The sequence below is a fragment of the Lepisosteus platostomus genome, chromosome 5, assembly GCF_059453375.1.
Source record: "Lepisosteus platostomus isolate fLepPlt1 chromosome 5, fLepPlt1.hap1, whole genome shotgun sequence".
In the NCBI taxonomy this organism is placed as follows: Eukaryota; Metazoa; Chordata; class Actinopteri; order Semionotiformes; family Lepisosteidae; genus Lepisosteus; species Lepisosteus platostomus.
Genome location: NC_142615.1, coordinates 14,230,978 through 14,288,508, shown reverse-complemented (window position 1 = coordinate 14,288,508; position 57,531 = coordinate 14,230,978). Strand labels below are relative to the sequence as shown.

At 41.4% G+C, this 57,531-nt stretch overlaps 10 non-coding genes across 10 annotated transcripts; 7 read left to right on the top strand and 3 right to left on the bottom strand.

Moving 5' to 3' along the window:
* The first annotated feature begins 21,231 nt into the window (after window positions 1–21,231).
* Window positions 21,232–21,313, top strand: trnal-aag (transfer RNA leucine (anticodon AAG)). The gene has a single exon. It is a non-coding gene; the product is annotated as a tRNA-Leu (tRNA).
* A 1,760-nt stretch (window positions 21,314–23,073) lies between these two features.
* Window positions 23,074–23,147, bottom strand: trnat-agu (transfer RNA threonine (anticodon AGU)). The gene has a single exon. It is a non-coding gene; the product is annotated as a tRNA-Thr (tRNA).
* Window positions 23,148–24,825: 1,678 nt separating this feature from the next.
* On the top strand, window positions 24,826–24,907 carry trnal-aag (transfer RNA leucine (anticodon AAG)). The gene has a single exon. It is a non-coding gene; the product is annotated as a tRNA-Leu (tRNA).
* Window positions 24,908–25,919: 1,012 nt separating this feature from the next.
* trnat-agu (transfer RNA threonine (anticodon AGU)) lies at window positions 25,920–25,993 on the bottom strand. Its single transcript has one exon. It is a non-coding gene; the product is annotated as a tRNA-Thr (tRNA).
* Window positions 25,994–27,671: 1,678 nt separating this feature from the next.
* Window positions 27,672–27,753, top strand: trnal-aag (transfer RNA leucine (anticodon AAG)). Its single transcript has one exon. It is a non-coding gene; the product is annotated as a tRNA-Leu (tRNA).
* A 2,765-nt stretch (window positions 27,754–30,518) lies between these two features.
* trnal-aag (transfer RNA leucine (anticodon AAG)) lies at window positions 30,519–30,600 on the top strand. The gene has a single exon. It is a non-coding gene; the product is annotated as a tRNA-Leu (tRNA).
* Window positions 30,601–33,364: 2,764 nt separating this feature from the next.
* On the top strand, window positions 33,365–33,446 carry trnal-aag (transfer RNA leucine (anticodon AAG)). Its single transcript has one exon. It is a non-coding gene; the product is annotated as a tRNA-Leu (tRNA).
* A 2,763-nt stretch (window positions 33,447–36,209) lies between these two features.
* Window positions 36,210–36,292, top strand: trnal-aag (transfer RNA leucine (anticodon AAG)). The gene has a single exon. It is a non-coding gene; the product is annotated as a tRNA-Leu (tRNA).
* A 3,964-nt stretch (window positions 36,293–40,256) lies between these two features.
* Window positions 40,257–40,369, bottom strand: trnal-caa (transfer RNA leucine (anticodon CAA)). Its single transcript has 2 exons — window positions 40,332–40,369; window positions 40,257–40,302 (listed from the first exon to the last, which is right to left on the bottom strand). It is a non-coding gene; the product is annotated as a tRNA-Leu (tRNA).
* Window positions 40,370–56,857: 16,488 nt separating this feature from the next.
* trnal-caa (transfer RNA leucine (anticodon CAA)) lies at window positions 56,858–56,970 on the top strand. The gene is made up of 2 exons: window positions 56,858–56,895; window positions 56,925–56,970. It is a non-coding gene; the product is annotated as a tRNA-Leu (tRNA).
* Window positions 56,971–57,531: the final 561 nt, after the last annotated feature.

Here is a 57,531-nt window from a genome sequence, read left to right as displayed (position 1 = left end):
AAAACAAATGGGTGGATATTTGCCCTTGTGGTTCTTGGGATTTGTAACAGGCTGTTGTTTGCAAGCCTATTGACCAGCTTCTTCTGTGTATTTATGTGTTGAAATTACTCCTGCATGGCATGATAAAAGTAGATCTTCTGGGCTTTTTGGCGGGATAGGGGCATCATGACCTTATCACTTTGGATTGACATTTTTATTCAGCTTCTCTATGGATGAGAGCAAACACCCACCTATGCTACCATCTTCAGCAGCATAAAGAAAGTCACAATAAAAAAAAAAAACATGAATAATCAAATCATTTAAATACGATTGTGGAGACAAACTATTGTATAACCCTGTGTCACAGATCATTTTTGAAAGTATCGATTCATAATATAAAGTTTAGAGAAACCTAGATACATATACAGCTGATATAGTAGGCTGATATGGGAAAAAAAATACTGTAATGTTAGTATAATTTTCATATATCATCACTATACAAATGGGTATAAAGTCAATATAGTCTTCAGGTGATATCGCATACTTCCTTAATATTTCAGTGTTTGACATTAGCTTGCCTGGCTGAGGAACTGAGAGCACTGACCGAAGATCAGCACTGTCACAACCCACCTCCTTCATGAGGAATGAACCAGGGAGCCAGCTCCAAGGGTGAAGTTGAGGTGGAGGAAGAGGTGCTAGGTTTTCACCCAGGGAGCTATAATGTTAAACACTGTTAAGCATTAAGACAGTCACACAACCTTTACTGCAATTTCCCTCACGGGACCAATAAAGTATCTATTTAGAATGTCTTCTTAAGCATCACACCTTTTGTGTCAACATCTTTATTACACTTTTAGACACAAGTTATCAGATGAACTTAGGACCTCCAACTTACTTTCAGTTTCCACCATGTTGTAGTTGTTAGAAAGGGTCTGACAGCTCAGTTTATCACTCCTTATTATCCCAGCTGAGTCAGGTGCTGCTCAGTGTGACATTAGCTTGCCTGGCTGAGGAACGGAGAGCACTGACCAAAGATCAGGGCGGAGTGGTGCCTCTGTGGTTCAGGATCTGTGTCTGTGACTGGAAGGTTGCTGGTTCAAATCCTGCGGCTGGCAGTGGAATCCTACTCCGTTGGGCCCCTGAGCAAGACCCTTAACCCCAACTGCTCCAGGGGTGCTGTACAATGGCAGACCCTGCGCTCTGACCCCAAGCTTCTTTCCCTTTCTGTGTGACAAATTCCTAATGCAAGAAATTGTATAGGGCTAATAAAGAAACATTATATATTATTATTATACAATGCACAGTGACGAGGCAGAATGCTAGTCCTTATGAACATGTTAAAGATTATGAAAATAAAAGCAAAAATATTTCAGATTTTTAATGAAAATAATTTAATAATTAATATATAAATAATTACATTTGATTTAGAAAATAAAACATGCACATAAAATTAATATTTTATTTCCTAGTGATAAAATGAGATGAACAGCTGAAATTGCTAGGACTCATGTGCGAGTATGAAACTAAAATGGGAAATAGCATGTAGTGACGCCCGTCAGGCTGGAGTTCAGTTTGGTCTGAAGACCCGTTACCCTGTGGACAGAACAAACACCAGCACATTTAATCACCCTGTGGTATGGATCTGGCACTGCACACCTTGGACATCTTTCTCACACACACACACCCTGGGCTGGGAAATTTGGCCAGGATGCTGGGGTAACACCCCTACTCTTTTCCAGAAACAGTCAGAATGTCGGTTTTACTTCTCACTCGAAAGACGGCATCACTGAACGAGGGCATCAGGACCCACACAGACTGCAGGATGAACACCCCCTGCTGGTCCCACTTACACCTCTCCCAGCAGCAGCCTCAGTTTTCCCAGGAGTCTCCCCTCCAGGTACTGGCCAGGCTCACACCTGCTGAGCTCCAGTGGGGGGGGTGCCAGCTTGGAGCTGCAGGGTGACACAGCTGTTGGCAGGAATGGCCAAGCATGAGAGAAACCCATCAATCTGCGTGTTTCCGGCCTGCTCGATCCCTTCTGCATCACTCGTCCAGGGCAGGGGGCACCTACATCACTCAGGTCCACCTAGCCCATAGGGGAGGATCTTTGCTAGACCCCCATCTCACCTCCTCCTCCTCGGCTGTCCTCCTCCTGGTGGAAAACCAGCCCATCTGACCAGCTCCCGGGCCGGAAAAGCTCGCTGCGTATCTGAAATAACAGCACCAGGGGTTGGAGTCTGAGCCCGGGTGTGGATGCGGTCCTGTGTTCTTGCGGAGGTTGCGTTTCACCAAACAACATCACGAAGCCCTGAAAAGTCTGCAGATATTTTGACTCCGTCCTAGCTAAAGTGGAGCTGCCAAGAAACAGAGGTGTAAACATGCTCAAATGGCCAGTCAGAGGGCTTTGTAGCTTAACCAGTCCAGTAGTAATAATAATTGCTAACACTTATATAGCGCTTTTCTGGACACTCCACTCAAAGCGCTTTACAGGTAATGGGGAATCCCACTACCACCAATGTGCAGCATCCTTCTGGATGATGTGACATGTGGCTTTCAGTGGGGAAGAGAGCAGAGGGATGAAGCAAGTTCATAGAGGGGGATTATTATTAGGAGGCTGTAATTGGTAAGGGCCAATGGGAAATGAGTTCATCCAACTGAGATTTGAATCGCCATTGAAATTGAAAATTCATGGAATGATTTTGATGGTGCATCAACGGTCCCCTCTATAATTGATTTAATTGAGCTTTTGAAGAGAAGATCACTTTATTGGCCATATAAAATTTCTTGCATGAGGAATTTCTTTTCACAGACCCCAGCTTGCTCTCCATGAGACACACAGGCAGAGAGAGAAGCTTGGGGTCAGAGTACAGGGTCAGCCATTTATACAGCAACGCTGGAAGGTTGGGGTTAAGAGCCTTGCTCAGGAGCCCAACAGAGTAGGGTTTCTCTACCATCTGCAGGATTCGATCTGCAGCAACCCTCCAGCCACAAGTACAGATCCTAAGCCACACAGCCACTGCACATCTTACAGGAAGGGATGAGCTAACATTTCCCAATCTAGGCGTGTTACACGGGTACAGACCTGTCCACACAGAATTAAGCCTGTGGTTTCAGATTAAAAGGTACTTCCACCAAGCACTAAAACTGAGGGGTGTGGACGTGTATCCAATCTGTTGTTCTTGATTTTGATTTGCAGGAACTTTTTGGAATTTTTCCGAAGGTCTTTTTCCGATTGGAGGTTGTGTGTTATACAGTGTAAATATGGATAAAATTATATTTCAATTTCGGCATGTGAGGTCTCGATGTGTGTTTCTATTGAAGGAGTGTGCAGACTTTCTATAGACTGTGTTTTAAGGCGGGTTTTAACATGATTTGATAAACTGATATGGTTCTTTAATGACAAGGAGTAGGACAAGGTTTGTAGTGTTAAAGAATTAGGGGATCCTAATCTGGAATCCCCTAGTCTGGAATCAAACTCAGGGCCCCATCACCACAATGCTTACCACCGCCACTATTTCCTTAATCAACTCTGTCTTCTTTTCTACTTCCTGACAGTATGAGGCCACAGCCAGACTAGTAAGCCTGGACTCTCGGACTTGTTCCTCTGGCGTTATAACCTATGATATCACGATTCCCCTTGCAATGTTTCTTATTATTGCTTACTTCTTTGAAATCAAACTTATTTATTTTCTTTGCTGTTTTAATGACCAGAACTGAAGCTGTGATCCAACTTCCAAGTTCAATAGTTGGGTCAAATTCTAATAATGGACAAAATTAAGCCAACCCGCATAAAAAGATATGGTACTTCCTACATTAACGTTAACTAAACGCTCAAGAAGTGACAGAGTTGGCCGGAGAGCAGCTCTGTCACGGCTCTCCCATTGTAATTACAAGGAATGAGCCAGGGAGTCGGTTGCGAGGGTGACGTTGGAATGAAAGGAGGGGAGCTAGGGAAAACGAGCACAGAGCTGTGATCAGCCAGGAAATATTGATATGTAGGAGAACGGAAATGCAGGTTTAGGACTTGACTGCCTACCGAGTTTCTGATATGTAACACTATTTGTCATGGAATGGATTTGCAGCAGCAGAGCGCAATCCCATTTTTTTTCCATCTCACATCACCTATCATCTCCCCTCCCACCCCTCGCTGCTTCCTTTCCTCCTTTCTGTCACATTGGGCGTGACCAGGGGAGGGCTTGCCCTGCTTCGCGTTAGTAATTAATGTTTAATGTTTAAAACACTGTTTACCTGTCAAGACAGAAAACCAGGCTGCTCCAGGTGAGGCTTAAACTCACAACCTTGGCATGACTCCACTGAATATGTCATTTTACATGGCCTGAACCAGGAAAGAGATTGGAAGTTATGGTGTTGTTTTAATACTTTCCTACTCTTTTAATATTCAGGTTAAATCTTTTATTTTGGAGTACTTTCAATTGATGTTAATCCTAGTCCCGATGAACGACTCTGGGCCATGGTGCATCTTGAATAATGTTCTTATAGGTTTCAGTTCGGAAAACAACTCAGTAGCAGACTATGCGGAACAAGCAAACACATTAGAACTGTTGTGAATGCAGTGGAAATAATTTAGTCTCTAAATAATGAGCTTACAGATGCAGCCATTCAAAACGAGCAGGCGATACTGCATTATTTTGCGGTGCGCTTTACGCAGTCTACTGCGAGTTACCGTAAATTCTCATATAGTACCTCAAGTAAATAATAGTATCCGAAATTTCCGCAAGGTGGAGCTAATAAAGCTCAACCTCTCATGTTTGAGCTGTCGCCATCAAAGTCTTTAATGAAGATATTACTAATTAATAATTACATTATTAATAGTTTTAATAATGAATGACCTTGGACAAGCTGTAAACTCAAAGTATTGCCTTGGTCCACATTCTTTTTTTCATTGACCGTCTTTGTAAAAGTAACCCCACAGCATTTCGCAATCACGCATTTGTTTCCAATCATGCAAAGTACAGTAATTTTTGAGAATCTCCGATTCACCATGCCTTTCATATGCTCATAAAAGAGATTGATTTAGGAACATATTACCGTATGAAAACTGTACTGTATACAGTATGTATATGTATATTTAATGTTTTTACCGTGCCCGTTTAAGTATTGAATATTTATATGGAATTTTACCACTGAAGGGAAATCTTAGTAGCTGAGCATAAAAAGAATAGGAGCTGTAACGCGTGTGAAGGCCATAAACAATATTAATTTTGGAACATAAACATACAGTATATGGCTGGTCTCGTATATTTTTAAAGAAAAAATACACATCAGTATTCCATTTCTCCCTAAACATTTTAAGCATCGAAGTCTTTAACTAACGTGATACCGGAGTCAACAAGCATACTTTTAGAATTTGATTAAAAGGGAATATAATATGGAATCTCGTATCTAAAGAAATTAATAACGATATAATTATATTCATGTACCGCAACACAAGAATAGTACACGCTGTACAATATCTGTTGATACTGTTTCTGTAGGGCTTTTTCAACAATTCTCATGTGACTTTGCCAGAGGTGCTATGGGTTAGGTTCCTGATGTATACATCATATGTTGGGTGTTCAAATACAACTGGAGCCATGACTATCTTTTTAACAAACATAAAAATAAAATAAAATAGGGTTAGTGTTAGGGTTACTGTCAAACTTTAAATCAACAATTGATTTTAAGGACGATCTGTCAAAGTGCAATGAAATACAATATTGTTCTTGTTGTTATTGTTGTTTTTATCCTGTAAATCGTTTTGAGAAACCACCTTTAAATGCGCTATTTAAAAGCGCTGATTCTTATGGAATGTGTATTCTTTCTTCTTTTTTTTAGCATGGAATAAACCTATTACTTATGGTTCTTATGGATGCCCGGTTCCTCCGGGGATTTAAAAAAAACCCATGGAATCGCGTATCTAAGGAATCCTCTCCTCAAACAGCATTTGAGCTTTAAATTTAAACTGTGTATTACAGCATGTTAATCATCAGTCATTAAAAAGTTGGTAAATTTTATGAAAGCAAGATTGCTCAGTTGGACAAAAGTACACAACCTACCTTTATCATAAATATTTTAATTATGCAGAAATATTTTATGCATCAAAGCCTTTACCGAAGATATTACTAATAGTATTAATAATAAATGACTTTGGACAAGCTGTAAACTCAAAGTATTACGCTGGTCCACATTCTTTCTAACCGTAATTTTAAACGAAAATACTTTTTTCTTTGACAAACACCACAGCATTTCGTTGATCTAACTAACGAGGACAGGACATTAGCTAGCCAATACGATAAAGGAATGACTTTTTTTGCTGATTTCTTTAGCACATTTGTACAAGCACTTGGAATCTCTCCAAGCCCTACTTTGTCAGGCATTTTCTTTTACTGTAACGGACATAAAAACTCCCTTGCTTTTAACAGTGTGTTTCATAATTTCTAACTACGAAAATTATTTAAACTGCGACACTTATCATTCAACCAGAGCTCAAAATATCACAAGGATCCTCAAGAGCACAGCAAAGACTGTTTTAAAAGATACTTGTATGAGATACATGAGAATCCAAGCTTTTTTATTTACGCTTTCTTTTCTGTATACCAGATCTTATGGTACCACTTCAGAAGGGTGTCAGCCAGTCAGATTCCAGGAATCGGTACTTTAAAGAAAAAATACACACCAGTATTTCATTTCTCCCTAAACATTTTATGCATCGAAGTCTTTAACTAACATGTGAAATAGTGGCAGTTTTAAGCTTTTCTGCTAATATAATATGGAATCGCGTATCTAAAGAAATTAATAATGATATAATTATATTCGTGTACTGCGACAGGGCTGTGTAGGACTGTTTTGCCTCTGTTTACATGATTTTCCCAGTCTACGTGCTGCACTACTAACTCACTGTTTGTGTGCTCAAATCCAGCTGGCGCTGTGACTTTTCTTTTAACAAACATTTCTTTGAAAAAATAGAATAGCAATATTATGGACAATTAATTGACTTTTTATATTTCTATATTTATATTTCTAAATATCACAACCTTCTTCCCTTCCCTTCCCTTCTGACAACTGTCCCTGCTTCTGCTTCCTGCTTCTATTGTGTGTGTGTAATAGAGTTAATGTTTATAGAGAAATGGAGGCTGGACAGTATGCGTTACAATATAAACATTTATATTGATTTAAATCGTGTTTTGATTTAAATCGCAAACGTGTGTTTAATTATGTGTTTTTTTATCATAATCAGGCTAATGCAACATAAATTGATACAGTATCTTTGTCTTCTAAGTATCTTAATAAACTTTCAGCATAGCTTTCTACCCGTTTAGATTTATATTTCTTGGGATTGTGGGATCAAACGTGGAAGGATTAGGTTGTAATCGTTTTTATTTTTCAAATACGTTTTAGAAAAGTGTAATCTATACCTGCCCAGACTGTACGCCTTCCTAAGCCCTGCCTTTCACTCCTGTCCTGCTCTTCCCCGCGCACCCCAGCCAGGCGCTCTTCAGCCTCTGCCCGGGACGTATGTATATTTTGATATTTACACCCGGCGCGGCACCGAGGGAGCGTCTGCATTTATAACTTTTTCTTTTTTTTTTCAGCATGGAATAAACCTGTTACTTGATTCATATGGATGCCCGGTTCCGCCGGGGATTCAAAACATTTTTTATTTTTTTTTATATTTATTTATTTATTTTTTTTTAATCGGGTATCAAAGGGAATAGGCAGTATAACCCTGTTCATGCACAAACTGTGGCATGTTACATTGATTTGGGTGTCTTCTCTTGCCAGAAAGCTCTAAATTGCATTTTGAGCGCAGTTTTTGACTTTTTTAAAATTGCATTTTGGGCGCAGACAGCACATACAATGGTTAATGAACTGCGCCAAGAAATTTAAAATAGTATTCTTTAGGTGTGAGGTTGGGAGTGGACCGCAGCAGGCATAATCAGCAAACCAGGAAAACAAAGAACAGGACAGGTGAGACGTGTATCCAGAAAGCGAGTGATCAGAAAAAGGAAATGGTGTTACGCCCAGGTTTTCGACCCAATTGTTTTAACTTGCTAATGCATCAGACACATTTCCTGGCGTATTGTGTTTTAAATAAAATTGGAGTGTCTTTCCCTGGCATTAGCTCATCGGTATGGTGTAAGTTTTATCTGTACCATACCATACAGTATATAGGTACAGAATTCAAGCTGCACCACTGTATCGCTTTGGTAAGGAGACGGACAATGACCAAAATCACGAAGACTCTCTCGCACCAAATAATGAAGATGAAAAGAAACGGGAAGTCAACACGGGACATTGTACAGCAGTTGGCTTCGATGGACATCTTCGTTTCTGAAAGCACAGTGAGACGGCATTATAAAGGGGAGAGGAGGCAAAGAGAATCTAAACCGAGGACGATTCAAAGGTAAATAAATTTCTAAAAATACCTTTCTTGCATGTAAATACAACTACGCACATTATTTTTAAAGCTAACTGCTGATCTCTTTTTTTTCAAGTCCTATTGTGCGAGCTATCGACAAACTGACCGATGAAAATGATGAGCTACCGGTGATGCAAGTCCAAAAACGGCTATGGGCTGGCTATGGGGTGCGAATATTAGCCCGACATCGATAAGAAGAGTACAAAGGAGGCTTGGATGGAGATACAGAAAAACCAACACATGCCCCATGATAAGGCTAAAAAACAAAGAGGAAAGACTCAAGCAAGCGCTCCAATGGATTGAACAGGGGGAGGCATTTCAGGATGTACTTTTCACCGACGAAACAACAGTGGCTCTGGAACAGTTTTCAACAATGGCATTTTGCAAAAAGGGGAGATATGTGGACAAGCCAAAACCCAAACATCCACTGAAGGTTCACGTCTGGGGGGGTATATCTAGAAGAGGCCCGGGACCACTTCTTATTTTCGAAGGAATTATGGACTGTGTATTCTTCGAGGAAGTCGTGGTCACACAGCATGCCGCCCCATATATCAGGGAGCAGTTTGGATCAAGGCACCGTCTCTTTCAAGACAATGATCCGAAACACACAGCAGCAAGGGCGAGGCTTGTAGCAGAAGGAGTGAACTGGGTGAAAACTCCAGCCGAATCCCCAGATCTAAATCCGATAGAGATGGTTTGGCATTCGTTGAAAGACTACGTTCCGAAAACTGCTAAGCCTGTTGCAAAGCAGGAACTGATCGATGCAATCTATAAATTCTGGGAGGAAGAACTGACCGAACAAAATTGTAACAATTTTATTAACAGGCTGTTTCGTGTTCTTCCTAGGATTGTTGACAGGAGCGGTGGACATTCAGGAATGTGAGTCTGAGAAAGACAGTCTCACGTTGGTGGACAGTCTGTCCACAAACAAAACTTTCCTGTTAGATAAGAGGAATGTAAAAAAAAAACAATTACTTTTTGTCAATGAAAACCTGTGTGTGTCTCCCTCTCTCGGTGAATGAATAAACGCATTTTATTAAAAACGTGTTTGTCTGGATATTGTCTGGATATTTACTTTGTAATCTGTGGTCCTTTTAACTGTTTTTACATCTACTGTATTGCTTTGAGATGCCACTTTTAAAGGTGATATATAAAATAAAGTTTTTTATTATTGTTATAGAAAAACATGATCAGATTTTTCCCTGGTTCAGAAAAAAAGATATAAAGTATACTAGTTTGTCACTCTTCTCATTCCCTCTTTGCTAAATGGCTTTTCATACTAATCTGATCAATCTAACTGCCTGTTTTCTGTGCTTTCTCTATCCTTTAAAATAAACTATTATTCCACAATGCAGGGTATTACATGGCCAGTATCACAGGCCAGTTCTCAGGTTTGCATGCATAATTTAATTTTGAAAAAGAAACAAAACAAAAAGCATACTAACAACTGTGCCATCCTACTTCTTAGCTAATACATTTTATTATTTATAAACAGTTAACATTGTTAGAAAAATATTTTGAATTATATTTTACCCTGTTTTTTCTTTGGTTTTGTATTTAACTTCTTATATGATAGTCAGATTTAATGTATTTTTGAACAATGAAAATATATTTTTACAAGATGCGGGGGAAAGTGCAACAACTTATTACAGTGCTAAATTTAATATTGATTGCTAATAGTTTATGCTAACACCTAACTTTCTTAATTAGATGTATTTAAAACAGTGAACTAAGTGTAACATACCATTCAGAAATACAATCGAGAATAGTTTTGTGGTGTTTGTATAGATGAAACTTTCCTAAAATGTATAACGTAACAAAATTAAAGACTTAAAATCTGTAATCTTTCCACTTGTATGTCATCGGAAAATACAAGAAGTTTCTTCTTTGCCTAAGAATGGTATCAAAAAGTAATCTAAGTGGTAATCTAAGAAAGCTGTGCTTAATGATAATTAAGGGACTTAATTGTAAAAAGAGATGCCTCATATTGCGTGACTAATTTTAAAAACTAAGTTATAAATGCAGATGCTCTCGGTGCCGCGCCGGGTCTAAATATCTAAACATATTGCAGCACATTCGCCCCGGGTAGAGGCTGAAGAGCTCCCCGGCTGGGGTGCGTGGGGAGGGGCGGGACAGGAGTGAAAGTGGTCAGGGCGGGGTTTAGGACCAGTGCAGCTGTTCCACAGTGAAGTGGGCGTACAGTCTGGGGAGGTATTTGTTTTCCTTGTAAATAGTTCCCTGCTTCTGCACCCCTGGGTCTTACTCTCTCTCTTTTCTCTCTCTCTCTCTCGGGCGCACAGGCGGTGTGTTGGCTCGCGCTGTTGGCGGGGGCTGTCTGCCTCTGGTTGGGGGCGCGGGAGAGCCGGCTGGCAGGTGGTGACGGAGAAGAAAAATAAAGGCTTTAACTTGCTTTAGCTTCGCAAGTCTGAGTTCTTGTGTCCATCCTATCCGAACCCGAAAGTATTACAATATGTATCTATATAGCAGGTGGTGTACAGCTTTTTAGTATAGATTACACTTTTCTAAAATGTATTAAAAAAATTAAAATGATTACAATCTAATCTTTCCGTGTTTGATCCCAAAATCCCAAGAAAAATACATCTAAACGGGGAGAAAGATATGCTGAAAGTTTATTAAGATACTTAGAAGTCAAATATATCAATTTATGTTCCATTTGTCTGATTGTGAATCAAATAACACATATAATTAAACACGCATTTGCGATTTAAATCAAAATGCGATTTAAATGAATATAAATGTTTAAATTGTCATGCATACTGTACAGCCTCCATTTCTCTATACAAATTTAAAAGATTGTTTGCGCAGCCTAAGGGGGGGGGGGTCTACAGTGACAGCTGACAATCCTCCATACACCGAAGTGAAAAATTAATAATGCCAATGTAAAAGTCGTACTTACAATTTGTTGATAATAGAAATGTTAAGTTCTCTAAAGCTTTGTGATAGTTTACCCAGGCAGCAAAAGATCAGCTATACTGGGAAGATGCGACACCGAAGATATGATTAATAACCTTTAAATCTGAAGGGAGATCACACACGATAGAAGCAGGAAGCAGAAGCAGGGACAGTTGTCAGAAGGAAAGAAGGTGACTATTCATTGTTATTAAAAATGACTTAGAATCGATCATGTTGTGATATTTTGAAATAAAAAAGTCAATTGATTGTCCATACTATCGCTATTCTATTTTTTCGAAGAAATGTTTGTTAAAAGAAAAGTCCAGCACCAGCTGGATTTGAACACACAACCCATGAGTTGGTAATCAGGCACATAGACCAGTAGGCTACAAGGGAAACCACATGAAGAGGGAGGCGAAACAGCCCTACACAGCCCTGTCGCAGTACACAAATATAATCATATCGTTATTCAATTTTTTTGATGCGCGATTCCATATTATATTAGCAGAAAAGCTTAAAACTACCACTTTTTCACACACTATTTCACATGCTAGTTAAATACTTCGATGCTTAAAATCGTTAGGGAGAAATGGAATACCGTTGTGTATTTTTCCTTTAAAGTACCGATTCCTGGAATCGGACTGGCTGACACCCTTCTGAAGTGGTTCCATAAAATCTGGTATACGGAAAAGAAAGCGTTGATACATACAAGTATCTTTTAATACAATCTTTGCTGTGCTCTTGAGGATCCTTGTGATATTTTGAGCTCTAGCTGAATGATAAGTGTCGCATTTTAAATCATTTTTGTATTTAAAACTTATGAAACGCCCTGTTAAAAGCAAGGGAGTTTTTATTCCCGTTGAAGTAAAACAAAATGCCTGACAAAGTATGGCTTGGACAGATTCCAAGTGCTTGTACAAATGTGCTAAAGAAATTATACTTTGAGTATACAGCTTGTCCAAAGTCATTCATTATTAATACTATTAGTAATATCTTCGGTAAAGCCTTTGATGCATAAATATTTCTGATAAAGGTAGGTTGTGTACTTTTGTCCAACTGAGCAATCTTGCTTTCATAAAATAGACCAACATTTTAATGACTGATGATTAACATGCTGTAATACACAGTTCAAAATTAAAAGCTCAAATGCTGTACATGAGAGGTTAAGCTCCCCCCGGCGGTTTTACAAGGTGACGCCGGATAGTTTCCGGCGTGACGTCGAATGACGCGATTAACCGCGTGATACTGCGTGACACCGCGACACGCCCACCGGGGTATGCCGCGGAATACCCCACCCATTTTGAATGGCTGCATCTGTACTCTTCTCTTTACCGCACGTATGGAGTTTGCGTGAGTGACGAGTAACGAGCTCGATCAGACCCAATCTACTGCTTTCATCCAAAACAGCCCTTTATTTGGCTTTAAACTCCACCTGTTACCCCTCACACTCAATGTTTCAGAAAAAGGGTTTTAATTTAAGCTTTGCCCAGCAGTGTTTGAGCAGAGAGAAGAAATAGAAGCGCCATTCGCGCCAGTTTAGCATAGTAACCACTAACTCCAATAATCCACTTATATTAATAATTTTTATTATTATAAAAGCGAAAGAATCCCAGCTTCTGCATAAAAAAACACAAAATTTAAATTTTAAAGTTTTTATTGATACCCAAGCGATAACAACTTACACTATTAAGTTCTACATTAAATTAAATAAGATACAAAAGCAAAGAATAAAAACACTAGACAATTTTTGTGCAAGGCAAGAGGCATCACAAAAAAAGTTTCCAACATGACCTGCTGAAACATGACTTGTGATCCATCACCATTTGATTGCAACAAGCTTGGGCCATAATGTAAACTTCCAGACCCTCTCAGTCTCTTTCTCCCCAAATCTTCTCCGGTGGATCAAAATGTAGTCTCTCAAATAAGACAGCCTTCTGTATCACTGACAGAGGCGGAGTTTTTTCCATTCTATATACCAATGTAGTTCTAGTCTTCCATAAAGCTTCCCTTAGGCAACAGATGACCTGCCAGACTTTTCTTTCTTCCGATTTCGATAGCTTCTCAAGTCCATATCCATAGAGCACTACCTGGGGGTCACTTATACCGCAAGCCAGAAAGCACCTTATCCAGCTGTTAGCCAATGTCCACACCTCTTTTGCGATGCCACAGTCCCACAGGACGTGCCGGATGGATTCTTCTTGTCCGCATCCTTCCACTGGACACCTTGATGTCTTCCCCATGCCTCTCGAATACATCACAGCCCTTGTTGGTAAAACTTCATGTGCAATCAACCAGCACATGTCTCTGTGTCTGTTCAACAAAACCGTGTGGCCAACCCTTTTCCAAACATGGCTGGGATCCCCAGCCACAAGGCCACGAATATGACATACTGCACCTCTACCCTGCACAACAAGTTCCAACCTTCTTGCACTTGTCAACACATCCAGTGCCTCATTTTCCAAATTCCATTCCCTTAAAAATTTATTTATGATAAAATATGAATATGGGAGGTTAAAAGCAACAGGTGCTGTTAAAGGGACCTCTAAAACTTTCAATGTCCTTAAATAAAAACCACACAAAAAGCGAGACGTAAAGGATACTTTCCCCCTGTTCCCTACCGCTAAAGACAAATGTAATGATACATATTTGTACATTAGGAAAGTGAACAGTTCAGGCATGCCTTTTCCACCCATTTCCACCTTTTTTTCTACAACCACCCTCTTTACTCTCTCCCATTTTGACCTCCAGAAAAAATAAAAAATAGCCCTCTTTAAAACCAATAAAACAGACCTTGATGGCATAAAAACAGCACTGACAAACAACAGTAATGGTAAAATTACAGTCTTGACAACTAAAACCTTGCCTTCCATTGTTAATTCCCGTAAACTCCACAGACCGATGTTGCTTTTGACTTTCCCTACCACCCTCTCCCAATTCCTACTCCCCATCCCATTTCTGTCAAAGTTTATTCCCAAGATCTTTATTTCATCTCTACGAATTGCGATTCCCACATTTTCCTCTTCACTCCAGTTTCCATATTGCATCAGCACACATTTGTTTTTATTCAGCTTGGCCCCTGATGCTCCGCAAAACTGGGTTGTCACCTCCAAGCTATTTCTGACTCCCTTATAATCTGTACAAAAAACATTTACATCGTCCATGTATAGTACAGTTCTCACCTCTTGGGCCCCACTCCCAGGGATTTTAATGCCTTCAATCCCATTCTCCATTCTTAAGGCTTGTGCCAGTGGTTCTATGCAGCAAACAAAAAGAAGTGGGGATAACGGACAGCCTTGGCGAACACCGCAATTCACAATAACCACATTTGACATGCTTCCATTAATCATTATTCTACTTCCTATACCCTTATATAATAACCTTACCCAAGTGAGGAACCTGGTTGAAAGCCCCATCTTTTGTAGTACTTTAAACATATACTCATGAAAGATACGATCGTAAGCTTTCTCAAAATCCAAGTTTAAGACCGCTAATCCAATATTCCTCTCTCTCGCATAACCTATGGTATCCCTAATCAGTATTAGCCTGTCCGTGATCCTCCTCCCTGCCACACCACAAGCTTGATCTGGATGAATGACTTCACTAAGGACAGTTTTTAATCAAAGCGTTAAACACTTGGAAAACAATTTAAGATCACAATTCAATAAAGTTATCAGTCGCCAATTTGCCAGGTCTGTGCGATCATTCTTTTTGAATAGTAAGATCACAACTCCCGTCTTAAAGCTGTCCGGCAGTTCTTCTAAAAACTCAAATTCTTTAAAAATGGTTAAAAGATCCAATGCTAAAATATCCCAAAAGGCCCTGTAAAACTCAATGGGTAGACCATCCAACCCTGGAGTTTTACCCGTTTTGAAGGTCTTCAAACTTTCCATTAACTCTTCTACAGAAAGGCCTTTTGATAACACAGTATCGTCTTTTACACTCTTTGGAATGACTTGCACAAATTTTTCTAACAAATCCTTAGACACTTGTTTCTTTCCAAACAACTCCCCATAGAAATCCTCAGCTACAGTCAACATGTCTTCCATACAAGTTTGCAAAAGCCCCTCTCGTCCCTTCAATGCTGACATTAGTCCCCTCCCTGCAACCCTTTTCTTGAAAAAAAATCTTGTACATTTTTCACCTTCTTCAAGCTCTTTCCCTTTGCTTTGAAACATTATTTTTTAAATCTTTTCTCTAGAGAGATTTAAAAGCTCATTCTTTAATTCTTTGATTTCCTCACTGAAGTCCCACCCCTCTTCTAATAGCTTAACATACCTCTGCAATCTCTTTTGTAATCCGTTTTCAACCCTTCGTATCCTAGCCTGTTTTCTCCTCCCCATCTCTATGAAGAATGCTTTTGTACGCTCCTTCACCTCCTCCCACCACTGTGCTCTTGTGCCAAACAGGTCATACAAAGACTGCCATTCCTTATATCTTTCCCTGAACCTGCTCCTCACTTCCTCATCCTCCAGAAGTGAAATATTCAGCTTCCACACACCCTTCCCCACAGTAATGGCCTTTGGAATAGAAAGTGTACATGAGAGTAGACAATGGTCAGAGAAAAAAAAAAACAGGGGTTGTGCAAGTAAAATCACGTATCAAAACAAAATCTATGTGTGAGGCTTGGGTCCCATTAGACTTGTGCCATGTGAAACCTGCCCTCCCCTGAATATGAAGTTTGAAGGCATCTTTCAGTTTAAAATCTTTACATACCGTTTGCAATAATATTGATGATTTATCAAATTGGACCCGTCTCTCACACCTCATTCTGCCTTCTCTTTCTAAAAGGCAATTAAAATCTCTAGCTAAAACCAGTGGTTCCCATCCCAATAAATATTCTCTCAATTCCTGAATTAGGACATATCTATCTGTCAAATGGGCAACTCGGACAATAAAAACCTAAAACCTAATAAAATCCATGTAAGTCTCCCTTTCGTTCCCAATGCACATAACTGAATATAAACCAGTCAAGTTCAGGTACTTTTCTGATGTATCTGAATAGTTCTGGCGCAGCTGTTATAACAAAGAGACTTACTAACTTTTTTTTCATACGAGCTCTTGCCGTTTTTAAATCGAATATTTTTTTGAATTCGCTAAAGCGCACAAAACACCAGCATCACTCATCATAAGCATCTGACCAATCACATTCCTGAATTTTAAACCCATTTAGTATTTATTTTTAACTTGTTTTATTTTTAAAAAAAAAATTACACACCAGTTTGAAGTATTCTTGCCATTTTTAGCATATTGTAAGGGGATTTTTTAAAAACATTTTATGTTTTTAAATCATATGAAACACAATCAACCCATTGTAATTTCCCATTGATAATTCTTGAGCTTTATAACTGTGTATTATTTCTTTTTAACTTTTAACTTTTTACCTTGTTTTAATATTTTTTTAATTATTTTTGCATTTTACAGTGCTTTTTTAATATATTGTGAGCATTTTAGTGTCATTTTAAAATAGGACTATCAATGCTCCTGACTTTTAAACCTGTATTTATTCTGATATAATTCTCTCCACCTGCAGATGAGGGAGGTATTTGATTTTAACTTTGTTGATTTGGGGGGAAAATGTACATTAATTTCCTTGTACATTTCCTTCCTTGTTATCACAAGTGGGAAACCTGGCATTTTTGGATGAATTGCAATCTTTACTGCAAGGCCTTCAGACTGATATAGAAATGATGGGAGATTTAAATGACACATTTGATAAATCAGACAGGAACAGCATAACATCTAAAATGGCAGAACCCTCTTAAGTACTGAAAAAGTTCTGGCATATTCATAATAAATAACATTTATTTAATTTGAAGCATAAAATTTGCATTAAAAAGAAAACCACAATTTGTACGATATCATATTTCAATATCAACGTTCAGATGAAGGATTTGAAGAAGCAACAGCGATAGGAAAGTACATTGATTTTGGGACAATGTTTGCATCTGAATAATTCCTCATCCTGGAAAGAAGGGAAAAAAAAGTTTTGAGTCTCAGTCTTCAGGATCCCCCCCCAAAAAATGTGCAAATTTGTTTCCGATTTATTTTGGATAAAGATATAACTCTCATAGAAGATACATTTTATCAGTTGAATGCAGTCGATACTTTCGACTTTTTATATGATGACAGGACCTACATTTAGGGCTCAGTACTGATAACACTGCTGCTATTGATGGAGTAAAAATAAGTGATGTACTGGCAGTTTTTTTTTTCTGAGGCAAGAAGTCCTAGAACACCTCCTATAAAAATGTTAAGATTCAGAGTAAGAAATATTTTTCCACCTCACCTAATGCTATTGCATTAACGAGGCTGGAGTTGGCTTCTTATTCACCAGCTGCTGCTTCGCGTTTCTCATTCCATTTTAAATGCTGCTGCTGTGATGTTATGTCATCTTTCGCCTGTAGATGGCTCTCTACAGTCATTTTTAAAAATACTTATCCAGATGTATTACTGTACATATCCTCAGTAAAATGGAATATGTAAGTAGAGACTGTCCAAATTGCATTTTTGTATGAAACACATTTCAGAAACACAACTCACAATAAAACAAACTGGCATGTTATACCACGAGTAAATAAGACAAAGGCAAAACGTAAATTCACTGGAACTTCCTGCATATTTTCCACGACCTTGCCTTCTGATCATAAAAAGTCTCAAACTCTTGCATTTTGCAAGAAATTTTAATATAGCAGTTTTAAATGGGACATTTAGAACATGGCATATGAGAATATATGGTTAACTGAGGATGAGCAGAGGATGATCGCACTTTCTGCTTATTGCTGTGAACCTACCTCCTGGTTATAAAAATGTCTAAAAATTCTGACACAGATGTGTGAGAGACAATGGAACTTCAGGACATTTTACTGTACCGTTTTTTTAATACAACTCTCTGAACATGGCATGAGAGAATACATTGTCAAATGGTAAATGCAATGTTTGCTATATTGCTAGGGCTCTCCCTCCTGATTTTAGAATCGTCTCATATTTCTGACATCAAGGTGTGAGACACAATATAACAGACTGTCAAAATCCTGAACTTCAGGACATTTTACGGTACCATTTTAAAAATATGACCCTCTGAGCATGGCATGTGAGAAAATGGCATGTGAGAATGCATTGGGAAAAGATGAATGCAATTTCTGCTTAATTGCTATTGCCCTCCCTCCTGATTACAAACTCGTCTCACAATTCTGAGACGGAGGTGTGAGACACAATGTAACAGACACTCATAATCGTGAAGTACAAGAGATTTTACTGTAACGTTTTTTTTAATAATGACCCTCTGGCATGTGAGGACTTGTAGTCAACAATATAGCACACATTCTGCCAATTTACTTTGTCCCTCCTTCCTCGTTAGCAAAACATCTTAGTATACCGACACTTAGGTAAATGTCTCTAAATCCAGAAGTTAAGTTGTCAAAGTATATCGGAGTCAACCGATACTGATCAGGTTCTGCTGATGCTGAGCCCACAGCCTTCACCATAAGGTCCAATTCCCCAAGCCTGCTGACCTTATATGTCCATCCCTTCTCATCAAAATTCGTTTTTTCACAGGGTACCCTTCAGAAATCGCAGTATAGAATGAAAAAACTCCAATAGATATCTGCCACTGTTGGCGATTTTCCTTTAAGATAGATAGAAAATACTTTATTAATCCCGTAGGGAAATTGACAAATGATTCTCCAGAAATTTTATGGAGTGTATCACTTTCACTGAGACGGAGAAGTGTTAAGCTGTACATGAGTCTTTGTGGTTCGGTTGTTAACCAAAAGGGTGGTGGTTTGAGACCTCCCAGGGACGCTGAGCCTTTAAATGAACACACCCTCTTCACTTCATTTCTCCATGGCCGGTCTTGTACGGCAATCAAATACAGAGCCCGTAGGGGGCAGTAAGCCCGCATATATAGCTCACTGTGTATATAATGAAGAAGCGGAGGTTAGTTTCTCATCTGCATGTTGCAGAGCCTTACGCAACTCGTACCAACAGCTGGGGTTTGATCCCTGCACGGGCTATTAGTTGAAAGACCATTGTAAATGAGGTGTAACAGATTTATCCAGCTGGCTTTTATGTTTCATACTAAATTGCTATCTTGAAACCAAAATAATTAGAAATATGGAACACAACCGTTGTTCCCCGTGAAGGAAAGCTGTTTTACACTGACGTCACTCCTTTTTATTTAATCCAGATTTTAAAAACAACTCCGACCTATCAAAGGAAAATGTTACACAAAAGTTGGAAAGCACACTCTGAATCCATCTGTATATTTGATTTCCGCAATCCGTTCAAGGCTGCCTATGTTAATCGTAAGTGTATAGATGAAACATTTAATATATTGTTCAGTTTAAATCAAAATACTTTACTACTACAAGAGAGAAGTATAGTATGGAGGATGCGACAAATGTGTGATTTCTTGGAAGAAAACTACTTTTCTTTGCATTCGAAATTAATTCGAAACAATTGACACACAAACCCTTTGTCTTTTTTTAAAGAGATTATATCTTTAAACAGACAAATGTATAAAATGTGTTTTTTTACCTAGAGATTTTGGACAGGGGCGATGTATTACTAGTAGAGGCTGCTGACTAACACTGTACTGTCTGGAGATCAGCTCCATTTGCAATAAAAAAACGTGCGTAACAAAGCTGGAGAGCAGCTGAACTTGTGCTCAGTAGTCAGTATGGTGCTGAGGGTTCAATACTGTCGTTGTTGTATTAGCACGAGCTGCACAGGCTCTGAATCAGACCATTTCAATTAGTCTGATCAGTGCAGGACAAGTTAATGTAGAATTATTGCTTTGTCTGTCTGTTGTTTGTATATAAATGGATGTCTCTGATAACTTAATGTTAGTTTTTATTTTAGTTTTACGATGTAGGTCATGCGTTGATATATGACATGTCTCATTCCTGATTCAGCTCATGTTCCATAGGAGAGAAGAGATTCCTCCTGTTTCTCGTACAACCATATCAGAACAGAAGCCCATGTCACCCAGCTCTGATTCAAGATCGAGTTGCATCTTCAACATTTTGTTTTTGTTTCTGATCATAATTTTCTTTAGTTATGATCAATATTGAACTTTTTCTAAGTAAAACAAAACTAATCAAACATGCAGGCAGATTTTTGAAAAGTATTAGGAGTTGATAGGGCGCTCCTTCGGAATAGTCGTCAGAAAATGTGAGAAAAAGAAAAGTTACGTAAACTCTCACACAGAGCATTAAAGACTGGAATCTGATCATAAAAAAACTAGCTGTCTCCCCGTCGGTAATCAAACCCCGGTTTCCCGCGTGACAGGCTGGGACACAAACAACTTTACTAACTAGGAGCGCTTGCTAGCTATTAGGAGGCATTTACTCTTAAATATGTTACTGTTTTGGGTTTCGAATTTAATTTTCCCGATACCAGTTTTTTACAAAAGTAAAGGCACATGGCACATGTGTGGCACATCACGTCCGAGTTTAGTGACAACTACCTCAGAGATTGTAAGCTGGGTAGTTTCAGATCACTTTTTTTTAAAGGTTCAAGCAAACCCGAATACCTTTGTGTAATCATTTTTCATAAAGTGTAATTGTATTATAGCATGTGCCCTTAATGATTTTCTTGATACGTTATATGTGCTCTTGTTTGTATTGTATGTAGTTTTGTTGTTCAAATAAAACGTAAAAGACACAACTTTCCGGATGCGGCTGCTGTAAAAATAAAATGACATCAAGGGTGCTGTACGCAGAGGTCTGAAACCTGCTCCACAGAAGATCTTTATCCAGAGGTGTTAAAGAAGTCGAGATCTCGCCATGAGAGGGGAAGCATCTCAGAAAAAGCAGGTGCAGTCGGTTCCACGGTCATAACGCCACTAATTCGGGCGACAAGAGCAAAACCCACCCGGCTTCCTCCGGGCAAGTAATGAGACAAAGAGACAGTGCACAGCGGGTAGCGTGGCCGAGCGGTCTAAGGCGCTGGATTAAGGCTCCAGTCTTTTCGGGGGCGTGGGTTCAAATCCCACCGCTGCCAGGTGCTTCCGTCGAGACCCCCTTTCAGCTGGCTTCAGACGAAAGGGAGGGAACTGCTTTTTGGCAGTCTCTCGAGAAACTAAGCAAAGTGTTTAAAGATACTTTCTCAGCTTGTCATCAAGGCACAAAACAAAAACCTTCTTGCGTCCTCTCAACCCAAAAGCGCTTTGTCACTTTTTGCGTTATAATAATAATAATAATAATAATAAACTTTATTTTATATAGCGCCTTTAAAGGTGGCTTCTCAAAGCGCTTTACAGGATGACAATAACAATAAATAAGAAGACTACAACAATAAATAAGAAAATTTCACAAGACAGGACACAATTATAATTACAACAATACAACAATAACAATAGAGGAGACCGTGGAAGATGATATTAAGAAGAGCAGAGGGGTGAAGAATGGAACCAGTTAAGTAAAGGCTTTTCTGAAAAGGAGGGTTTTGAGTCTGGATTTGAAGGAGTTTAGAGAAGGTGACTCTCTAATATCCTTGGGCAAGGAGTTCCAGAGCTTGGGGGCATAGCAGGAGAAGGCCCTGTCGCCCATACAATGTAGATGGGCTTGGGGGACAGTAAGGAGGGCAGAATTTGAAGAGCGGAGGTTGCGAGGTGGGGAGTAGGGCGATAAAAGTTCAGACAGGTATTGAGGTGCCAAGCCATGTAAAGCCTTGTAGGTGAGCATGAGGATTTTAAAGTCTACGCGGAATTTGACCGGAAGCCAGTGCAAGGACTCCAGGATAGGAGTAATGTGAACACTTGCACTAGATCTGGTCAGGATTCTGGCTGCTGAATTTTGGACATACTGCAGCTTGTTCAGAGTAGATTTAGATACCCCAGGGAGCAGAGCATTGCAGTAGTCAATTCGAGAGAATACAAATATGTTGATCAGCTTTTCAGCCACAGTTAATGATAGCATTTAATGATAGCGTTATGTAGGGAACGATGTCTGCCCAGATCACTTTTGTGTCAATGCAAATCGTAGTGTGCCCTCCGTTTTAATGTTGGCTGTGCTGGCGTGCTGCTTCTGTCTGTGAAACTTGAATGTTCTGCTTCTTCACACCAAATCGTCGGCGGGGGTTGAGCTTGTTAAATCTTTGCGCATAGCGCTCCTTTGGAAGTACTTTGTCCAAGTTCAAAAGCAATCGTGGGATTTACTTCATGCGTGCAAAAAGCATGCCTCGCACGACAGATTTAAATGGGGAATGGAGCCTGCTTCTTGCTGTTTTTCCTGTGGTTGCAGTTACAAAGTTGATCGTGCTTTCACATTCTGTTAACAGTATTCACTGGCTGAGCTTTATCAGTTGGTTCGTAAAGGAATCTCTGCTTCGGTTCCAGAAAAGTCATCTGTAGTGTGTTTTTTTCCGTGCCCATGGCAGTCTTTTAAAGCTGGTAGTAATGGCGGCGAAGTTAATTTTTTATCCTCTTTAAAAGAATAAGGACGGGCTGGGGCAAGCTCCATTTACCACTCTTTCAGCTAACCGCCAAACTCGCGAACTGATTACACTGCAGAGCCACAGGCGCCTCGCTTTTCTCCATTCTCTGGGTTAGGGTGAAAAAATTTTTTGCTGGTATTAGCTGGCCTGCTGGGAGTACCTCTTCTTCACTGATAAGCAAGATTTGTGTTTCATCTTTCGCAAGCTGTATAGATTTCTTTCAAAACAAGTTGTTCCAGAAAGGAAACGGACACTTGCATTCACCTGAATTAAAAGGCATGGGATTTGCCCATAAGGATAAATTCTGTACAGTAAGACAGGAAGAAAGGCACCGCTGGGAATCGGACCCAGGATCTCCTGTTTACTAGACAGGCGCTTTAGCCAACTAAGCCACGGCGCCGGCAAAGTGCTGTCCTTTGACAGCCACTTGGACACGTCTCTACTGCTCTGAGACATCTGCGTTCGGTGTGCACCGAGCCTGCTCGCCTTGCAAGTTGCCTCATTTACATACGATAGTTCCACCACTAAGAGAAAGGATGAGAAATGGCTTTTATCTGTCACTTTTCATGTCAGAGGATCTCAATCTGCTTTCCCTGTACAAGAGGATGTCCAACTCATGTAGCTAAAGACGTAGACGACAGTGCTCCACTGAAATCTTGATCTCACAACCCTCGGCATGACTCCGCTGTGTTCCGCTTTAGACAAAGGGGGGAAAAGACTTCTTTCATCACACGTTTTGCACTGTTTACGGTGTTTGCAGTGCTCTTTCTTAAATGAAAACCAGGAATCGGCACCATATGAGGTGAGACTAGATAATATTGGAACAAGTAGCCTCGCCATTCCATGCGTGACGTGAGCAAAGTGTAATTCCTGTCTTTATAGTGTGCTTGTTAGAGACATAGCTGGCACCCAGAGCGCTTTAAATCCGGGAGTCAGCAGCCCAAGACAAGAGAGTTTCCTTCGTCTATGTTTTTTGCGTGAAGGGGGAAACCATGCGTGTGCTGCAAACGATCTTAGTATCGAAGTGCCGTCCCACATAACCGATCCGAACAATCTGCTTTACAGAGGAGCACTGCCAGAGCTTATCGTTGGCAAACTGAAGACCAGGCCGACCTCTTCTGTGACTCTTGAACACTGAGTCTCAAGGTTGTGAATTCAAGCTCCACGCTGGCGGGAAATTCCATAGGTAATGATCACATTTTCTTGCATGCTAATCAAAAGAAATATTAAGAAACTTTTCCCGATACCAGTTTTTTACAAAAGTAAAGGCACACGGCACATGTGTGCCACATCACGTCCGAGTTGAGTGACAACTACCTCAGAGATTGTAAGCTGGGTAGTTTCAGATCAGATCACTTTTTGTATCAAAGGTTCAAGCAAACCCGAATACTTTTGCAAGAGACATTTCAGAATCCCAGTCAAATCCAGTACGATTGCTGGATCCTTTGAATTCGACTGAACTATAGCACGGATCTGCAGTCCACCATTAGAATACTGTGGGTGTGCTGTATAAGCCATACCGCCCAAAATAGTTCTAAAACAGGAGAAGCATCCTCGTTTAGGAATGTGGTATAAAGTGAAATGGTCTGGGAAGAGTCCTACGTTTGAACAGTTCAAAATAGACGTCAAGGGGTATTTACGGACTCTTTCGAAATGTAAGAACAAGCTGTGCGGACCTTATCTTTATTTACCTTGTGTAATCGTTTTTCATAAAGTGTAATTGTATTATAGCATGTGCCCCTGACGATTTTCTTGATACGTTATATGTGCTCTTGTTTGTATTGTATGTAGTTTTGTTGTTCAAATAAAACGTAAAAGACACAACTTTCCGGATGCGGCTGCTGTAACAATAAAATGACATCAAGGGTGCTGTACGCAGAGGTCTGAAACCTGCTCCACAGAAGATCTTTATCCAGAGGTGTTAAAGAACTCGAGATCTCGCCATGAAAGGGGAAGCATCTCAGAAAAAGCAGGTGCAGTCGGTTCCACGGTCATAACGCCACTAAGTCGGGCGACAAGAGCAAAACCCACCCGGCTTCCTCCGGGCAAGTAATGAGACAAAGAAACAACACACAGTGGGTAGCGTGGCCGAGCGGTCTAAGGCGCTGGATTAAGGCTCCAGTCTCTTCGGGGGCGTGGGTTCGAATCCCACTGCTGCCAGGTGCTTCTGTCAAGACCCCCTTTCAGCTGGCTTCAGATGAAAAAGAGGGAACTGCTTTTTGGCAGTCTCTCGAGAAATTAAGCAAAGTGTTTAAAGATACTTTCTCAGCTTGACATCAAGGCACAAAACAAAAACCTTCTTGCGTCCTCTCAACCCAAAAGCGCTTTGCCACTTTTTGCGTTATGCAGGGAACGACGTCTGCCCAGATCACTTTTGTGTCAATGCAAATCGTAGTGTGCCCTCCGTTTTAATGTTGGCTGTGCTGGCGTGCTGCTTCTGTCTGTGAAACTTGAATGTTCTGCTTCTTCACACCAAATCATCGGTGGGGGTTGAGCTTGTTAAATCTTTGCGCATAGCGCTCCTTTGGAAGTACTTTGTCCAAGTTCAAAAGCGATCGTGGGATTTACTTCATGCGTGCCAAAAAGCATGCCTCGCACGACAGATTTAAATGGGGAATGGAGCCTGCTTCTTGCTGTTTTTCCTGTGGTTGCAGTTACAAAGTTGATCGTCCTTTCACATTCTGTTAACAGTATTCACTGGCTGAGCTTTATCAGTTGGTTCGTAAAGGAATCTCTGCTTCGGTTCCAGAAAAGTCATCTGTGGTGTGTTTTTTTCCGTGCCCATGGCAGTCTTTTAAAGCAGGTAGTAGTGGCGGCGAAGTTAATTTTTTATCCTCTTTAAAAGAATAAGGACGGGCTGGGGCGAGCTCCATTTACCACTCTTTCAGCTAACCGCCGAACTTCCGAACTGATTACACTGCAGAGCCACAGGCGCCTCGCTTTTCTCCATTCTCTGGGTCAGGGTGAAAAAAAACTTGCTGGTATTAGCTGGCCTGCTGGGAGCACCTCTTCTTCACTGATAAGCAAGATTTGTGTTTCATCTTTCTCAAGCTGTATAGATTTCTTTCAAAACAAGTTGTTCCAGAAAGGAAACGAACACTTGCATTCACCTGAATTAAAAGGCATGGGATTTGCCCGTAAGGATAAATTCTGTACAGTAAGACAGGAAGAAAGGCACCGCTGGGAATCGGACCCAGGATCTCCTGTTTACTAGACAGGCGCTTTAGCCAACTAAGCCACGGCGCCGGCAAAGTGCTGTCCTTTGACAGCCACATGGACACGTCTCAACTGCTCTGAGACATCTGCATTCGGTGTGCACCGAGCCTGCTTGCCTTGCAAGTTTCCTCATTTACATGCGATAGCTCCACCACTAAGAGAAAGGATGAGAAATGGCTTTTATCTGGCACTTTTCATGTCAGAGGATCTCAATCTGCTTTCCGTGTACAAGAGGATGTCCAACTCATGTAGCTAAAGACGTAGACGACAGTGCTCCACTGAAATCTTGATCTCACAACCCTCGGCATGACTCCGCTGTGTTCTGCTTTAGACAAAGGGGGGAAAAGACTTCTTTCATCACACGTTTTGCACTGTTTATGGTGTTTGCAGTGCTCTTTCTTAAATGAAAACCAGGAATCGGCACCATATGAGGTGAGACTAGATAATATTGGATCAAGTAGCCTCGCCATTCCATGCGTGACATGCGCAAAGTGTAATTCCTGTCTTTATAGTGTGCTTGTTAGAGACTAAGCTGGCACCCAGAGCGCTTTAAATCCGGGAGTCAGCAGCCCAAGACAATAGAGCTTCCTTCGTCTATGTTTTTTGCGTGAAGGGGGAAACCATGCGTGTGCTGCAAACGATCTTAGTATCGAAGTGCCCTCCCACATAACCGATCCGAACAATCTGCTTTACAGAGGAGCACTGCCGGAGCTTATCGTTGGCAAACTGAAGACCAGGCTGACCTCTTCTGTGACTCTTGAACACTGAGTCTCAAGGTTGTGAATTCAAGCTCCACGCTGGCGGGAAATTCCATAGGTAATGATCACATTTTCTTGCATGCTAATCAAAAGAAATATTAAGAAACCTTTCCCGATACCAGTTTTTTACAAAAGTAAAGGCACACGGCACATGTGTGCCACATCACGTCCGAGTTTAGTGACAACTACCTCAGAGATTGTAAGCTGGGTAGTTTCAGATCAGATCACTTTTTGTATCAAAGGTTCAAGCAAACCCGAATACTTTTGCAAGAGACATTTCAGAATCCCAGTCAAATCCAGTACGATTGCTGGATCCTTTGAATTCGACTGAACTATAGCACAGATCTGCAGTCCACCATTAGAATACTGTGGGTGTGCTGTATAAGCCATACCGCCCAAAATAGTTCTAAAACAGGAGAAGCATCCTCGTTTAGGAATGTGGTATAAAGTGAAATGGTCTGGGAAGAGTCCTACGTTTGAACAGTTCAAAATAGACGTCAAGGGGTATTTACGGACTCTTTCGAAATGTAAGAACAAGCTGTGCGGACCTTATCTTTATTTACCTTGTGTAATCGTTTTTCATAAAGTGTAATTGTATTATAGCATGTGCCCCTGACGATTTTCTTGATACGTTATATGTGCTCTTGTTTGTATTGTATGTAGTTTTGTTGTTCAAATAAAACGTAAAAGACACAACTTTCCGGATGCGGCTGCTGTAAAAATAAAATGACATCAAGGGTGCTGTACGCAGAGGTCTGAAACCTGCTCCACAGAAGATCTTTATCCAGAGGTGTTAAAGAAGTCGAGATCTCGCCATGAGAGGGGAAGCATCTCAGAAAAAGCAGGTGCAGTCGGTTCCACGGTCATAACGCCACTAAGTCGGGCGACAAGAGCAAAACCCACCCGGCTTTCTCCGGGCAAGTAATGAGACAAAGAAGCAACCCACAGCGGGTAGCGTGGCCGAGCGGTCTAAGGCGCTGGATTAAGGCTCCAGTCTCTTCGGGGGCGTGGGTTCGAATCCCACCGCTGCCAGGTGCTTCTGTTGAGACCCCCTTTCAGCTGGCTTCAGACGAAAGGGAGGGAACTGCTTTTTGGCAGTCTCTCGAGAAACTAAGCAAAGTGTTTAAAGATACTTTCTCAGCTTGACATCAAGGCACAAAACAAAAACCTTCTTGCGTCCTCTCAACCCAAAAGCGCTTTGCCACTTTTTGCGTTATGCAGGGAACGACGTCTGCCCAGATCACTTTTGTGTCAATGCAAATCGTAGTGTGCCCTCCGTTTTAATGTTGGCTGTGCTGGCGTGCTGCTTCTGTCTGTGAAACTTGAATGTTCTGCTTCTTCACACCAAATCATCGGCGGGGGTTGAGCTTGTTAAATCTTTGCGCATAGCGCTCCTTTGGAAGTACTTTGTCCAAGTTCAAAAGCGATCGTGGGATTTACTTCATGCGTGCCAAAAAGCATGCCTCGCACGACAGATTTAAATGGGGAATGGAGCCTGCTTCTTGCTGTTTTTCCTGTGGTTGCAGTTACAAAGTTGATCGTGCTTTCACATTCTGTTAACAGTATTCACTGGCTGAGCTTTATCAGTTGGTTCGTAAAGGAATCTCTGCTTCGGTTCCAGAAAAGTCATCTGTGGTGTGTTTTTTTCCGTGCCCATGGCAGTCTTTTAAAGCTGGTAGTAGTGGCGGCGAAGTTAATTTTTTATCCTCTTTAAAAGAATAAGGACGGGCTGGGGCGAGCTCCATTTACCACTCTTTCAGCTAACCGCCGAACTCCCGAACTGACTACACTGCAGAGACACAGGCGCCTCGCTTTTCTCCATTCTCTGGGTCAGGGTGAAAAAAAACTTACCGGTATTAGCTGGCCTGCTGGGAGCACCTCTTCTTCACTGATAAGCAAGATTTGTGTTTCATCTTTCTCAAGCTGTATAGATTTCTTTCAAAACAAGTTGTTCCAGAAAGGAAACGAACACTTGCATTCACCTGAATTAAAAGGCATGGGATTTGCCCGTAAGGATAAATTCTGTACAGTAAGACAGGAAGAAAGGCACCGCTGGGAATCGGACCCAGGATATCCTGTTTACTAGACAGGCGCTTTAGCCAACTAAGCCACGGCGCCGGCATTGTGCTGTCCTTTGACAGCCACATGGACACGTCTCAACTGCTCTGAGACATCTGCATTCGGTGTGCACCGAGCCTGCTAGCCTTGCAAGTTTCCTCATTTACATGCGATAGCTCCACCACTAAGAGAAAGGATGATAAATGGCTTTTATCTGGCACTTTTCATGTCAGAGGATCTCAATCTGCTTTCCGTGTACAAGAGGATGTCCAACTCATGTAGCTAAAGACGTAGACGACAGTGCTCCACTGAAATCTTGATCTCACAACCCTCGGCATGACTCCGCTGTGTTCTGTTTTAGACAAAGGGGGGAAAAGACTTCTTTCATCACACGTTTTGAACTGTTTACGGTGTTTGCAGTGCTCTTTCTTAAATGAAAACCAGGAATCGGCACCATATGAGGTGAGACTAGATAATATTGGATCAAATAGCCTCGCCATTCCATGCGTGACGTGAGCAAAGTGTAATTCCTGTCTTTATAGTGTGCTTGTTAGAGACATAGCTGGCACCCAGAGCGCTTTAAATCCGGGAGTCAGCAGCCCAAGACAAGAGAGTTTCCTTCGTCTATGTTTTTTGCGTGAAGGGGGAAACCATGCGTGTGCTGCAAACGATCTTAGTATCGAAGTGCCGTCCCACATAACTGATCCGAACAATCTGCTTTACAGAGGAGCACTGCCGGAGCTTATCGTTGGCAAACTGAAGACCAGGCTGACCTCTTCTGTGACTCTTGAACACTGAGTCTCAAGGTTGTGAATTCAAGCTCCACGCTGGCGGGAAATTCCATAGGTAATGATCACATTTTCTTGCATGCTAATCAAAAGAAATATTAAGAAACTTTTCCCGATACCAGTTTTTTACAAAAGTAAAGGCACACGGCACATGTGTGCCACATCACGTCCGAGTTGAGTGACAACTACCTCAGAGATTGTAAGCTGGGTAGTTTCAGATCAGATCACTTTTTGTATCAAAGGTTCAAGCAAACCCGAATACTTTTGCAAGAGACATTTCAGAATCCCAGTCAAATCCAGTACGATTGGTGGATCCTTTGAATTCGACTGAACTATAGCACAGATCTGCAGTCCACCATTAGAATACTGTGGGTGTGCTGTATAAGCCATACCGCCCAAAATAGTTCTAAAACAGGAGAAGCATCCTCGTTTAGGAATGTGGTATAAAGTGAAATGGTCTGGGAAGAGTCCTACGTTTGAACAGTTCAAAATAGACGTCAAGGGGTATTTACGGACTCTTTCGAAATGTAAGAACAAGCTGTGCGGACCTTATCTTTATTTACCTTGTGTAATCGTTTTTCATAAAGTGTAATTGTATTATAGCATGTGCCCCTGACGATTTTCTTGATACGTTATATGTGCTCTTGTTTGTATTGTATGTAGTTTTGTTGTTCAAATAAAACGTAAAAGACACAACTTTCCGGATGCGGCTGCTGTAAAAATAAAATGACATCAAGGGTGCTGTACGCAGAGGTCTGAAACCTGCTCCACAGAAGATCTTTATCCAGAGGTGTTAAAGAAGTCGAGATCTCACCATGAGAGGGGAAGCATCTCAGAAAAAGCAGGTGCAGTCGGTTCCACGGTCATAACGCCACTAAGTCGGGTTGACAAGAGCAAAACCCACCCGGCTTCCTCCGGGCAAGTAATGAGACAAAGAGACAACACACAGTGGGTAGCGTGGCAGAGTGGTCTAAGGCGCTGGATTAAGGCTCCAGTCTCTTCGGGGGCGTGGGTTCGAATCCCACCGCTGCCAGGTGCTTCTGTTAAGACCCCTTTTCAGCTGGCTTCAGACAAAAGGGAGGGAACTGCTTTTTGGCAGTCTCTCGAGAAACTAAGCAAAGTGTTTAAAGATACTTTCTCAGCTTGACATCAAGGCACAAAACAAAAATCTTCTTGCGTCCTCTCAACCCAAAAGCGCTTTGCCACTTTTTGCGTTATGCAGGGAACGACGTCTGCCCAGATCACTTTTGTGTCAATGCAAATCGTAGTGTGCCCTCCGTTTTAATGTTGGCTGTGCTGGCGTGCTGCTTCTGTCTGTGAAACTTGAATGTTCTGCTTCTTCACACCAAATCATCGGCGGGGGTTGAGCTTGTTAAATCTTTGCGCATAGCGCTCCTTTGGAAGTACTTTGTCCAAGTTCAAAAGCGATCGTGGGATTTACTTCATGCGTGCCAAAAAGCATGCCTCGCACGACAGATTTAAATGGGGAATGGAGCCTGCTTCTTGCTGTTTTTCCTGTGGTTGCAGTTACAAAGTTGATCGTGCTTTCACATTCTGTTAACAGTATTCACTGGCTGAGCTTTATCAGTTGGTTCGTAAAGGAATCTCTGCTTCGGTTCCAGAAAAGTCATCTGTGGTGTGTTTTTTTCCGTGCCCATGGCAGTCTTTTAAAGCTGGTAGTAGTGGCGGCGAAGTTAATTTTTTATCCTCTTTAAAAGAATAAGGACGGGCTGGGGCGAGCTCCATTTACCACTCTTTCAGCTAACCGCCGAACTCCCGAACTGATTACACTGCAGAGCCACAGGCGCCTCGCTTTTCTCCATTCTCTGGGTCAGGGTGAAAAAAAACTTGCTGGTATTAGCTGGCCTGCTGGGAGCACCTCTTCTTCACTGATAAGGAAGATTTGTGTTTCATCTTTCTCAAGCTGTATAGATTTCTTTCAAAACAAGTTGTTCCAGAAAGGAAACGAACACTTGCATTCACCTGAATTAAAAGGCATGGGATTTGCCCGTAAGGATAAATTCTGTACAGTAAGACAGGAAGAAAGGCACCGCTGGGAATCGGACCCAGGATCTGCTGTTTACTAGACAGGCGCTTTAGCCAACTAAGCCACGGCGCCGGCAAAGTGCTGTCCTTTGACAGCCACATGGACACGTCTCAACTGCTCTGAGACATCTGCATTCGGTGTGCACCGAGCCTGCTCGCCTTGCAAGTTTCCTCATTTACATGCGATAGCTCCACCACTAAGAGAAAGGATGAGAAATGGCTTTTATCTGGCACTTTTCATGTCAGAGGATCTCAATCTGCTTTCCGTGTACAAGAGGATGTCCAACTCATGTAGCTAAAGACGTAGACGACAGTGCTCCACTGAAATCTTGATCTCACAACCCTCGGCATGACTCTTCTGTGTTCTGCTTTAGACAAAGGGGGGAAAAGACTTCTTTCATCACACGTTTTGCACTGTTTACGGTGTTTGCAGTGCTCTTTCTTAAATGAAAACCAGGAATCGGCACCATATGAGGTGAGACTAGATAATATTGGATCAAGTAGCCTCGCCATTCCATGCGTGACGTGCGCAAAGTGTAATTCTTGTCTTTATAGTGTGCTTGTTAGAGACTTAGCTGGCACCCAGAGCGCTTTAAATCCGGGAGTCAGCAGCTCAAGACAATAGAGCTTCCTTCGTCTATGTTTTTTGCGTGAAGGGGGAAACCATGCGTGTGCTGCAAACGATCTTAGTATCGAAGTGTCGTCCCACATAACCGATCCGAACAATCTGCTTTACAGAGGAGCACTGCCGGAGCTTATCGTTGGCAAACTGAAGACCAGGCTGACCTCTTCTGTGACTCTTGAACACTGAGTCTCAAGGTTGTGAATTCAAGCTCCACCCTGGCGGGAAATTCCATAGGTAATGATCACATTTTCTTGCATGCTAATCAAAAGAAATATTAAGAAACTTTTCCCGATACCAGTTTTTTACAAAAGTAAAGGCACACGGCACATGTGTGCCACATCACGTCAGAGTTTAGTGACAACTACCTCAGAGATTGTAAGCTGGGTATTTTCAGATCAGATCACTTTTTGTATCAGAGGTTCAAGCAAACCCGAATACTTTTGCAAGAGACATTTCAGAATCCCAGTCAAATCCAGTACGATTGCTGGATCCTTTGAATTCGACTGAACTATAGCACAGATCTGCAGTCCACCATTAGAATACTGTGGGTGTGCTGTATAAGCCATACCGCCCAAAATAGTTCTAAAACAGGAGAAGCATCCTCGTTTAGGAATGTGGTATAAAGTGAAATGGTCTGGGAAGAGTCCTACGTTTGAACAGTTCAAAATAGACGTCAAGGGGTATTTACGGACTCTTTCGAAATGTAAGAACAAGCAGTGCGGACCTTATCTTTATTTACCTTGTGTAATCGTTTTTCATAAAGTGTAATTGTATTATAGCATGTGCCCCTGACGATTTTCTTGATACGTTATATGTGCTCTTGTTTGTATTGTATGTAGTTTTGTTGTTCAAATAAAACGTAAAAGACACAACTTTCCGGATGCGGCTGCTGTAAAAATAAAATGACATCAAGGGTGCTGTACGCAGAGGTCTGAAACCTGCTCCACAGAAGATCTTTATCCAGAGGTGTTAAAGAAGTCGAGATCTCGCCATGAGAGGGGAAGCATCTCAGAAAAAGCAGGTGCAGTCGGTTCCACGGTCATAACGCCACTAAGTCGGGCGACAAGAGCAAAACCCACCCGGCTTCCTCCGGGCAAGTAATGAGACAAAGAGACAACGCACAGCGGGTAGCGTGGCCGAGCGGTCTAAGGCGCTGGATTAAGGCTCCAGTCTCTTTGGGGGCGTGGGTTTGAATCCCACTGCTGCCAGGTGCTTCTGTCGAGATCCCCTTTCAGCTGGCTTCAGACGAAAGGGAGGGAACTGCTTTTTGGCAGTCTCTCGAGAAACTAAGCAAAGTGTTTAAAGATACTTTCTCAGCTTGACATCAAGGCACAAAACAAAAACCTTCTTGCGTCCTCTCAACCCAAAAGCGCTTTGCCACTTTTTGCGTTATGCAGGGAACGACGTCTGCCCAGATCACTTTTGTGTCAATGCAAATCGTAGTGTGCCCTCCGTTTTAATGTTGGCTGTGCTGGCGTGCTGCTTCTGTCTGTGAAACTTGAATGTTCTGCTTCTTCACACCAAATCATCGGCAGGGGTTGAGCTTGTTAAATCTTTGCGCATAGCGCTCCGTTGGAAGTACTTTGTCCAAGTTCAAAAGCGATCGTGGGATTTACTTCATGCGTGCCAAAAAGCATGCCTCGCACGACAGATTTAAATGGGGAATGGAGCCTGCTTCTTGCTGTTTTTCCTGTGGTTGCAGTTACAAAGTTGATCGTGCTTTCACATTCTGTTAACAGTATTCACTGGCTGAGCTTTATCAGTTGGTTCGTAAAGGAATCTCTGCTTCGGTTCCAGAAAAGTCATCTGTGGTGTGTTTTTTTCCGTGCCCATGGCAGTCTTTTAAAGCTGGTAGTAGTGGCGGCGAAGTTAATTTTTTATCCTCTTTAAAAGAATAAGGACGGGCTGGGGCGAGCTCCATTTACCACTCTTTCAGCTAACCGCCGAACTCCCGAACTGATTACACTGCAGAGCCACAGGCGCCTCGCTTTTCTCCATTCTCTGGGTCAGGGTGAAAAAAAACTTGCTGGTATTAGCTGGCCTGCTGGGAGCACCTCTTCTTCACTGATAAGCAAGATTTGTGTTTCATCTTTCTCAAGCTGTATAGATTTCTTTCAAAACAAGTTGTTCCAGAAAGGAAACGAACACTTGCATTCACCTGAATTAAAAGGCATGGGATTTGCCCGTAAGGATAAATTCTGTACAGTAAGACAGGAAGAAAGGCACCGCTGGGAATCGGACCCAGGATCTCCTGTTTACTAGACAGGCGCTTTAGCCAACTAAGCCACGGCGACGGCAAAGTGCTGTCCTTTGACAGCCACATGGACACGTCTCAACTGCTCTGAGACATCTGCATTCGGTGTGCACCGAGCAAGCTCGCCTTGCAAGTTTCCTCATTTACATGCGATAGCTCCACCACTAAGAGAAAGGATGAGAAATGGCTTTTATCTGGCACTTTTCATGTCAGAGGATCTCAATCTGCTTTCCGTGTACAAGAGGATGTCCAACTCATGTAGCTAAAGACGTAGACGACAGTGCTCCACTGAAATCTTGATCTCACAACCCTCGGCATGACTCCTCTGTGTTCTGCTTTAGACAAAGGGGGGAAAAGACTTCTTTCATCACACGTTTTGCACTGTTTACGGTGTTTGCAGTGCTCTTTCTTAAATGAAAACCAGGAATCGGCACCATATGAGGTGAGACTAGATAGTATTGGATCAAGTAGCCTCGCCATTCCATGCGTGACGTGCGCAAAGTGTAATTCCTGTCTTTATAGTGTGCTTGTTAGAGACTTAGCTGGCACCCAGAGCGCTTTAAATCCGGGAGTCAGCAGCTCAAGACAATAGAGCTTCCTTCGTCTATGTTTTTTGCGTGAAGGGGGAAACCATGCGTGTGCTGCAAACGATCTTAGTATCGAAGTGCCGTCCCACATAACCGATCCGAACAATCTGCTTTACAGAGGAGCACTGCCGGAGCTTATCGTTGGCAAACTGAAGACCAGGCTGACCTCTTCTGTGACTCTTGAACACTGAGTCTCAAGGTTGTGAATTCAAGCTCCATGCTGGCGGGAAATTCCATAGGTAATGATCACATTTTCTTGCATGCTAATCAAAAGAAATATTAAGAAACTTTTCCCGATACAAGTTTTTTACAAAAGTAAAGGCACACGGCACATGTGTGCCACATCACGTCCGAGTTTAGTGACAACTACCTCAGAGATTGTAAGCTGGGTAGTTTCAGATCAGATCACTTTTTGTATCAAAGGTTCAAGCAAACCCGAATACTTTTGCAAGAGACATTTCAGAATCCCAGTCAAATCCAGTACGATTGCTGGATCCTTTGAATTCGACTGAACTATAGCACAGATCTGCAGTCCACCATTAGAATACTGTGGGTGTGCTGTATAAGCCATACCGCCCAAAATAGTTCTAAAACAGGAGAAGCATCCTCGTTTAGGAATGTGGTATAAAGTGAAATGGTCTGGGAAGAGTCCTACGTTTGAACAGTTCAAAATAGACGTCAAGGGGTATTTACGGACTCTTTCGAAATGTAAGAACAAGCTGTGCGGACCTTATCTTTATTTACCTTGTGTAATCGTTTTTCATAAAGTGTAATTGTATTATAGCATGTGCCCCTGACGATTTTCTTGATACGTTATATGTGCTCTTGTTTGTATTGTATGTAGTTTTGTTGTTCAAATAAAACGTAAAAGACACAACTTTCCGGATGCGGCTGCTGTAAAAATAAAATGACATCAAGGGTGCTGTACGCAGAGGTCTGAAACCTGCTCCACAGAAGATCTTTATCCAGAGGTGTTAAAGAAGTCGAGATCTCGCCATGAGAGGGGAAGCATCTCAGAAAAAGCAGGTGCAGTCGGTTCCACGGTCATAACGCCACTAAGTCGGGCGACAAGAGCAAAACCCACCCGGCTTCCTCCGGGCAAGTAATGAGACAAAGAGACAGCACACAGCGGTTAGCGTGGCCGAGCGGTCTAAGGCGCTGGATTAAGGCTCCAGTCTCTTCGGGGGCGTGGGTTCGAATCCCACTGCTGCCAGGTGCTTCTGTCAAGACCCCCTTTCAGCTGGCTTCAGACAAAAGGGAGGGAACTGCTTTTTGGCAGTCTCTCGAGAAACTAAGCAAAGTGTTTAAAGATACTTTCTCAGCTTGACATCAAGGCACAAAACAAAAACCTTCTTGCGTCCTCTCAACCCAAAAGCGCTTTGCCACTTTTTGCGTTATGCAGGGAACGACGTCTGCCCAGATCACTTTTGTGTCAATGCAAATCGTAGTGTGCCCTCCGTTTTAATGTTGGCTGTGCTGGCGTGCTGCTTCTGTCTGTGAAACTTGAATGTTCTGCTTCTTCACACCAAATCATCGGCGGGGGTTGAGCTTGTTAAATCTTTGCGCATAGCGCTCCTTTGGAAGTACTTTGTCCAAGTTCAAAAGCGATCGTGGGATTTACTTCATGCGTGCCAAAAAGCATGCCTCGCACGACAGATTTAAATGGGGAATGGGAGCCTGCTTCTTGCTGTTTTTCCTGTGGTTGCAGTTACAAAGTTGATCGTGCTTTCACATTCTGTTAACAGTATTCACTGGCTGAGCTTTATCAGTTGGTTCGTAAAGGAATCTCTGCTTCGGTTCCAGAAAAGTGATCTGTGGTGTGTTTTTTTCCGTGCCCATGGCAGTCTTTTAAAGCTGGTAGTAGTGGCGGCGAAGTTAATTTTTTATCCTCTTTAAAAGAATAAGGACGGGCTGGGGCGAGCTCCATTTACCACTCTTTCAGCTAACCGCCGAACTCCCGAACTGATTACACTGCAGAGCCACAGGCGCCTCGCTTTTCTCCATTCTCTGGGTCAGGGTGAAAAAAAACTTGCTGGTATTAGCTGGCCTGCTGGGAGCACCTCTTCTTCACTGATAAGCAAGATTTGTGTGTCATCTTTCTCAAGCTGTATAGATTTCTTTCAAAACAAGTTGTTCCAGAAAGGAAACGAACACTTGCATTCACCTGAATTAAAAGGCATGGGATTTGCCCGTAAGGATAAATTCTGTACAGTAAGACAGGAAGAAAGGCACCACTGGGAATCGGACCCAGGATCTGCTGTTTACTAGACAGGCGCTTTAGCCAACTAAGCCACGGCGCCGGCAAAGTGCTGTCCTTTGACAGCCACATGGACACGTCTCAACTGCTCTGAGACATCTGCATTCGGTGTGGACCGAGCCTGCTCGCCTTGCAAGTTTCCTCATTTACATGCGATAGCTCCACCACTAAGAGAAAGGATGAGAAATGGCTTTTATCTGGCACTTTTCATGTCAGAGGATCTCAATCTGCTTTCCGTGTACAAGAGGATGTCCAACTCATGTAGCTAAAGACGTAGACGACAGTGCTCCACTGAAATCTTGATCTCACAACCCTCGGCATGACTCCGCTGTGTTCTGCTTTAGACAAAGGGGGGAAAAGACTTCTTTCATCACACGTTTTGCACTGTTAACGGTGTTTGCAGTGCTCTTTCTTAAATGAAAACCAGGAATCGGCACCATATGAGGTGAGACTAGATAATATTGGAACAAGTAGCCTCGCCATTCCATGCGTGACGTGAGCAAAGTGTAATTCCTGTCTTTATAGTGTGCTTGTTAGAGACATAGCTGGCACCCAGAGCGCTTTAAATCCGGGAGTCAGCAGCCCAAGACAAGAGAGTTTCCTTCGTCTATGTTTTTTGCGTGAAGGGGGAAACCATGCGTGTGCTGCAAACGATCTTAGTATCGAAGTGCCGTCCCACATAACCGATCCGAACAATCTGCTTTACAGAGGAGCACTGCCGGAGCTTATCGTTGGCAAACTGAAGACCAGGCTGACCTCTTCTGTGACTCTTGAACACTGAGTCTCAAGGTTGTGAATTCAAGCTCCACGCTGGCGGGAAATTCCATAGGTAATGATCACATTTTATTGCATGCTAATCAAAAGAAATATTAAGAAACTTTTCCCGATACCAGTTTTTTACAAAAGTAAAGGCACACGGCACATGTGTGCCACATCACGTCCGAGTTTAGTGACAACTACCTCAGAGATTGTAAGCTGGGTAGTTTCAGATCAGATCACTTTTTTTATCAAAGGTTCAAGCAAACCCGAATACTTTTGCAAGAGACATTTCAGAATCCCAGTCAAATCCAGTAAGATTGCTGGATCCTTTGAATTCGACTGAACTATAGCACAGATCTGCAGTCCACCATCAGAATACTGTGGGTGTGTTGTATAAGCCATACCGCCCAAAATAGTTCTAAAACAGGAGAAGCATCCTCGTTTAGGAATGTGGTATAAAGTGAAATGGTCTGGGAAGAGTCCTACGTTTGAACAGTTCAAAATAGACGTAAAGGGGTATTTACGGACTCTTTCGAAATGTAAGAACGAGCTGTGCGGACCTTATCTTTATTTACCTTGTGTAATCGTTTTTCATAAAGTGTCATTGTATTATAGCATGTGCCCCTGACGATTTTCTTGATACGTTATATGCGCTCTTGTTTGTATTGTATGTAGTTTTGTTGTTCAAATAAAACGTAAAAGACACAACTTTCCGGATGCGGCTGCTGTAAAAATAAAATGACATCAAGGGTGCTGTACGCAGAGGTCTGAAACCTGCTCCACAGAAGATCTTTATCCAGAGGTGTTAAAGAAGTCGAGATCTCGCCATGAGAGGGGAAGCATCTCAGAAAAAGCAGGTGCAGTCAGTTCCACGGTCATAACGCCACTAATTCGGGCGACAAGAGCAAAACCCACCCGGCTTCCTCCGGGCAAGTAATGAGACAAAGAGACAGTGCACAGCGGGTAGCGTGGCCGAGTGGTCTAAGGTGCTGGATTAAGGCTCCAGTCTCTTTTGGGGTGTGGGCTTGAATCCCACTGCTGCTAGGAGTTTTTGTGTTACAACCACCAAATGGAGCAATGTGTTAAAAGCTACTTTATCAGCTTAACATCAAAGCAGGGAGAAAAAAGTGTTTCTTCTTCTCAACACAAATTATCGTTTCCACCTTCAGCAGGGAAGTTTGTCTACCAAGATCACTTTTGAGTCAGTGCAAATCACAGTGCGCCCTCAATTTTAATGTCGGTTGTGCTCCTTTTTTCTGTGAAATGTTAATGTTCTGCATTTTCAAGTCGAGTCAACCTCAGGGGTAGAGCTGATTATGTCTTTCCGCATAGCGCTCCATCAGAAATAACTTGTCTAAGTTCAAAAGAGATTGTGGGTTTCACTTCAAGCAATCACAAAGCATACCTCACATGTCAGATCTAAATGGGGAATTTGTTGGTTACAAAGCTGAACGTTTTTCCATGTTCTGCTGAAGTATCCACTGGCTTGCCTTTATAAGCAGTCTTGGAAAGATAAGCTGTGCTTCATCTCAGGAAAAATCATCAGTACTGTCATTTTATTCTGTGTGTATGGCCGTTATTTAAAGTATATAAAAATCACGAGTTCATAGACTTATCCAAATATCAACGGCACCTTGTAAACCTGTCATAAGAATTCCTTCAATCCAATAGTTTCACTCCAGGGAAAAGGCAGGAAAACATAGAGATTTCTTATTTAAAGACAACATCCGTATTAGATTGCATGTAAGCAGGCACCACTCAGAATTCCTAATATGATTTTGAATTCAGTTTTGCAGTGCTTTAGTGCTTTACTACTTTCAGAGAGTCCTTTATTGACCTTGCTGAAGCAGAGAAGCGACATAATCACAATTGTGACCAGTTTTTCTGCTGTTTCTGGTTAATACTGATTATTATTTTGTATTTTGATTAGTATAGATTGAGGTGTGAGGGGCGGAATGCAAATCGAGTTGGTGAATAGAAAATGAAACAGGAGTCACTTCTTGAGCTACGAATTCCAAAAAGTATGAAAACCTGTGCATTTTAACAGTGCAGAATACTCACAAATTGCACTGAGTTGCTTGCTTTCTTCTGCTGCTTTTATATTTCAGTCATTCACTGTCAGCTAGCACTGGAACAATTCAAGAGAGGTAAAAACAGAAGCTGTCAGGAGTGGGATTTGAACCCACGCCTCCATTTGGAGACCAGAACACCCAAGCCAGCTGGAAAGACACATGTCCTTGAGTCTGGCGCCTTAGACCACTCTGCCACCCTGACAAGCAAAAGCAAGTGGTGTGCTAAATGCACCAGTAGTTGACTAAACTGAGTTTCTTCCCTGAAATTATTTGCTTGCGAAGACCCAAGTTGCCTTGAATGGATCTTGGAAATCAAATATACGGATGGATTGTTATTCGGTTGTGAGTTTTGAGGGGCGTATTATAAATTGAGTTGGTGAAAAGGCGCTTTTTGTTAGTCTGTCGGGAGGCTGCACAAGGTGTTTAGAGGGAGAACTTCTAAAAGGCAGGCTCTCTATGTTTAACATCAAGAAATATTTTTTTTTCTCAATGGAAATGCTCTTTGGCGCTTTCAGCTTTACGTAGGGAACAACGTCTGCCGAGACCACTTTTGAGCCAGTGCAAATGGTAATGTGCCACCAAGTACATTTAATATTGGCTGTGGTAGCGAGCTGCTTTTGTTTGTGAAGCTTTTACTTCTTTAAGCTGAATCATCGGCAGGAGTAGCTTATTAAATCTTTGCTCATTGCGCTCCATCAGAAATACCTAGTCCATGTTCAAAAGAGATCAGGGGATTTACTTCATGCTTTCACATGGCATACCTTACACGAAAGATTTAAATGGGGAATTGATTGTGCTTCTTGATGTTGTTCCTGTGGTTAGCTTGGTTACAATGGTGAACGTTCTTCCACGTTCTGCTAGAGTATCCACTGGCTGGGCTTTATCAATTGGCTCGGATGGGTCATCAGTGCTCCGTCTCCAGAAAAATAATCAGCACTGTCTTTTTTCTGTGCGCATGACCGTCTTTTAAAACATATAAAATCACGAGTTCATTGATTTCTCCAAATAACAACAATACATTTTAACCCTTCAATCCAATAGTTTTACTCCAAGTAAAAAGCAGCGCAATATATAGAGAGATGACATTCAAAATTTCAACGTTCTTATTGGATTGCCTGTATGCAGATATCGCTCAGAATTGCTAATATGATTTTAATTCAGTTTTTCTCTACTACTTTCAGAGTCTTTTATTGACCTTGCTGAAGCAGAGAAGTGACATAATCACAAATGCAACCAGTTGTGCAGCTGTTTCTGGTTAATAATGATTAATGCAAAAAAAAACAGCTCCTTGCATTAAGAGTCCTCCCTCTGGATTCCTCTGAAAGCTGCGCGAATTACTCACTGCGTGTCCTGTACTGTGTAGCACAGTGACAAGAACGCCTTGAGTTTTTTTCCATATGTGAAGGAAAATGCAAAAGAGCATGAAAAGTATCGATGGTATAAAATATCCATGGTACAACTCGAGAAAGAACTGAAGGACAAAATAATGACATTTGATGATTACAAGAGAAACACAACCGTCCAAACATGGGCTTGGATCCTGAACACTTGTGTTAAAAGACAAAGCAAAGGATATAACCTGTAAATGTCTACATGTCTTACAGTTTATGAAATAACACAATTTCTTCCTTTCTTAATAATTTCTTACTATTGATAGATGCTTTTTTGAATTTTAACAGAATCACAATTACAGACATTTGGGGTTAAACTGTTATTCACATATTCACATATAATTATGAGACTCAAAATATGCGTCTTTTCTTTTTTCGAGGACAAATGGATTATTGAGGTGTAAAAATGGGTTCAAAACCAAAATCATCTGCTATTGCTGCTGTTTCTTCAAATCCTTTAATTGATGATTGATAACGAGGAATAATATTATACAAATTGTGGTTTTCTGTGAATTGCCAATTTTATTGTAATTACATCTTGGTTTACAGATGACTTGCATGTATCACAAGGTATTACAGATGCAGCAATTCAAAATGGGTGGGGTATTTCGCGGCATACCCCGGTGGGCGTGTCGCGGTGTCACGCAGTATCACGCGGTTAATCGCGTCATTTGACGTCATCCCGGAAACTATCCGGCGTCACCTTGTAAAACCGCCAGGGGGAGCTTAACCTCTCATGTACAGCATTTGAGCTTTTAATTTTGAACTGTGTATTACAGCATGTTAATCATCAGTCATTAAAATGTTGGTATATTTTATGAAAGCAAGATTGCTCAGTTGGACAAAAGTACACAACCTACCTTTATCAGAAATATTTATGCATCAAAGCCTTTACTGAAGATATTACTAATAGTATTAATAATGGATGACTTTGGACAAGCTGTATACTCAAAGTATAATTTCTTTAGCACATTTGTACAAGCACTCGGAATCTGTCCAAGCCATACTTTGTCAGGCATTTTGTTTTACTTCAACGGGCATAAAAACTTCCTTGCTTTTAACAGGGCGTTTCATAATTTCTAACTACGAAAATGATTTAAAATGCGACACTTATCATTCAACTAGAGCTCAAAATATCACAAGGATCCTCAAGAGCACAGCAAAGACTGTATTAAAAGATACTTGTATGTAGCAACGCTTTCTTTTCCATATACCAGATTTTATGGAACCACTTCAGAGGGGTGTCAGCCAGTCAGATTCCAGGAATCGGTACTTTAAAGGAAAAATACACGCCGGTATTCCATTTCTCCCTAACGATTTTAAGCATCGAAGTATATAACTAGCATGTGAAATAAATGTGAAAAAGTGGTAGTTTTAAGCTTTTCTGCTAATATAATATGGAATCGCGTATCTAAAGAATTTAATAACGATATGATTATATTCGTGTACTGCGACAGGGCTGTGTAGGGCTGTTTCGCCTCTTTCTTCATGCAACTTCCCTTGTAGCCTACTGGTCTACGTGCCCAACTATCAACTCACGGGTTGTGTGTTCAAATCAAGCTTGTGCAAACATTTCTTCAAAAAAATAGAATAGCGATATTATGGACAATCAATTGACTTTTATATTTCAAAATATCACAACATGATCGATTCTAAGTCATTTTTGATAACAATGAATAGTCACCTTCTTCCCTTCTGACAATGGTCCCTGTTTCTGCTTCCTGCTTCGTGTGTGTGTGTGTGTGCAATAGAGTAAATTTTTATAGAGAAATGCAGGCTGGACAGTATGCGTTACAATATAAACATTTATATTGATTTAAATTGTGTTCTGATTTAAATCGCAAACGCGAGTTTAATTATATGTGTTTTTTAATCATAATCAGGCTAATGCAACATAAATTGATACAGTATCTTTGTCTTCTAAGTATCTTAATAAACTTTCAGCATACCTTTCTACCCGTTTAGATTTATATTTCTTGGGATTTTGGGATCAAACGTGGAAGGATTAGATTGTAATCGTTTTTATTTTTCAAATATGAGATTGTATTTCTGAATGTTATGTTACACCTACAGTAGTTCACTGCTTTAAATACATCGAATTAAGAAAGTTATGTGTAGCACTTTAGATATTTTTTTCTGAACCAGGGAAAATCTGATCATGTTTCTCTATAACAATAATAAAAAACATTATTTTACATATCACCTTTAAAAGTGGCATCTCAAAGCAAAAAAGTAGATGGGAAAAACAGTTAAAAGGGACCAAAGTAAATACCAGACAAACACAAACGTGTTTTTAATAAAATGCTTTTATTCATTCAGCAGAGAGTGAGAGGGACATCCAGCAGGGAGAGACACACACACCGGTTTCCATTGACAAAATTGTTTTTTTTCAATTCCTCTTGTCTAACAGGAATGTTTTGCTGTGGACAGACTGTTAGACTAGAGGAAAAGAGCGCCTCCTTCTACGAAGCATTTCCTTGATCCGATCACTAATTATTTTCCAGTCGCACGCAGTAAGGGTTGAGAATCTCCGATTCACCATGCTACTAATGGTTTCCCGGAGATTGCAAGGCAAGGCACTTTTGCCTCTGGACCCATCGAAATTTACAGACGTGGTCCACCCCCAGTAAATTTCAAAAGTCACAAGATTTCGAAACACGAGGGCGGCGTAGCGGTCGGCTCTTGCTTTCCCGTCTATGCCGATGCACTGCAAGTACAACCCCCCCCCTCCATCTCCTGAGTGATGGGTAACAGTTGGATATCTGGGAGAATTATTCGTCCCACTGGCGTCTGTGAATTCCGCTCTGTAAATGGTGCTTCCTGGGGGGAGATAGACGGCGGGAACAGCATCAACAAATTCCTGCGCGGTAGTGAGCGGAGAGGCCGGGATGGAGTGTCCTGAGGCGGTGTGTGCTCTGCGGGGGGCAGAGCTTCCGCCAGGCATTGCAACCTGCGCGGCGGGGAGAGGCACTTTTCGGGAGACAGCTGCTCAACTGTTTGACTGCTGGAAAATACTGTCTCCTTCCTCTGCATTTTCAGGAGTGTCTCTAGCCTCCCAATCCTCCCCAGTAATGCGTCGTACTGCTCCCACTGCTGCCGAAAAGTCTCCACACAGGTGTTGCTTCTACAGGTTGGCACCCTGGCCAGTGGCCGAGAGCAGAGACCCACGGCCTGTGGCAAAATAACATAATTCATGTAAGAAATAAAGTCACACAGTAGTATTCATCAGTCGCGGAACAGAAGTCAAAATAAACTTTTCTTTTTTTCCGTCTTACCGCTTTCTTTTTTACTGTCCTGGTGGTAGATTTCGAAGATCGTTTCGCCCGTGCGGTGTTTTCTTGAAGAACAGGCTACGAAGAAATAATTATAATTGAATTTAAAATTCAAAACAGCAATAATACCTTGTAATATGCGCTGTAATCGCGTATTTCAGATGAAGTCTGCTGTATTTGCTTACCCTTCGCTCTTTGGAAGCTGGGGCGGCAGAAGCACCCCGTCTCTTCCCGTAAAAGGTCTTGGTCTCCATATTGTACTATGGTCGCTGTAGTGCAGGTTCGCAGTTTTTTTTTTGTGATGGGAGCTCACCCAATCCCTTGGTGTATTTATGCTATATTCACATGTACGGCTAGAATGTTCATTGTCTTCCAATGAAAAGCGGGTGCCTTTTGCCGAAGTCGGGAGACATTAGAGGCTTGCCACACCCGGACTGTTAAACCACCGCATTAGCACGTCAAAGCCCATTGAGGACCCTGGCGCAATAGTTGTTTTGTCCCTTGATTTACTGATGTGCATTAATTAAATCTTGTCAGTCAGGTCTTTTTTTCTCTATTTGAATTGTCGTTTACACATGCACGACTTTAAAAGCTAGCAAGACAGGTTTCGATTCACATTAGCTGGCGAGCCTTGTTAACAAAAAAACGAATAATAATGTAACATGCCACTGTTTGTTCATGAACAAAGTTATACTGAGATTTCCTTAGATACGCAATTAAAAAATAAATAAAAATTTGAATCCCCTGCGGAACACATTCCATAAGAATCAGCGGTTTTACAGTATATATCGCCTTTAAAGGTGGCTTCTCAAAACGCTTTACAGGATAAAAACAACCAGAACAGCAACAACAACAATATTGTATTTCATTGCACTTTGAAAACCAAGTAATAACTTAACTATACGTGCAAACGTTTCATATGTTGCTGTTGTGAATGCCTGTGGAGTGTATCTTATTTGCCTTGAGTCCTGGTTATCTCTCTCCCCTTTCCCCCCTCTCTCCCTCAATTCAATTCAATTCAAGGTGTTTTATTTGCATGACAGATGGGTACAATCAGTGTTGGGTATGTATATTTTGATATTTACACCCGGCGCAGCACCGAGGGAGCATCTGCATTTATAACTTAGTTTTTAAAATTAGTCAAGCAATATGAAGCATCTCCTTTTACTTTTAAGTCCCTTAAATACATTGAGCACAGCTTTCTCACCACTTAAGATTGCTTTTTGATACCATCCTTACAAAAAGCAGAAACTTTCCGATGACTCACAGTACAAGTGGAAAGATTGCAGATTTTAATAGTATTTTATAGTACTAAACTAGCGCTTCGCTAGGCAAATAAGATACACTCCACAGGCATTCACAACAGCAGCATATGAAACGTTTGTACGTATAGTTAAGTTATTACTTGCTTTTCAAAGTGCAATGAAATACAATATTGTTGTTGTTGCTGTTCTGGTTGTTTTTATCCTGTAAAGCGTTTTGAGAAGCCACCTTTAAAGGCGATATGTACTGTAAAACCGCTGATTCTTATGGAATGTGTTCCGCAGGGGATTCAAATTTTTATTTAAAAGTAAAATCACCTTTAAAATTGGTAGTACCTTTTTTAGTACTATATTTTTGTATTATATTCCCTATTAATCAAACTCTAAGAGTATGTATCGGCTTGTCAGTCAGGTCTTTTTTCTCTATTTCAATTGTCGTTTACACATGCACGACTTTAAAAGCTAGCAAGACAGGTTTCAATTCACATTAGCTGGCGAGCCTTGTTAACAAAAAAACTAATAATAATGTAACATGCCACTGTTTGTTCATGAACAAAGTTATACTGAGATTTCCTTAGACAGCGATTAAAAAATAAACGTTTCATATGTTGCTGTTGTGAATGCCTGTGGAGTGTATCTTATTAAGCTCTAAATTGCATTTTGAGCGCGGTTTTTGACTTTTTTTAAATTGCATTTTGGGCGCGGACAGCACATACAAGGGTTAATGAACTGCGCCAAGAAATTTAAAATAGTATTCTTTAGGTGTGAGGGTAGGAGTGGACCACAGCAGGCATAATCAGCAAACCAGGAAAACAAAGAACAGGACAGGTGAAATGTGTATCCAGAAAGCGAATGATCAGAAAAAGGAAATGGTGTTACGCCCAGGTTTTCGACCCAATTGTTTTAACTTGCTAATGCATCAGACACATTTCCTGGTGTATTGTGTTTTAAATAAAATAGGAGTGTCTTTCCCTGGCATTAGCTCATCGGTATGGTGTAAGTTTTATCTGTACCATACCATACAGTATATAGGTACAGAATTCAAGCTGCACCACTGTATCGCTTTGGTAAGGGGACGGACAATGACTAAAATCACGAAGACTCTCTCACACCAAATAATGAAGATGAAAAGAAACGGGAAGTCAACACGGGACATTGTACAGCAGTTGGCTTCGATGGACATCTTCGTTTCTGAAAGCACAGTGAGACGGCATTATAAAGGGAAGAGGAGGCAAAGAGAATCTAAACCGAGGACGATTCAAAGGTAAATAAATTTCTAAAAATACCTTTCTTGCATGTAAATACAACTACGCACATTATTTTTAAAGCTAACTACTGATCTCTTTTTTTTTCCAAGTCTTATTGTGCGAGCTGTCGACAAACTGACTGATGAAAATGATGAACTACCGGCGATGCAAGTCCAAAGACGGCTATGGGCTGACCTCGGTGCGAACATTAGCCCGACATCGATAAGAAGAGTACGCAGGAGGCTTGGATGGAGATACAGAAAAACCAACACATGCCCCATGATAAGGCAAAAAAACAAAGAGGAAAGACTCAAGCAAGCGCTCCAATGGATTGAACAGGGGGAGGCATTTCAGGATGTACTTTTCACCGACGAAACAACAGTGGCTCTGGAACAGTTTTCAACAATGGCATTTTGCAAAAAGGGGAGATATGTGGACAAGCCAAAGCCCAAACATCCACTGAAGGTTCACGTCTGGGGGGGTATATCTAGAAGAGGCCCGGGACCACTTCTTATTTTCAAAGGAATTATGGACCGTGTATTCTTCGAGGAAGTTGTGGTCACACAGCATGCTGCCCCATATATCAGGGAGCAGTTTGGATCAAGGCACCGTCTCTTTCAAGACAACGATCCGAAACAAACAGCAGCAAGGGCGAGGCTTATAGCAGAAGGAGTGAACTGGGTGAAAACTCCAGCCGAATCCCCAGATCTAAATCCGATAGAGATGGTTTGGCATTCGTTGAAAGACTACGTTCGGAAAACTGCTAAGCCCGTCACAAAGCAGGAACTGATCGATGCAATCTGTAAATTCTGGGAGGAAGAACTGACCGAACAAAATTGTAAACATTTTATTAACAGGCTGTTTCGTGTTCTTCCTAGGATTGTTGACCGGGGCGGGGGACATTCGGGAATGTAAGTCTGAGAAAGACAGTCTCACGTTTGTGGACAGTCTGTCCACAAACAAAACATTCCTGTTAGACAAGAGGAATTGAAAAAAAACAAATTTTGTCAAATAATTTTTTTGAATCCCCGGCGGAACACATTCCATGAGAATCAGCGCTTTACTTCGCGCTTTACAACCCTTACTTCGTGCGACTGGAAAAGAATTAGTGATCGGATCAACTAAATGCTTCGTAGAAGGAGGCGCTCTTTTCCTCTAGTCTAACAGTCTGTCCACAAACAAAACATTCCTGTTTGACAAGAGGAATTGAAAAAAAACTATTTTGTCAATGGAAACCGGTGTGTGTGTCTCTCTCTGCTGGATGTCCCTCTCACTCTCTGCTGAATGAATAAAAGCATTTTATTAAAAACGCGTTTGTGTTTGTCTGGTATTTACTTTGGTCCCTTTTAACTGTTTTTCGATCTACTTTATTGCTTTGAGATGCCACTTTTAAAGGTGATATATAAAATAAAGTTTTTTATTATTGTTATAGAGAAACATGATTAGATTTTCCTTGCTTCAGAAAAAAAGATCTAAAGTCCTACACATAACTTTCTTAATTCGATGTATTTAAAGCAGTGAACTACTGTAGGTGTAACATAACATTCAGAAATACAATCGAGAATAGTTTTGTGGTGTTTGATTAGATGAAACGTTCCTAAAACGTATAACGTAACAAAATTAAAGACGATTAAAATCTGTAATCTTTCCACTTGTACTGTATGTCATCGGAAAGTTTCTGCTTTGTGTAAGGATGGTATCAAAAAGCAATCTTAAGTGGTGAGTAGCTGTGCTCAATGTATTTATGGGACATAAAAGTAAAAGGAGATGCTTCATATTGCTTGACTAATTTTAAAAACGAAGTTATAAATGCAGACGCTCCCTCGGTACTAGTATTTTAGTACTTAGTACTAAAGTACTAAGTATTTATTTTAGTACTAAAAATAAGATACACTCTACAGACATTCACAACGGTGACTGTCAGAAGATAGGACACAGCGGCTCAGGCACCTGCTGAATGGAAAAGGGGCACTTTAATGTTCTGTATGGCTAATACTAAAGCCAATACTAATATTCAATACTTTAATATTCTTTTCTGTATGTTTAACAATAGTGGGTACTGGCCTTATTCGTCCCTGCTCCCGTTGTTAGGTGTTAATGTGTTGTTAAGTGTGAATTTGTACCTGTTTCCCTGAGGTCTGGCTTTTTTTCTGGAAAACCATAACTCTGGTCTTGTCCAGATTGACTGTCGGCGCCCAGGTCTGACAGTGCTGCTCCAGCAGCGCCAGGTTCTGGCGCAGCCTCTGTTCTGTGGGCGACAGCGGGACCAGGTCGTCTGCAAAGAGCAGGAACTCGATTTCCATAATTAATGCAGATCAGTAAATCAAGGGACAAAACAATTATTGCGCCCGGCTCCTCAATGGGGTTTGACGTGCTAATGCGTTGGTTTAACAGTCCGGGTGTGGCAAGCCTCTAATGTCTCCCGACTTCGGCAAGAGGCACCCGCCTTTCATTGGAAGACAATGAACATTCTAGCCGTACATGTGAATATAGCATAAATACACAAAGGGATTGGGTGAGCTCCCATCACAAAAAAAACTGCGAACCTGCACTACAGCGACCACAGTACAGTATGGAGACCAAGACCTTTTACGGGAAGAGACGGGGTGCTTCTGCCGCCCCAACTTCCAAAGAGCGAAGGGTAAGCAAATACAGCAGACTTCATCTGAAATACGCGATTACAGCGCATATTACAAGGTATTATTGCCGTTTTGAATTTTAAATTCAATTATAATTATTTCTTCGTAGCCTGTTCTTCAAGAAAACACCGCACGGGCGAAACGATCTTCGAAATCTACCACCAGGACAGTAAAAAAGAAAGCGGTAAGACGGAAAAAAAGAAAAGTTTATTTTGACTTCTGTTCCGCGACTGATGAATACTACTGTGTGACTTTATTTCTTACATGAATTATGTTATTTTGCCACAGGCCGTGGGTCTCTGCTCTCGGCCACTGGCCAGGGTGCCAACCTGTAGAAGCAGCACCTGTGTGGAGACATTTCGGCAGCAGCGGGAGCAGTACGACGCATTACTGGGGAGGATTGGGAGGCTAGAGACACTCCTGAAAATGCAGAGGAAGGAGACAGTATGTTCCAGCAGTCAAACAGTTGAGCAGCTGTCTCCCGAAAAGTGCCTCTCCCCGCCGCGCAGGTTGCAATGCCTGGCGGAAGCTCTGCCCCCCGCAGAGCACACACCGCCTCAGGACACTCCATCCCGGCCTCTCTGTTCACCACCGCATGGGAATTGGTTGATGCTGTCCCCGCCGTCTATCTCCCCCCAGGAAGCACAGCGGAATTCACAGACGCCAGTGGGACGAATAATTCTCCCAGATGTCCAACTGCTACCCATCACTCAGGAGATGGAGGGGGGGTTGTACTTGCAGTGCATCGGCATAGACGGGAAATCAAGAGCCGACCGCTACGCCGCCCTCATGTTTCGAAATCTTGTGACTTTTGAAATTTACTGGGGGTGGACCACGTCTGTAAATTTCGATGGGTCCAGAGGCAAAAGTGCCTTGCCTTGCAATCTCCGGGAAACCAATAGTAGCATGGTGAATCGGAGATTCTCAACCCTTACTTTGTGCGACTGGAAAAGAATTAGTGATCGGATCAACGAAATGCTTCGTAGAAGGAGGCGCTCTTTTCCTCTAGTCTAACAGTCTGTCCACAACAAAACATTCCTGTTAGACAAGAGGAATTGAAAAAAAAAACAATTTTGTCAATGGAAACCGGTGTGTGTGTCTCTCCCTGCTGGATGTCCCTCTCACTCTCTGCTATATGAATAAAAGCATTTTATTAAAAACACGTTTGTGTTTGTCTGGTATTTACTTTGGTCCCTTTTAACTGTTTTTCCCATTTACTTTTTTGCTTTGAGATGCCACTTTTAAAGGTGATATGTAAAATAAAGTTTTTTATTATTGTTATAGAGAAACATGATCAGATTTTCCCTGGTTCAGAAAAAAATATCTAAAGTGCTACACATAACTTTCTTAATTCGATGTATTTAAAGCAGTGAACTACTGTAGGTGTAACATAACATTCAGAAATACAATCTCATATTTGAAAAATAAAAACGATTACAATCTAATCCTTCCACGTTTGATCCCAAAATCCCAAGAAATATAAATCTAAACGGGTAGAAAGGTATGCTGAAAGTTTATTAAGATACTTAGAAGACAAAGATACTGTATCAATTTATGTTGCATTAGCCTGATTATGATTCAAAAAACACATATAATTAAACTCGCGTTTGCGATTTAAATCAGAACACGATTTAAATCAATATAAATGTTTATATTGTAATGCATACTGTCCAGCCTGCATTTCTCTATAAAAAGTTACTCTCTTGCACACACACACACACTAGAAGCAGGAAGCAGAAACAGGGACCATTGTCAGAAGGGAAGAAGGTGACTATTCATTGTTATCAAAAATGACTTAGAATCGATCATGTTGTGATATTTTGAAATATAAAAGTCAATTGATTGTCCATAATATCGCTATTCTATTTTTTTTGAAGAAATGTTTACACAAGCTGGATTTGAACACACAACCCGTGAGTTGATAGTTGGGCACGTAGACCAGTAGGCTACAAGGGAAGTTGCATAAAGAGAGAGGCGAAACAGCCCTACACAGCCCTGTCGCAGTACACGAATATAATCATATCGTTATTAAATTCTTTAGATACGCGATTCCATATTATATTAGCAGAAAAGCTTAAAACTACCACTTTTTCACACGCTATTTCACATGCTAGTTATATACTTCGATGCTTAAAATCGTTAGGGAGAAATGGAATACCGGCGTGTATTTTTCCTTTAAAGTACCGATTCCTGGAATCTGACTGGCTGACACCCCTCTGAAGTCGTTCCATAAAATCTGGTATACGGAAAAGAAAGTGTTGCTACATACAAGTATCTTTTAATACAGTCTTTGCTGTGCTCTTGAGGATCCTTGTGATATTTTGAGCTCTAGTTGAATGATAAGTGTCGCATTTTAAATCATTTTCGTAGTTAGAAATTATGAAACGCCCTGTTAAAAGCAAGAAAGTTTTTATGCCCGTTGAAGTAAAACAAAATGCCTGACAAAGTATGGCTTGGACAGATTCCAAGTGCTTGTACAAATGTGCTAAAGAAATTATACTTTGAGTATACAGCTTGTCCAAAGTCATCCATTATTAATACTATTAGTAATATCTTCGGTAAAGGCTTTGATGCATAAATATTTCTGATAAAGGTAGGTTGTGTACTTTTGTCCAACTGAGCAATCTTGCTTTCATAAAATATACCAACATTTTAATGACTGATGATTAACATGCTGTAATACACAGTTCAAAATTAAAAGCTCAAATGCTGTACATGAGAGGTTAAGCTCCCCCTGGCGGTTTTACAAGGTGACGCCGGATAGTTTCCGGGATGACGTCAAATGACGCGATTAACCGCGTGATACTGCGTGACACCGCGACACGCCCACCGGGGTATGCCGCGAAATACCCCACCCATTTTGAATTGCTGCATCTGTAATACCTTGTGATACATGCAAGACATCTGTAAACGAAGATGTAATTACATTAAAATTGGCAATTCACAGAAAACCACAATTTGTATAATATTATTCCTCGATATCAATGATCAATTAAAGGATTTGAAGAAACAGCAGCAATAGCAGATGATTTTGGTTTTGAACCCATCTTTACACCTCAATAATCCATTTGTCCTCGAAAAAAGAAAAGACAGGCATATTTTGAGTCTCATAATTATATGTGAATATGTGAATAACAGTTTAACCCCAAATGTCTGTAATTGTGATTCTGTTAAAATTCAAAAAAGCATCTATCAATAGTAAGAAATTATTAAGAAAGGAAGAAATTGTGTTATTTCATAAACTGTAAGACATGAAGACATTTACAGGTTATATCCTTTGCTTTGTCTTTTAACACAAGTGTTCAGGATCAAAACCCATATTCGGACGGTTGTGTTTCTCTTGTAATCATCAAATGTCATTGTTTTGTCCGTCAGTTCTTTCTCGAGTTGTACCATGGATATTTTATACCATCAATACTTTTCATGCTTTTTTGCATTTTCTTTCACATACAGAAAAAAACTCAAGGCATTCTTGTCACTGTGCTACACAGTACAGGACACGCAGGGAGGAATTCGCGCAGCTTTCAGCTCAGTGCGGAGTCCAGAGGGAGGACTCACTCAGTGAATGATCTCTCAGGAAATCCCGGGTGAGATTCAACATCCCGGGTGAGGTTTTTCTGCAACAGCCACGACAAGTGTGAAGATGTTCTCTGGACTTCCTGAATGTGGCTTTAAATTAGTTCACATTCTTTGGTAGTTAACAGAACTAAATAATTTGGAGGTACATTTAAAACTTCAGAGAACACTGTAGCACTTCGAGTTTAATTGTGTAAACCTGGCTCTCTATGAACACGAGCAAAGAGTTCTCACTCAACAGAAGACTGCGATGTGAGCACAGTAACATAAAGCACTTGGAGAAACCAGGGATTGAACCCAGGACCTCATACATTTAAGACAAGCACTCTACCAATGAGCTACATCCCCGACATAGACACCTGTGGAAGTGACTTAGAGATGTGCAGGTGCTCACAGAACACAATCCATCTTTTGCATCTTTTAAGTGCTCTTGATTAAACTATGCATAGAAAAACAGCAGTACTGATGATTTTCATGGACTGATGCACACTTGTTCTGTACAACTCCAGTGATAAAACCTTGTCTGTAAATATTGTAGAACGTAAAAGGGTGAAACAACGCTCCAACTGCAGGAATGGTAACAGAAAGGATCATTTTCTTATTTAATATGTCCTTTTGAGATGCCTTGTCAACGCACACAGACGTTAGAGCTGAACAAATATTTTGTACACAAGACGGCAGTGCGATATTAGAATTCCTGTCTTCTTGATGGATTCAGACTCCTTCTCAGAGGTCCATGCTCGCCAAATAAGTTTACAGCTGTAGCGGCAATGCTTGTTAATAAGACAGAATTAAGCGTTGCTGTGCTTTCCTAAATGAGGCCCCATCTCACTCTCCCTCTCTGTGGTGCAACCACAGAGAAAGTATTCATGCAGGCTGATTTAAGATGTTTTCTTTTCATAAGGGACAGCTCCCAAACGGAGATGCACGTAGCTAAGCCTGGCTATCATGATCAATGGTCATCCATTGGCGCCTATCTTTCTAGGGAGTGCCGATTGGATATCTGGACTGCATTCCTAAGCGTCAGGAGTAAGTGACTCATATCTCACTTTGATCAACCAATCAGGGATTGGCAGGGCGTGGTAACACCACGTGGGTCTCCAATGCCCGCCAAAATCTCAACCAATCAGCACACATCTGTATCTTGGTCAAAAACGGAGCGCAAGCTCAGATCGGGGCTCTCCTTGGCCATTTTCGCGCATCCTCAGAGACAATCACGTGACAACTGCTGTTGTCTGCAGTGGGACTTGGACTTTGTTCTAAGCACGAGACCGAGGATCCCGTACGTACTCAGAATTCTACCAACGTGAATGCTCCGCTTGATCAACGGCAGCCTACAGTTGGACCCTTGTCGACAACCTGAATAGCTTATTCAGAAGCAGCGCTGGTCCGGGAACGAACCAGCTTCTTCCCGGGCAAAAGAGTGACTTGTGAGGACTCGCAGTCACACTCTGTGCATAGAGACTTTCTACTAGCCAGCCGGACTGCTGGTAGATCCCCTCGGAGCAACGACTGCCCTGCGCGCCGCAATCAGATTCCTCCGCCCGTCCAACTCTGAGCTGCACCTCGACTGGTTGGTCAGTAGCCAGAGGACGCCGGGACAATGCCCATTGGACAACCGCTGGAACCGAGGCTGCAACAGAGCCTGTCAGCTGGTTTGGTGTTCGTGCCGGGAAATTCCAAATCCATACACAGCGGATAAGTAAACCCCATGTTCTACATTGCGTCTCGAGAATTCAATTGTACCTCAACATAAGTTGTTATCAATTTAATTCATGAGTATTGCATTTACTTCCGAGTTTAGAGTAACAGTGGGTAATAACACTGATTAGCGATTTGGTAACCGAACGATATATATTGACATATATTCTCTGTTGTGTATCTCTTTGTGTTTGCATCTCTTCGAGATTATATACCTTGTGTATTGATAACCCTCACAGTAAGGTCTGCCGCTTGTATCCAGGCAGACTGGTATATGTTTGGTGCACAATTTATGTTAATAACTGTATCTCGTGTATTGAACCCGTGTGTGTGCGTTGTTAGTTGTTCTGACAATTGATTTTCTAAAAGCCACAACGAATCATCTCGTGATTGCTGCTGCAATGAATAATTGTCTCAGTAAACCCATCAAACCTCTACACAGCTAAGGAAGAGTAGCTCGGAAAATACCCAACTCAACAAGCGAGCGCGTTGGTTGCTCTTGATCTTATTGCAAGGAGCTTTTTTTTTTTCGCATTAATGATTATTATCCAGAAACAGCTGCACAACTGGTTGCATTTGTGATTATGTCACTTCTCTGCTTCAGCAAGGTCAATAAAAGACTCTGAAAGTAGTAGAGAAAAACTGAATTAAAATCATATTAGCAATTCTGAGCGATATCTGCATACAGGCAATCCAATAAGAACGTTGAAATCTTTGAATATCATCTCTCTATATATTGCGCTGCTTTTTACTTGGAGTAAAACTATTGGATTGAAGGGTTAAAATGTATTGTTGTTATTTGGAGAAATCAATGAACTCGTGATTTTATATGTTTTAAAAGACCGTCATGCGCACAGAAAAAAGACAGTGCTGATTATTTTTCTGGAGACGGAGCACTGATGACCTATCCGAGCCAATTGATAAAGCCCACCCAGTGGATACTCTAACAGAACGTGGAAGAACGTTCACCATTGTAACCAAGGCAACCAGAGGAACAACATCAAGAAGCACAATCAATTCCCCATTTAAATCTTTCGTGTAAGGTATGCCATGTGAAAGCATGAAGTAAATCCCCTGATCTCTTTTGAACACGGACAAGGTATTTCTGATGGAGCGCTATGAGCAAAGATTTAATAAGCTACTCCTGCCGATGATTCAGCTTAAAGAAGTAAAAGCTTCACAAACAAAAGCAGCTCGCTACCACAGCCAATATTAAATGTACTTGGTGGCACATTACCATTTGCACTGGCTCAAAAGTGGTCTCGGCAGACGTTGTTCCCTACGTAAAGCTGAAAGCGCCAAAGAGCATTTCCATTGTGAAAAAAAAATCTTTCTTGATGTTAAACATAGAGAGCCTGTCTTTTAGAAGTTCTCCCTCTAAACACCTTGTGCAGCCTCCCGACAGACTAACAAAAAGCGCCTTTTCACCAACTCAATTTATAATACGCCCCTCAAAACTCACAACTGAATAACAATCCATCCGTATATTTGATTTCCAAGATCCATTCAAGGCAACTTGGCTCTTCGCAAGCAAATAATTTCAGGGAAGAAACTCAGTTTAGTCAACTACTGGTGCATTCAGCACACCACTTGCTCTCGCTTGTCAGGGTGGCCGAGTGGTCTAAGGCGCCAGACTCAAGGACATGTGTCTTTCCAGCTGGCTTGGGTGTTCTGGTCTCCAAATGGAGGCGTGGGTTCAAATCCCACTCCTGACAGCTTCTGTTTTTACCTCTCTTGAATTGTTCCAGTGCTAGCTGACAGTGAATGACTGAAATATAAAAGCAGCAGAAGAAAGCAAGCAACTCAGTGCAATTTGTGAGTATTCTGCACTGTTAAAATGCACAGGTTTTCATACTTTTTGGAATTCGTAGCTCAAGAAGTGACTCCTGTTTCATTTTCTATTCACCAACTCGATTTGCATTCCGCCCCTCACACCTCACAACAGACTAACAAACGGCTTCATGTGCCACAGCATTCCCCTGTAGATTCGGTTTGCACTATGAATTAGGCGACCCCGAATGAAATATTTTAGTGTTGGCTCAAATGTGAGGAATTTCATGAACCCTCAAAAAGGAACGCTTGCAGAAAATGCCAGCAATTCAAAGCGTGTAGGCAGCATGAACAGACCAATTCTGCAATTTCTTTTATCGCGGGCGGTGCTTTCCGAGTCGATGGCTCTGCATTAGAAATGAGAAGTGCTGAACTCTAAACACGTTCTTGCCATTACTGCTACTCCTGCTGCTACTCCTTCATCCTCGAAAAAAGAAAAGACAGGC